Source organism: Gossypium hirsutum, chromosome D07 (assembly GCF_007990345.1).
Source record: "Gossypium hirsutum isolate 1008001.06 chromosome D07, Gossypium_hirsutum_v2.1, whole genome shotgun sequence".
NCBI classification, from domain to species: Eukaryota; Viridiplantae; Streptophyta; class Magnoliopsida; order Malvales; family Malvaceae; genus Gossypium; species Gossypium hirsutum.
This window is the reverse complement of record NC_053443.1, coordinates 37,719,609-37,791,697: the sequence shown is the minus strand read 5'-3', so window position 1 is coordinate 37,791,697 and position 72,089 is coordinate 37,719,609. Positions and strand designations below refer to the sequence as shown.

Genomic DNA, 72,089 nt, shown 5'->3' with positions numbered 1-72,089 from the left:
TATCATTTATTGTAAACTGTTTTACATGCTTTTTTTATAATTCTTTTAATATGTTATTCATTTTTAAACCATTATATGTACATAATCTTCTAAATTCCTACATATGTATTTAAAAAAAAACTGTTATATGTCTTTCATTTATTTGTTTTAAACTATTATTATTCACTTTAAGTTTTTATATGTTGTTTATTTGAAACCTTTTATTATTTATTTTTGAATTGTTCTTGTAAATTATTTATTTTAAATTATTATTTACTTTAAATTGTTTTGCATAATATTTTGCTTTGTTTTTTTATTGTTAATGTTAATATTAAAAATGATATACATTGTGTGATTATTGCTATTGTGTGTACCATAATTAGTTTACTCATATTTTCTTATTATTGTCATACATTTGTGTAATTTTATCCATGTATCATTATTCCATGTTTATTATGATATTGTTATTTCACGTCATTATATAGTAAATTAAACCCAACATAGTTGTCCAACGTAGATTGCTTTATTTTATTCTAAGTAAGATAAATGCATACCTTCAAATATATTACCCGCTATTGTTCAAAATGAAATTTTGCTAAATGAGGTAATATTTTGCATTTTGGTAATTCGAGAAATTGTACCTAACTTACGGCGTTTCGATTTTCTCGTTAAACCTAAATAGCAAAGTACCCTTTTTAAGCGTCAAAATCAAAGAAATTTCGATATAAGGCAACATTTCGCGTTTTGGGTAATTCGAGAAGTCATACCTTAACTTACGGGGTTTCGATTTTTCTCATTATACTGAAATGGTGAAATATTCCCTTTAATTTTAAAATATGAAATTTCGATAAAAATTAAAGTCAAGTTTATCCTCTAAATTTTCAAATATCACGTCCCAACTTACGGGGTGTAACATTTCGTTACTTTGAAATAAGCGGGTCTTTAACTCATTTTCAAATTTACTCAAACGATTTTTAAATATACATCAATAAAAATGGATTGTATTTTAATTGGCTCTTTCAAATTTTCAAATTTCGGCATAAAGACATTAAATAATCAACTAAGGTACCAATTTTGGGCGCATCGAGGGTACTAACCCTTCCTCATGCGCAACCGGCTCCCGAACCCGTTTTCAAAATTCGTAGACCAAAAAAAAGGTCCGTTTTAATAAATTTAAACTTTTATTAAAATGGTTACTTCACAAGGTGATCCAATCACACCTAAATAATAAGAGATTGGTGGCGACTCCCACTTTCATTTCATTTTTAAAATCCAAGTCGACCCCGTTTTATCAAAAAATGGTGTCAACAGTTCTATTTTTAGTTTTAGTTTTGAAAAAATATTATTTAAAGACAAAATTATGAATTTTATATTAAAAATTAAAATTGAATTATAAAATTATGAAAAAAACCAAAAAAAACAGAACAGCCTGCACCGCTGGTGCCGTCCCTGACTATTATTCTTTTTTTCTTTTGTTGTTGAACAAGCTAATCCTTTCTATTAGTAACTATAAGATAATACACATATAGATATGGGGCTTTGAAATGGCAATATAATAGTATAACCTTATAATCATTAATGCAAAATTATATAATCGAAAAGAAATACGTGGAAAATAACAGGTTAAACTTTACTATATATTATATCATAAAGTTCATTTTTTATCCTTCTATTATTAAAAGAAACATATTAGTCTTTGTATGTTTGAAAAGCTGACATTTTAATCATTGCAGGTTAACTTTGTTGTTATTGGAATGACATGATTGAACAGTGACTAACGTGCCATTAAATTAAATATTAAATTAAATAAAAAAGTTAAACAATAATTTTGAAGAATGAGTAAAGGTAAAAAAAATTAATTTTACTTTTACCATTGAATTATTTTAAATTCTATTTATTTTTTTTACATAATTATTGTGTTTAGATTATTTGTAGTTTAGTCTACATCAACCACCATTAAACCACGTGATTCCATTTGTTTTCAAGATTAATAATCTTTTTAATTTGATTTAATGCTACATCAACTATAGTTAAGCCACACCATTCCATTAACGGCAAAGCTAACGCGCAAAGACTAAAATGCCAACTTTTTAAATATACAGGGAGTAAAATGTTCCTTCTGATAGTAAGAGGACTAAAATGAACTTTTTGATATGGTATAGGGACCCGTAGTGAACTTTAACCTAAATAATCAAAGTAAAAAAAAGTTTATCTACATAGTTTTTTTAGCTTAGCGTTTGATGGCTAATTTATATGTATATGCCGTTTTTATTTTTAAATTAGGGTTTTAGGCTCTTTTTTTCAAAATTAGGGAAATAAGCAATTTTTAGAGAGAAACAGAAAATGTGCCCAGCTAGACGCACTTTCTATTTCTCTCTCCTAGGGTTAGGGTTTTTAATATTTTTAGGTTTAAAGTTTTTGAGCTTTAGGGTTTTTTAAGAGAGCTTAGGGTTTTCGATTGGAATTGTGAAATTTCATAAGTAATTTTGAAGAGTCGGGGGATGTTATAACGCACCTTATAGCACATACATTTCATATGTCATGGCGGGATAAGACCATCACCTCATAAACCCTTCTTGGGAAAATCAGGATTTTGGGGTGACAAAGATTGATACGATCAGGGGTCGACGTCTAGGTGGAGGCCTCAGTCGGCGGCCATGATGCAGTCACAGGTTCGAGTATAATTAGGGGCTAATTGACAATCATAACGCGGACACAAGTTCAAGCTTTTTGGATACCCGTAAACGATACTTTATATATACCATACATAATATTGATGTTATAATCATAGGGAAAAATGGAGGGCTTTCTAGTGTAATCAACATAACTTTTTTCTCTATTTCCAGGTAGCCGGTATCTTTAACATTTTATTCTTATCCGAAAGTTGACACCAAGGTGGATACAAGAGGACCCTCAAGAGGAGAGGGAATGTGTTGACGGAAGTAGAGGTCAAACTCAGGTCAGTACGACAGCGGTTGTAGTTATTAATGAGTTGTTTAATAAATGAAACTGTCATTGACCTGAAAGGAGTACCACCTTTATTCCACCAAAACAATCGTTCCTGCCTAAGAGTCTTTCTAAGTCCACAACGATGCCGACCTTTGGATAAGAAGGTTAAAAGTACTGGTTGCCTGGAAATGGAGAAAAAAATTACGTCGATTATAATGGGAAGTCCTACAGTTTTTTCCTATGATTATACCCTTAAACTTCTTTATGGTATTTAGAAAGCAACATTTTCATGTATCCGAAAAGTTTACGCTCGTGGCCACGTAACGATCGTCAACTGGCTCCCCCGTTATACCTCGATCTATGACCACATAATGACCGTCGATTAAGACTTCCATGTAGACTTCCACTCGTGACTGTACAAAGCAAAATCACCCTAGAACTCGATTTCCCCAAGATAGGCATTAGAGGTAATGGTCTCATCTCAACATGATATATGAATTGTGTACAGCTCGGAGTGATATCGCATCACCGATGACCCAAGAAAACCTCAAACATGAACCGAATATTTTTAGCGACCCAAATTTTTAAGACTGGGAAATATTTTATAGTGGAGGAATGGAGAGGCTTGAGGAGAAGTTGTTTGAGGGATGATGAAGCATCCAATGGGAGACCCCCTTTATAGGCATAGGGGAAAAGTTGGATTGCAAAGAAGAAATTTCTCGTGGTAAAAAACGCACCACAGAACAAGCGTGTTCAATGAATATAGTCAAAGCTGGGCTAGCTTTCTCTAACATTTTTCTTCTACTGCAGGTTAAAAGTTTGAGTCCTAGAAAATCTTTATGTATAATTGATACACGCTATGGTGAAATTATATGTCTTCAGGAGCACTTTTTCGAATAATACTTTGCATTTCATCATCATTATTCAATGAATGTATGTATTCATAAACGGGTTTTGAATCATGTATTTTCTTTCTCGCTGTCTTTTTTCCATTAAAAGGATGTAATTTTTATAACTTTGACACGTGGCAAATTAATATCAAACATCGAATAGTTGAGTTGTGAGAGTCGTGTGTACTTCTTTCGACAACCCTATGCTTTTTTTTACTTTTGTTAATTCAATTCGTTACCAATATTGAAATGAGTCGATGAGTTAGATCTATTATTTAATATGACGATCAAATCTATAATACAAAGGTGGGGTGTTATTTGTAAGAACCTAGTCCGTGGAATTGGTGTTCAATCCTACCATTCAATTGCGTGAGCTACGAACTATAATCAAAATAAAAGTTGAGGATCGACCTAGGGAAGAATTTTGAGGTTGCAATATAGATATCTTGCTTCCGTTGACCCCTATAGGTATGACCTATTTGATGTGAATGGTAAGCTCTAGCTCGAGGCGGTCATATCATCGCACGTCTCAAGTGGAAATTCTGTGATGAAGTTATACGTCGAGTTTGCCAAGGCTAATAGATCTGGCCTATCTTCGACCATTGCTGCAACTAATGTTGGAACTGAAGCTAAAGTAGAAAGTCCTACTACACGGTTGTGCAGTGGGCTCACTAGCTTGTTATAAAGCTCCTACTACGATGTTCTCGAATCATCTATGAGTAGACACTCATCGATCTCCAGTATGGATCTAAACTTCGGTGTCCAGTACCAATCAAGGTCTGAGCATAGCCTGAATCTCGACACTCTGGCTCAACATTCAATCAGTTTGATTGATTTCAACTTCGGTACAAACTCAATGACCTAGGGTGAAATCCTTCATACAGATGTAGATTTTGATAGGCACATGAGTCACAGAAGAACCGATAACTTACTTCTTTCGATAGGGACTGGTGAGGGTACATCAAGCCCTTTACTTAAAGGTGACAATGATGTTGCAGATGAGGAAGAATATGTCGTCAAAGAAAAAGATTCAATTGAAAAAGAAGATGTCGGTGAGGAAGAAGATGTAGGTGAGGAAGAAGGGGCAGTGGTTGTAGTTTACGAGGTGGATTTAGACCCTGATCCAATCCGACAGTGCGCTTGAATAGTTAGGAAGTGGCACTATTTTTTGAACCAGATTCGGTTCCACCAGAGCTAGAACCTTGCGGGTCTGGCAATAACGGCTGGGACAATGCTCTGGATTAAAATCTGTGATTTAGGGCATATAAACCTTCGCCCCACATGACCAACATCGACTTATCAGTCGAGGGTGTTTTAGAGTTTTCGTAGCTACCGTACAAAACACCTGGCTATGCAAACATATCGCGTGGTGTACGTGTACTAGAAGTTGGAATGAAATATCTGAACATAGATGCTTCTCTCGTTGTACTGAAGTGATATAGCTTCAAGAACTGCGTGAACTACTACATCACAAAGTCTTATTTTGAGAAATTCGAAGAAAAGTGTGCAATGTGCGATGAGAGATGCAAGTGGAAAATAATGGCATATTTACGGAAGAAAATTGGGATGTGGACAACAAAGAAGTATTCTAGTCCACATACTTGTGTTACGGTAGGTGCAAGTCAGGATCATCCTAGGGTAGACTTGGACATGATTTCTGATATTATTTTACCAATGGTGAAGGCGAGTCCTATGATTCCCATCCCGATGTTAAACATCCATAGCTAATATAGCTACACTTCATCATATTACAAAATGTGGGTTACAAAAGAGAAGGCAATGGATAAATTACATCACGGGTGGGACATTTCCTACAACTATCTATGGCAATGGTGTCAAGTGTTGGATCGGTACGTTTCAGGTTCCATAACCAATCTGAAGACGCACCCAGCATACTCTGACAATCAATTGGTCTCTGGGAAAAGAGTATTTCATAGATTATTCTAGACCTTTGAGCAATGCAAAGAAGCTTTCCAACACTGCAAGCCTTTGGTGCTAATTCACGACATTTAGTTGTATGAAAGGAATTAACACTGATTGTTGATTATCGTCGCTCAGGACAGAAATCAGAAGATTCTTCCGATAGCATTTACAATAACTTCAGAAGAAACGATAGACGATTGGGATTTCTTCCTGAGTCGATTACGTCATTACGTTTGCCCGTAGCCCGACATATGTGTCATATCAGATAGGGGAACCGAATACTATCCACTATTGAGCGACATGGTAGCCTTTGGGATCGAACCCATCATAGCTACTGCTTACGACATGTCGGATCCAACCACCGCGCAAAATGACCTTCAGAAAGTATGTGATATCAAGTCATTGACATGGGTTTGTAGTTTCTACAATTTGTATAGTGTTTTATATGTGTACTAGGTTTGTTTTTTCATTCACGGGTATGCTTTTCTCGATAGGTTATGAGCTCGTCCAACATCGTTTCCATGAAATATTGAAAAACTTGGGCGCTATCAACAGCTTCAGTGCGGTGTACCTAGCGAATATACTTTTTGAACAGTAGATACAATCATATGACGGAGGTCTATGGTATGGGCACATGATGTCAAACTTAGTCAAGTGCATCAATTTCGTACTGAAGGGGATGAATCATTTCCTGGTAGCATCGATTGTCAAAGAAACACACTTTCGTCTGGCTATCTTATTTCCAAAGCGGGCGATAGTGTATATTGGATAGATAGTGGGCAACCATACCTGGTGCGAGGATATCAGGAAGGAGATTAGACAAAATACAATGAAAGCAAAAACTATGTATGTAGTGTGTTACTCACATCGTAACATGGACTTTTGAGTAATGGAGTATGCCAAGCTTAACCAAGATATGTCAAGGGCATCATATCGTGTCAACCTAATAGGACGAACTTTTGATTGTGGTAGATTCCAAGCACTTCGATTCTCATGCGCACATGTAATTGTCATATGTGCAAACCTACAAATTGAGTACACATCTTTCATCAACAATGCCTACATACTAGAACGCATGCATAGTGTATGCACTCCTAAGTTCCCACCCGTTTTAAATGAGAGTATGTGGTCGCCAGTCTCCAACATACCATTCGAGTTTGCGCCAAATAGGGACTTGCGTTGTGTCCCAAAATGTCGTTCAAATTCCACCTGGATAAGGAAAAATATGGATATTCGGGAGAATGACGATCAACAGAGATTATGCGGGTACTATAGAAACCCAGAGCATACAAAGATGAAATGTTCTGTGTTGATGGGTACTTTAAGGCCTCATCGTCACTAGCCTTATTTACTTGCAGAGGATATAAAATTTATCACAATGCCTCCATTATTCTGGGGTACAAAATGTGTAGTTTCTTATTAACCTATGTACAACTTACATTAGAATGTAACAAACAGAAAGATATGAGTTACAATGAAAATTTGTGGTTTCTTTATTGATGTTATCTATATTTATATTGTAATAGATAAGGTAAAAAATACATCATCAGCGGCGTCAGGGAGAATGTGTGTCGCACGATGGTGGTTGACGGTTGCAAGGAGGATTTCTGTGTACAATTATTACCGAGGGCTCATAAACTAGTTCTCCCCATCGTTATCATTATGTTCGTCTTCACCCTCACCCTCATCGTCTCTATCTTCACCATCTTCACCATCATCTTCGTGTTCGTCTCCATATTCGCCTTCGTCGTTGTGTTCGTCTTCCTCTTCCACTTGGTCTCCATTTTCTTCTTCTGTTCTCAGTACGGTGCCGTTCTAGCCTCCCATCATGTATCTTCCACTCCAGCAGAAGATGGTTGCGTCGATAATCCACCTTGATAGAACAATGATGCAGTGGATGTTTGAGACACTATTGACATGTAAGTGTATGGTGTCCCAAAACCCGTATACATCGACATTGACTCGGGCATCGAAATTGACATCAACTGTTGGATCGATGTCGTTATCGTTTAATGGACATGCAGCGACATCTAACTCGACATATGTGACATAATCGAAGTTGGCATGGGAGCATAGAATATGGGGGATGTCGATGCCCCGAAATATGTACCTGCGGAAATAGAAGAACCAATGACGTGCAATACGGTGAAAAAACACGAGGTTAGTGAAATAACCAGGAATAAGTAAAGCTAATTGACTGGGATATTGCATAGGCATAGGCGGCGATTTTTCAGTTGGAGCTGATGACGAACCCATCGTGGGATCACGTTGGGCCCTATGCTGTTAGGGTAGTCGTCATTGCCTCTTCTGACGAAGTTACCTACTCCTCAACTCCACCAATAGTAGATACGGCTTGCCGACAACTCTGGACCACAATGTGAATCTAAACAAGTCACCGTGCCTGTGAGAAAAATGGTTTACAGATGGGTAAGAATTTCATCCTACGATCCCAAGCGTTGATTTTCACCTTGTTCGTGTATTTTCACCTTCGTGTACACTATCAACGACACCTTCATGTCCCACATCCTCCGATTGACCAACAATTCTTGCGGGATGCAAGATATGATATATGTGTTGGCATATAGCATCCATTCAAACTGAAGAGCACAATTGTAAATCATCTGCTTATTTATAATGACAAAAAATTATTTTAAAATATTAAAAAAAATTAAATTTAACTTAATTGAAAATAACAAAATTTTAAAATTTCGCCTTGCCATTACTACTTGAGCGGCAATGTGCTTCTCATCAAAATGAAATAGAGAAGTTTCCATTTGTGAAAACTTAATCTGAACAAATAAAATACGGAATAATAAAAAAAACTGATATTTTTAAACAAGAATATAAAAAAGTTTAGAACAAGAGCTTGAGAAACTTGAGAGAGTTGAGAGAATAGAAAGGTTTGAGAGAATAGGATGTGAATGAAGAAAAGTAAAACTGGGTGGTATTTATAGGGAAAAAATTTGGGCCGTTGGCTATTTAAATTTTTTTACAGTTAGGAATTGACTGTTGAGGAAAAGCGCGTCTAGCTGGTGCGCTTTCCTGTCAATTGTACAGAAAGTGAGCCTAGCTAGATGCATTTTCTTTTTCTTTCTCTAAAAGCAACCTACTTCCTTAATTTTTGAAAAAAATACCTAAAACCCTAATTTTAAAAAAATGGCTTATACCGCTAAATTATTCGCGTTAGACATACATATTTCTCTTTTTTTGTTTGTTTGTTTTCTTATATTTGACAGAGTAGGTCATTAATATTCAATCAGTCTATTTGATCTTTTTATTTCATTTAATAGTTTTCTTAATAATAATTCAAAATAATAGAATAAAATTTTAAAGTAAAATGATTCATAGGATGTTAGTAATGTTAGTAATAGAATTTTAAAATAATACATAATAACTAAATATAGCTTTAATTGAAATAATTGATTAAAGTTATAATGTTTTGGATTCAAATATTATCTTGTGCAAGTAGTTTTCTAGATTTTTTTATATAAAATGATAAAATTGTCTCAAAATAATATTTATTACTTTGTTAAAATAAAGTATTTTTAGTAACTTTATGAGTAAGTAGGGATTCAGGTGATGGGTGACACAAACTCAATAAAAATCTTAAATATAGTACAATATAGATAAATAAATATTAGATTATGACATATCCACTATGTGAGTAAAAAAATGTAAGAAATGTATTTATAAAAAATAATACTTTAGTTGAAATGTTCAAGTTAAGATATTGAAAATTTATTATTTTAGGTTCGTATCCCATCAAGTGCATTTTTCTAAATTTTACATAATTTAAAATGACAAAAAAGATCCTCATAGCATTGTTTTTATTGACTTAAGGGTTTAAAAAGCCCTCAAACTTTTTTTAAAAAAATTAATTAAGCCTGTGCTTCTTTTTTTTTTTGCACTCATTGGATACTTGAACTTTCAAAATGCATCAAAAAACCCTCAAACTTTTTCAAAAAAAGCAATTAAGCCCCTGCTTTTTTTTCCACTCAATTGGGTACTTGAACTGCCAAAATGCATAAAAAAGACCTTAAAAAATTAAAAAAAAAACAATTAAGCCATTGCTTTTTTTTGTTTTTTTGCACTCAATTGTCTAATGTATTAAAAAGGCCTTTTGATTTTAAACTTTAACCGTTGACTATTAAAGTTAACTACCCCTATTTTTTTTCAGTTAAAGCCACCTCGTGTCACAACCACTGCGTCAAATGTGACAACAAATTATAAAAAATAAAAATCAATTAAAGTTATAGAAATTATTAAACTTTAATAAAAATATAAAAAATATTTAAAATTTACTAAAAATTAGAAAAAATTATAAAATGCATAAAAAAGTGATATGATCTCGCCTCGGTGATGATTCGAGTCGTTTGTTGCCCGATTGTTAAAATGGAGAAATATCATTCAATTTGGAGTTTAATTGAATTTGGCTAAGTGCAGGCTTAAATGAAAGGTTTTCAAAGAGTTTTAGGATGGATTGAGGATAGGCTCGGCTAGATGTTGAAACAAATGGGAATAAAAAGAAGGGCTGAAATTTGCTAAGTGAAATGATGATGGAAATGGCTAGGTGAATGAGGATGGGGATTCGGCTAAGGTTTTGAGGCAAACAAATCAGAATGTTGGATAGAACGGAAAGTTGAGCTTAAGGACAAGAGTGAACCAATACTATGGAGAGTATTGACCCGAAATTTATACTTCACTTAAGGTGCTAAAAAGGACCTTGACCCGCTAACTATAAAGAGTTAGAAACCAAAGGTATCAAATGGTTGAACGCCACACTCGACATTGGAGTGATAAGTTCAAAAAAACAAGAAAGACGCCACTAGCAAGCTAGATATGTCTACTTGAGTCTTAAACGAATTTAGAGAGTTGAATAAACTCACAAATGAATTAAAATTCTTAACAATGTCAAGGTATATTGTCTAACCCGAAAATGATTACAAAGCAAACTATTTATAGCTAAATTCCTAAGATACCCGAACAGACATAAGTGAAATTAAATGGACAACTTCTAATCAGATTTAAATGAGCATTAAACTTTTAGCATCTTCCTAAAACATCCCATGAAGTCTCCAAGGTCAAATTAGCTTTAATTGAGTTGAAATGGAGCTGCACCTAGCTGAATACAACCAGCCAAAGGTGTGAACAGCCTTTAAGAAGCTGCCTTGGGTGGCCGAATAGTCATGAGCTTTAATGGGCAACTTGGGCACTTCAATGGACATACAAATGAATCAGCTGAATATGAGCAGCCATGGAGTGTGAAAGCTAAGAACCGATTATTCATGTGTGTGAAAAGATCCTTCAGCCAATTTGAACAAGTGTGAAAACACTTGGGCTGTTGATATGCACGAAAAGACAGCTTGGGAAGAGAAAACAGCAGCTCAATTGACCTTTGCTATAACCGAATAGTCTCAAGGTGTGAACATGATTAATCAGCTAAAGGAATAAGTGTGAAACACTTGATGCCTTGCTGAATCCCGAAATGGCTCTTGGGAGATGGTGTTCAGCTCATAATTGTGCCATACGAACAGCCAAAGGAAGTTTCCTAGCAGCAGCCAATGCGAACATCTTAATGCCATCCATTCATACTCCTACAAGACGAATTAAACACAACTTTAAACATATTTAATTTGTCTGAACTCAAACATGTAATTAAGATGTCTAAAGCTAAGACATATTAAAACAAATAATAACTAAGACTCAAATTAAATTCAACAGCAGCTAAGACAAATTAAATTCGGCTGGACAAAATTAATTGAAACATGAATTAAATTTGTCTAAACTTTAGACACATTTAATCACTTCTAATTTTAACATGTTCAGATTAACACATTTATTAACACTCATTTATTAACTTAAGCTAAGCTAACTAAATTAACTAAACACATTAATTTATGAGCTGGAACTAAATTAATTGACTTAGCTAAAGCATGAAATTATTCCAGCAACTAAAACGAATAAATTCAAAAGGATAAAATTGAGCTCAATAAGTTAGAATCGAGTTGAATTGAGCTCCATTGAGCTGGAATCGAACTAAGTCAGCTTGCAAGAGTTTGCAAGCCACACTTGGTGAGTTGGTCCAAGGCCGTTCTTGGGCGTGACCGTATCAAAAAGGCCTTTTAACCATTAACTTTAACTGTTGACCATTAAAGTTAACGATCCCCAAATTTTTTTTCTTTAGTTAAAACTATCACTTGTCGCAACACGGCGTAACATGTGGCGAAAAATGATAAAAAGATAAAAATCAATAAAAGTTATAGAAAAATTATAAAATGCTTCTTTTGTTATGATAAGTTTTATAATTCTTTTACGAATTTTTATATTTCTTTACATTTTTTATAATTTTCTTACGACTTTATAAAATTATATATATATTTCTACACTTTTCTATATTTTATAAATTTTTTTACGATTTTTATAAAATTTTACAATTTTTTATAAAAATTAAATATTTTTAATATTTTTAATTAAAATTTAATAAATTTTATTGATTTTTAGTTTTTTATCATTTTTTGCCACATGTCACACAGTGGTTGTGACATATGGTGACTTTAACTGAAAAAAATAGGGGCAGTTAGCTTTAATGGTTAACTGTTAAAATTAACGGTCAAAGGGCCTTTTTGATGTATTTTGGCAATTGAGTGCAAAAAAAAAACAGGGGCTTAATTGCTTTTTCGAAAAAGTTTGAGGGCCTTTTTGATACATTTTGGCAGTTCAAGTGCCCAACTGAGTGCAAAAAAACAAATGGCTTAATTGCTTTAAAAAAGTTTGAGGGCTTTTTTGATGCATTTTAAAAAAATCAAGTATCCAACTGAGTGCACAAAAAAAAACCGAGGCTTAATTGCTATTTTTAGAAAAAAAGTTTAAGGGCTTTTTACATCATTAAGCCTTTCTTATTTTATAAAAAGAAAGATTTTTGGTAAATTCTACACTGAGTTAGGACTCAGTTGAAGGGTAACACAAACTCAATAAGAATCTTAAATAGTAGTATCTACTAGTATTACATCCTCTACTAAGGCGCATTTGTTAAATTAAAAAAAAATTAAATGCTGAAAAAAATAAGTGTTGTAAAATTAATATAGAAAATTTAAGCACTAAATTTAAGTTATAAAATTGTTTTATATATTACTTAAAATTAAAGGGAATATAATTAAATTGTTTGATAAATAAAGATTTTAAATTATAAAAAATTATATTCAACAATTTATCCTTAAATTTTAAACATTTCACCTTATTCTAAACGAAAATCAAAATTTAAACATAAAATTTAATGGGATAATGCAAAATTAAAAATAAATAAAATAAAATAAAATAAAATTGAATTAATTGAAAATATTCTCCATTAAGTGATAAGTTGCTCTTATCTAATTATTATTTTCCACACTTTTTATAGAAAAATTCTATCAAACTATTTTTATTTTGGATTATGAAACATGTGTAAAAAATTAAATAATTGAAATATTTTCAATTAATTTAATTTTTCAATGGTTTATCGAATAAGACTAGTTTGGTGTCATGAGTCAACTGAATACCAACTCAATTGAGGAATAATGAAATACCCTTATTTTAGAAAGTAAATTATACTATTCTGAGAGTTTTTTTATCATCTTATATCTTTTATATAAAAAAATAAAAATATAAAAACACGTCATACTTTTATAGTTTCAACATTTGTAGTTTACTATTGAACTAAAAGCCTCATTTATTATTTATATCAAATTTTATAAATATATTCATTACATAGTTCTATTTTTTATCCACATTGTAAATGTATCATAATCTTATTTTATAAAAAAAGTTGTAAATTAAAACTTGATTCAAGGATAAGACCATAATTTTAAATGGTTGTTTGATGGCATTTTGATTTTTGTGGTCCTCCAATTTTATAAAGAAGTCATTTTAGTTTTTAAATTTATATTTTTTTGTCAAATCATTTCAAAATAGATTGTTACGTGGATGATACATTAACATTTGTTTATTTTTCTAAAATTTTAAAAATATTAAAATTTTTATAAGTTTTATAATGTTTTAATAATTTTAATGATCTTTAATTTTTTTTAAAAAAATCTTATAAATTTTTTGAATTCATAAAATTTTTAAAAAAATTTAAATATTAATGTGTCATTCACGTGTATATCATGTCAATAAAATTAGAACATGTCAACTTTTCATTTATTTCGAGATAATTTAATAAAATAAAATAAATTTAAAAATTAAAAAAACGAAAAATTAAATAAAAGATTAAAAAAATATTTTTAAATTAGAGTGTAAAATAATTCATTATTCCTTGTGTGTTGTGTGATTGATGAGATGGGAGAGGCATTTGCGGCTGTCCAAAAAGTACACGATTTGATGTGGGAGCGCGGCGCCCAAAACCTTAGTTGACAAAGCATATCGTGTTTGTGCTATGTACGCAAATTAAATTTTAATAAAAGTTATGACGGGAGATGTTTTATTTTTAAAAAATAATATTTTTATAGGATAAAATAGTATTAAACGATTATATAATAAAATCAATTAAAGTAACGTACAACCATTATAATCCGTTAAAATTAGATCTCGTACTAAAGATGATGACTTCTTAATTAGTTGTAGTGGCATGAAACTTGTAACAATACATTTGAATAAGTGATCGGTAATTTTATTATGAGTTTTTGAAATATAATAAATAGAAATCTTTCAATTTCGGTTCGTCAAACGATGTTTTATTTTTAAAAACCTAATATTAGCTTTAGTTTAATGTTACAATTGAATTCTTGAGTCTTAGTTACAAATTTTATGAATATATTGATTGATGATGCATTGCAAAAAAAAAAAAACAAATAAAATAGTATTTTTTAAAATTATTCAACGACTTTTTTATATATATATTCATAAAACAAGAATTCAACGGCTTTTAAACATGAGATGATGATACATGCATTAAAGCCCCAGCATGTGAAGTTCAGAAAACAACAAAAGTGCTCTCCCCTAAATCTGATTTATTTATAATTAACAATAGTCACAGTTGTTGAAGGTTATGATTATCATCCCACCATGAGAGGTTAATTTATTACTAGCCCTAGCGTCTAATATTGGCTTGGTTTCAAACATATCTTGATGGTCCCCTCACATGCCTAATTTATTCCTGCACAATTTAGTTGGTTTAGATTCATACGCCGGCAACCCGAATATGCTAAGCTTTTCTGATCATTTTGGAAGCATTTTTCCAATAATAAGTAAATTGTTTGGAAAAATATTTATGTAATAAATATATTTATAAAAAATTAAATGAGATTTTAGTTGCAATGAAAATTTAAAATATTAGGTTTAAATTTTATTAAGTGTAATTTTCTAGATTTTATATAAAATATAAAATAATAAAAATACTCTCATAGTAATGTTTGTTGTTTCAAAAAGAAAGGAATTTCGATAATTTTACAACTGAGTTATAACCCGATTAATGGGTGACACTAATTTAGTTCACCCTTTAAATAATAGAGTATATATTTTATTTTATTTTTGATACATATTACAAATTAATGAAAGAGGGGATGACAATAACATGATTTTAAAACCCTTTAAATAATAGTAGAGATTTTATTTATTAAATATAATTAGGTTTCAATATTTGAATTTTTAAAATTGCACAAATTAGATAATGAAACTCGTCGAAACCATTTTAAATTTGAAAAACGTGCAGGGATCGACTTTGAAAATAAAATGGGAGTCGCCACCGATATTTTATTGGGGTGTGATCGGTTCACCATCAAAAATGATTCTGGTCTGCGAAATTTTGAAAAAAATGGATTCGGGAATGGATTACGCACGAGGAAGGGTTAGCACCCTCGTAACGCCCAAAATTGGTACCGAATTGATTGTTTGATGTCTTGATGTTGAAACTTTGAAAAGATTTTAAAATACGATCCTTTGGTGGGAAAACTTGAATAAACTAAATTCAATGATAAGACGCACTTATTCCGCAGAAATAAATTGCCACACTTAGTGAGTTAGGGTGAAACAAATCAATCTTCGAAATTAGATTTGTCCCTTTTTTTTTAGAAAGTCATGTGTTTTAAGAAGGTTATTCGATTATTTAAGTTAATCGAGAAATCAAAATCCAGTAAGTTAGGGTTCAATTTCTCGAAATTCCTAAACATCAAACATTGCCTTTATTTTTTGGAAATCGAGACAACAAAATGCCACATCCAAGAAGTTAGGATCCAACATTTTGTAATCTTAAGAGCTTTATTTTAACAATTGTATGGTTTTAATAAAATAGATACTTGATGATATAAATTCATTGAGAAGAATTGAAGCCCAGTAAGTTAGGACACAATTCCCTCGAGAACTCATAAACACCAAGCCCTTTTTAGGAATTTGAAATAAAACGATTATCATGCTTTAATGAACTGCAATTTTTACAAACAACATAATTTGAATAGCAATATGTAAAGCAGGTGATGAATAACAAACCAAGTTTACAATATGCAACAACCAAACATATAATACATCAACACTAATAATTAAGTATCTAATAAATCAATAATCAATCTCATAAAGATATTTTTGAAAAAAAGATATTTAGAAATAATTTAATAATAAATAATTAAACTAAAGCAAGCAAAATAAATAACTTTCTTTGAGAAATAAGATACTTATGTATGAAAAGCGTATAAAATTTTATAAGTTGAAATCTATTATACTTTATATTTATTTATATACACCAAAACAATTCCATATAAATTATACATATAAATATAATAATCACGAGATATCATGGTGAAAATAAAATTTGGAACTATATTCTAAAATACATTATTGAGAAATATAAAGTAACATATCAAATTCTTAAAATATATTAAGTGTGATAAAATAAATAATAATGTATCAAATTGAATATAAAAAAATTAAAAAAAAATTTGTAAATTTAAAACATATTGATAATAATTTTAAAAGAATAGTGTATCGTATCTTAGAAATCATACTATTAATAGGTTTGAAAATAATATTAAGCCAATAGTAAAAATAATGCAAAAAAAAAATGAATATAATAACAGATTTATTCAAAAAACTTTGAAAGCAAAATAAAATATGAAGAAAACGTTTTGAAATTGAAAATAATAATCTATAAATTTTAAAACCAAAGTTTCAAATGAAAATAGAATAATAATAACAAGAAAAAAAATTAAATGATATACAATAGATTCAAAATATTGGTATATAATGGTTTTGAAAATAAAAAAAAAACTAAAATAATAATTCACTATAATTTAGACTATAATAATAGTAAACTTAAACACTATCAAAATAAATATTATAAAGAATATTAAATACTATAATATAAAAAATAGAATTAAAAAATAACGTTGGATTTTGAGAAAGAAAACTAAATTACTATTAAATTAAAAATTTATTTTAAAAATGAAGGACCAAGGACCAAATCAGCAATTATACGCAAACATTGAGATAATCCAAATCAATCACAGATACGGCATCGTTTGACCATGGGTTTAAATGAAAATAAAGTTAAATACGCGATGCAAATTACGAACAATTAAAGAAATTAAATCGCCATCCCAGTAAACGCACAGGGACCTATTAGACAAATAAACCAGACACCTATCACTCGTGGATCCTACCCGGACCGAGTCACCACTCGGGTCTGGATATTTAAATGGCGTCGTTTCGAAGTCATTGCACTGAATCCAAACGTCGTCGTGCTAGTCTCCGCCTTAAGAAGCCAAAAACCTAAAATCTTTTCATTTCCTAAAAACCTAAATTGAATCAGATGAAAGTTGCGCCGTTCTACACCGAAGACATATGAACGGTTCCTCATCCTAGCCCATACTCCGATGACGACGGAGAAGGCCAAGAATCCGTCATCAGGTACGTTTTCTCCTTTCTTTTACTGTTTCCTTCCTTAAGAAAATATTAACCAATGTGAAAGCGAAGAAAGAAAAAAAAAGAAAAAAAAAGGGAATCGAGAAGCAATCTGCAAAAGAAAAAAATGAAAGAAACCCAGAAAATCACATTTTGATATTTTTTCTTTGTATTCTGAATGCGTGTATGTAAAAAAATTACAAAGGTTTAGCCTTTTGTTTTATAGGCTGGAAAAAATAAAGATAAAACAACATCAAAAAATGAAATACAATTTTTCTCCTTTCCGCTGCGTTGTTTGGCTCTATTTGCAGGTACGGCATACGGCGAGGGACGTGGCATGTACGGAGGCGCAGACGTGGCACGTACGGAGGTGTGCGTGGCTGGGGAGAGCGATGCTGGAGGTCACTGTTGCGGCGCTCGTGCCATTTCCGAAACCCTAGGGTTTCTATTTGTTCTGGTTTTGGGCTAGGGGTATTCGGTTGCATTTTGGACCTGGTGATCCGGGTTTAGCCAATTGGGTCCAAGTTAGGATCCGTTTAGGTTTAGTTGACGGGTTTGGGGATCTGTTTACGTCGGGTTTAAGGTCTATTTCGGGTCTGGATTTAAATTTTGGGTGTTTTGAAATTGGGCCTCTGTAACTTGGGTTTGTAACTATGGACTGATGGACTTTTAATAATTTTTGTTTTTATTTTTATTTTTTAAATATTTTTTTGTTTATTTATTTCTGATTTGGGCTGGGACAATTTTGGTTATTACAGTTGCCCTTCTTTGCTCATTGTCGTGTAACTGGAATGAAGCAAAGACTAAGAAATGACCAATTTTGCCCGGCCGAGCTTGGACCTTGGTGCTCTTCTTCTTCAAGTAGCCTCATCCCATCCTACTGCATCTTCAGAGATATAAGAATTGATGCTTCGATCCACTCCATTGCAATGTGAGGGAAATATGATTTGTAACTCGTAACTTTAATCTGCTTAACTATGATGTTGGGGAAGTAAGATTCGTTGTTGAAGCTTCAAGCTGTTCTACTACACTGCTAGGGAAGTAAGATTTGCTATTCTCAGTCTGCCCCATTGCAACTTTAGGGGGATAAGACTTGCTTTCTTAGTCTGCTCTGTTGCAACCTCAGGGAAATAAGAACTGATGCGATCCACTCTACTGCGACTTCATAGAGATAAGATCTATTATTTGAATCCGCTCCACTGCAACTTCAGGGAAATGGGATTATTGGCTTTAATCTACTCCACTGCAAACTCAGAGAGATAAGATTCACCATCTTCAGTCTGCCCCACTTCAACTTCAGGGGGATAAGACTTACTTTCTCAGTCTGCTCCGCTGCAACCTCAAGGAGATAAGACCTGATGCGGTCCACTCTATTGCAACTTCAGAGAGATAGGATCTATTATTTGAATCCGCTCCACTGCAACTTCAGGGAGACGGGATTACTGGCTTTAATCTACTCCACTGTAAACTCAGAGAGATAAGATTCACCATCTTCAGTCTGCCCCACTTCAACTTCAGGGGGATAAGACTTGCTTTCTTAGTCTGCTCCGTTGCAACCTCAGGGAAATAAGACCTGATGCGATCTACTCTACTGCAACTTCAGAGAGATAGGATCTATTATTTGAATCCGCTCCACTGCAACTTTAGGGAGATTGGATTACTGGCTTTAATCTACTCCACTGTAAACTCAGGGAGATAAGATTCACCATCTTCAGTCTGCCCCACTTTAACTTCAAGGGGATAAGACTTGCTTTCTCAGTCTGCTCCACTGCAACCTTAGGGAGATAAGAATTGATGCGATCTACTCTACTGCAACTTCAGAGAGATAAGATTTGTTGTTTTAATCCGCTCCACTGCAACTTCAGAGAGATAGGATTAGCGGCTTCAATCTGCTCCACTGCAACCTCAGGGAGATAAGATTTGCCATCTTCGATCTGTTCCACTTCAAATTCAAGGGGATAAGACTTACTTTCTCAGTCTGCTCCGCTGCAAGCTCAGGGAGATAAGACCTGATGCGATCCACTCTACTGCAACTTCAGAGAGATAGGATCTATTATTTGAATCCGCTCTACTGCAACTTCAGGGAGATGGGATTACTGACTTTAATCTACTCCACTGCAAACTCATGAAGATAAGATTCACCATCTTTAGTCTGCCCCACTTCAACTTTAGGGGGATAAGACTTGCTTTCTCAGTCTGCTCCGCTGCAACCTCAGGGAGATAAGACCTGATGCGATCTACTCTACTGCAACTTCAGAGAGATAAGATCTATTGTTTTAATTCGCTCCACTGCAACTTCAGAGAGATAGGATTAGCGGCTTCAATTTGCTCCACTGCAACCTCAGGAAGATAAGATTTGCCATCTTCGATCTGCTCTACTACTACTTAGGGAGATAAGATCTGCTTCTTCGGTCTACTCCGCTGTAACTTCAGGGAGATAAGACCTGATGCGATCTACTCTACTGTAACTTCAGAGAGATAAGATCTGTTATTTCAAGCCGCTCCACTACAACTTCAGGAAGATAGGATTATTGGCATCAATCTGCTCCACTGCAACCTCAGGGAGATAGGATTTTCCATCTTCGATCTACTCCACTCTTGCTTAGGGAGATAAGATCTACTATTCTTCGGTCTACTCCGCTGCAACTTCAGGGAGATAAGACCTGATGTGATCAACGATCTGTTCCTAAGGGAACATGACCTATTTAATGAATCTAATTATGCCTAATGATTAGGATGGTATGATCAAAATGAATCAAATGCTCCTAACTAGACATATGTGAATGGTGTTTGCATGAATGCAAGATGCTGCTATTTGAGAATGATCCCTTTTTATCACTTAGGTTATCAATACTCAAAGTTTATTAAGGCCTTGTCACGGCCGTGTTTTAACACCTTCCTTCTTGGTTGGCACCCTCAATGAAACACTTAATTAAATTGCCCCCACTGTAAACCTCCAAGTTCGATCCACCGGGTCTCGAAAAGATGTATCTTCATTCAATATGCAACTCAAAAATGAGGAGATCTGGTCTTTTATCAATCCTTTCCTATCGCAATTTAAAGGATACCAAACGTGTAATTCTTTGATTTTCATACCAATCTCAAAGTGTCATATTAAATATTTATGCACGAAGATTTTTTTTTCAAAGAGATCTCTTCTTACTAACTCATAATTAGCTGACATTTTGTTCAATCAATGTTTCCGTCAACAAAATTCAAAAGGTATTGTCTTAATTCAGACTTTTCCTTCTTAGATTTCTATCCTTTAAACTTGGTTCATTCTAAACAATAGTCCTGTTTCAGGTTACTGTATTATTTAGAAACTTTTTCAGAGTAATATGCAAAACTTCCCTTATGAAAGTTTTATTAGTCCATTAATCATTATTCCAATGCCATATGCTTGCAAAAAGGTCATAACAATGGCCAAGAATAAAGTCAATTTTTGAGCATTACTCGAGAGAAATAAAATATTGAAAAGTGAAAGGAGAATAACAAAGAAGTTGATTGAGAATATTTATCTTGGAAAAAGAAAAAGGTATTTCAAGAACAACACATTCAATATAAATAGTATAAGAACTGGGTGCCCCAGTTATCGCAGCTTGAATTTCTCTATACAAACTTTCTGAAAACCATTTTGAGTTTGACATATGTTTAGGAGATCTGCAGTACTCTTTCAATGCTCCAAGATATCGCATACCCTTTCCTGTTGATTTAGGTGTACCAATCTAATCAAAATTTGAGCAGCTTAAATCTCCTCTTGCCCCATTTCGATCAATATTTGAGCCACCCTTTTCGGGTTTTCGACTCAAATCCCCTTTGGTCTCAAGGCGCCCTTTGCGGGTTTTCACCTTGGCCTCTTCATTTTTTTTAGGAACCCAAGCGCCCTTTGCGGGTTTTCACTTTGATTCCCTTTTCTTTCAAGTGAAGTATTTCTTGACTGAGTCTGCGTTTACAGGATTTGGCAAACTTTTACCATCCATATCACTTAGGATCAAAGCTCCACCAGAAAAGGCCTTCTTTACAACATAAGGACCCTCCCAATTTGGCATCCATTTTCCTCTAAAGTCTTTTTGCGTAGGAAGAATCTTTTTCAACACCAAGTCTCCTTTACGAAATTCTCTAGGGTGAACCTTTTTATTATAGGCGCGCATCATTCGTTTCTGGTACATCTGCCCGTGGCGAATAGCTCTTAACCTCTTTTCTTCTATTAGGTTCAACTGATCTTACCAAGATTGGACCCATTCGGCTTCGTCCAACTGTAGTTCAGATAACACCCGTAGAGAAGGGATCTCAACTTCAATGGGTAATACTGCCTCCATTCCATAAACTAGAGAAAAAGGTATTGCGCCGGTAGAAGTTTTAGTAGATATTCAATAGGCATGGAGAGCAAATGATAACTTCTCGTGCCAATCCTTGTAAGTTTCAGTCATTTTCCCCACAATTTTCTTAATATTTTTGTTGGCCGCCTCCACTGCACCATTCATTTTTGGACGATACGGCGATTAGTTATGATGTTTGATTTTAAATTGGCTGCAAACTTCAGCTATTGTGCTGTTGTTCAAATTCAACGCATTGTCGGATATAATTTTCTCATGCATTCCATATCTACAAATGATCTCATTTTTTAAGAATTTGCTTACTACTGACTTCGTAACATTTGAGTATGAAGCAACTTCCACCCACTTGGTAAAGTAATCAATGACCACGAAGATGAAGCGATGCCCATTAGAAGCCTTTGGTGATATTGGCCCAATAACATCCATACCCCATATGGAAAACGGCCAAGGAGAGGTCATGACGTGAAGAGGTGAAGGAGACGCGTGTATTTTGTCTCCGTAAATTTGGCATTTGTGGCACTTCTTGGCATAATCAATGCAACTCCTTCCATGGTGGACCAATAGTAATCGAATCTCAAGATCCGTTTGGCCATTGTGACACCATTGGCGTGCGTCCCACAAATACCCTCATGGACTTCCTCCAAAATTTTCTTGGCTTCTACGGCATCCACACATCTTAACAGCACTTGATCCTTCCTTCTTTTGTACAACACTTCCCCATCTAAGACATATTCAATGGCTATCCTTCTTAGAGTTCTCTTGTCATTCTCTGTTGCTTGATTAGGCTACTCCTGATTCTTCAAATACTGTAGTATACTCTGATACCAAGGATGATCATCTTTTATCTCCTCGATACTGTAGCAATGAGCTAGGGTCTCATAGATACTCATCTGAATAGGCCTCATTACCTCAAGTCTGTTCACCTGAATCATCGAAGCTAGAGTAGCTAGTGGATCAGCCATTTGGTTTTCCTCTCATGGGAGGTAACAGAAAGTGATGTCATCAAACTCATCAATTAATTTAAGAACCAGCTTTCTATAGCTGATCAACTTAGGGTCTCTAGTTTCCCATTCCCCTTAGAGTTGGTATATCACCAATACGGAATCCCCGTATACTCTTAGCACCTTGACGTTTCGTTCAATGGCTGCACGAATGCCCATAATGTATGCTTCATATTCTACCATATTATTTGGGCAATCAAAGTCCAACTTGCTAGCAACAGGGTAATGATCTCCACTTGGGGATACCAAGACTGCCCCAATTCCATTACTCGTAGCATTTGAAGCTCCATCGAAATTTAGCCTCCATACGTGATCCATTTGAGGATTTTCTTCAGTGTTTGCCACATACATCAAGTCTTCATTTGGAAAATCGAAGTTCAGAGACTCATAGTCCTCCAAGGCTCTACTAGCTAGGAAGTCAACTATTGCACTTCCCTTTACGGCCTTCTAACTTACATATATTATGTCAAATTCAGAGAGCAGGATCTGTCATCTAGCCATTCTCCCATTTAAAGCAGTTGATTCCATCATATACTTTAAATGATCCAATTTTGAAATCAACCAAGTCGTATGATACAACATATACTGCCTTAGTCTTCGAGTTACCCAGATTAAAGCATAACACAACTTCTCAATTGATGAGTATCTCATTTCACAATCAGTGAATTTCTTGCTGAGATAGTATATTGCCCTTTCTTTCTTTCCCGTTTCATCATGTTGGCCCAATATGCATCCCATGGAATTCTCGAACACCGGTAGATACAGTATCAATGGCCTATCTGGACTTGGCGGTGATAGTACTGGAGTATTAGCCAAGTATTACTTTATCTTGTCAAAAGCCCTCTGACATTCCTCATCCCATTCACTTGGATTATGTTTCTTCAGAAGGCGAAATACTGGATCACATTTCTCCGTCAGTTGTGAAATGAACCGAGCAATGTAATTCAATCTCCCTAAGAAACCTCGAACTTCCTTCTGAGTGCATGGAGGAGGTAAATCTCGTATTGCTTTAACTTTATCTGGATCATCCTCAATCCCCTTTTTTGCTGACTATGAAGCCTAATAACTTTCCTGATCTAGCTCCAAATATGCATTTTGTTGGATTGAGCTTGAGTTGAAATTTTCTCAATCTTGAAAATAATTTTCTCAAGACTTGAACATGTTCTTCTTCAGTTCTAGACTTTGCAATCATATCATCAATATAGACTTCGATCTCCTTATGCATCATGTCATGAAACAAAGTCACCATGGCCCTTTGATACATTGCCCCTGCATTCTTCAATCCAAAGGGCATTACTTTGTAACAAAATGTTCCCCATAAGGTAATGAATGTGGTTTTCCCCATATCTTCGGGATGCATCTTTATTTGATTGTATCCAGAAAAGCCATCCATGAAAGAAAATAATGAGTAGCCTGCTGTATTATCTACCAAAGTGTCAATGTGAGGCAACGAAAAATTGTCTTTTGGACTGGCTTTGTTCAAGTCCTTGTAATCCACACACATTCATACTTTTCCATCCTTTTTGGGATCAGGGATGATGTTTGCTACCCATTCTGAATACTTGACCTCTTGTAAGAACCCAGCATTAAACTGCCTTTTGACTTCTTCTTTTATTTTTAGCACAATATCAGGTCTCATTCTCGTGAGCTTCTACTGAACTGGTTGACAATCTTCTTTTATAGGCAGACGATGTACCACAATGCTAGTACTTAGCCCGGGCATATCTTAGTATGACCACGCGAAAACATCTTTGAACTCTTGGAGCAATTCAATGAGGTCTTGTTTTGTCTTTGCGGTGATTTTAGTTCCAATTTTCACCTCTTTTCCTTCCTCTAGGCTCACGATTTCCAATGATTCCTTATAAGGTAGGATCTGTCTATCCTCTTGTTCCATGATTCTCAACAAGTCCGGAGATACACCACAGTCTTCGTCATTTTCAAAGTCATAAGATCCCTCTAAACACATTTCTTGCTCAAAAAGAGGCTCCGTGTTTGAAGCAGCGTCACTCATGTCATTGATATCTGAGGACCTATGAGGGAATATATCAAAGAATATACAAAGAATATATAAATTTATGAATAATTATTTGTACAATAAGGTTACAAATGAAAGAATTATTTGGAAGACAATTAATCAAATGGAAAATATTTACTTGCATGGAAGGAATAAAAGAATAATTGCTCGAAATGAATGTAAAGATATATTTTATTAGAATAATGATATTCAGGCTCAAGCCTATTTCACAAAGGTTTTCCTATCATTTCTAGGCCTAAAACAACAAGAATGTTCTGAGCATTACTCTAAATAAGCCCTAAAGACTACAGGGATTTCTTCCGCAATCCAATTGTTTAGCTCGCTCCCAGGTTCGTAAGGGTAGATCTCCAACAAGGCCCTTTTTTCCGTTGTTTCTATAGCATTGGTATGAACATTTTCTAGTATTTCTTCAATACCTTCCTTTCTGGACACTCCTCGCTTAGGATAAATAAACCCACCCGACACAAAGGAAGGGAAAGGTCAAAGGCTCCCACTTGACTTCATCTTCGCTCAAACGTGCCCTTCTTCTATCTTATCTTTTCTCCACTTCTTTCTTCTTCTGCTTCATGTATGGCTTGTATCCTAAGTCAAAACTATCGAAATTTTCCTTCAGCATTGGTGCTTCAATCCTTCCTTGAAGATATTTTCCCAATCCTTTCCCTGGTGAGACTCCTCTTCCTATCATCAATTGCAACCCCCACGTTCACAAATTCTAATGACCGAAAAGAACATTCCACTGCCTCATCATTGATTTCCACATAAGGTGCATCACCAGTTACCGTTGCGATGATATCTTCCTCCGCATTTATTGTTATCAACCGACCCTCTAACACTAACTTCACCTTCTGATGTAGTGATGAAGGTACTACCCCGGCTGAGTGTATCCATGGTCTCCCCAATAAACAGTTGTAGGAAGGCTTAATATCCATTATCAGGAAGTCCACCTCATAAGTAGTTGGGCCAATCATTAACGGTACTTCAATTCTCCCCATAACCCTTCTTTTTGTTCCATCAAATGCCCTTACTATGCTCTGGCATGCTTTCATGTGTGAACTGTCCACCGATAACCGATTAAGAGTAGATAAAGGCAATACGTTTAGTGCATATCCATTATCAACCAAGACCCCCGGGAATGTGTACCCTTTGCATCGGGTAGTAATGTGCAGAGCTTTAGTAGAACCCCTTCCTCCAGACGGTATTTCATCATCATTAAAGAAGATAAAATTGTCAGCACTTATATTGTTGACCAACCGATCCAGCTTATTTATTGAAATGTCATCAGCCACATATGTTTCATTTAGTACTTTCATCAGTGCACTTCGATGTAATTCTTAGCTTAGGAGCAAAGCTAATACAGAAATGCGAGTTGGCTGTTTGTGCTGTTGCTCCACAACACTGTATTCGTTGTGTTTCAAAAACTTCAAAAACTCTTTTGCTTCTTCTTCTTTTGTTGGTTCATTAACCAATGGCTCGACTTACACTGTCTTTTCTTTTCTCTGTTCTTCCTTCAAATTCTTTTCTCTTGGCAATTCTGCTTGAGTATCATATCGCTTTCTATTGCGCGTGTAAGAACCCATTTCTTGATTTCTCTCGACTTCTTTTCCCGGGATTGTCAAATTGCAACCATAATTCCACGGCACCATTCTACTATCCTTATATGAGAAATTTGATGGTTTCTGGATTACAATTTTTGGTGTTATCTGAACCCTAGCTTCATTACTCTTAGGGCGTGAGATAATGACCACAGGATGATTCATTTCCAGAGTCTTCGTTGCTGACTCTGATGCGCATATATTTCCTTTATCCTCCACTTCTTCATAAAACTTCATCTCTTTGTTATCCATTATGTTTTGGACCAGAGCCCTAAATCCATCACATTTTTAAATCTCATGTCCTACTTCACGGTGGAATTCACAATAGTTTTCAGTCTCATACCTTTCCCCAAAATCTGAAATAACTAACCCTCTCTTCACCATCTCTCTCCAAACCCATTTCAACGGCGTTTTTACTTCAGCAATGTCATTCTTAGCTTCTACTCCCATACTTCCACTCATCATATTCACCCCCTTATCAGTATGATTGGGCAGCGGATTTTCTACGTTAGGTGAGTCATCAACTTTGAAAACACCCATGCTGATGAGTCTTTCTACTATCTTCTTGAAAGCCGTGCAATTCTCTATTGAATGCCCTGTAATTCCCGCATGGTAGTCACACTGTGCGTTCGCATCATACCACTTGGGATACGGGGGTTGTAAAGGGTTTAAGTAATGAGGAGAAAAACCATGTGCATTGAATAAATTTGATACAGCTCCTTGTATGACATCGAAATTGGCGTGAACTGGGGCTTATCAGTATTTTGCCTAGCTCCTGACTCTTGTCTTAATGATCCTTGTTGATTAGCAACCACTTTCCTTGGTTAATTCACGGTAATTGACTTACTATAGGTATCCATATTATTCACTTCATTTTCTCTTTTCTTCGAGGCTGCCCTTCTATTATTCTCCCCTCCATCTATTCTTCCACTTTTAATAGCATGCTCAATCATTTCACCGTTCATGATTATATCCGAGAAATTCTTTGAAGCAATTCCCAACATGTGAGTGAAGAACGGGGCTTTGAATGTATTAATAAAAAAGCGTTGTCATTTCTTTTTCTAAAAGCGGTTGCTGCACCTGAACCGCCACCTCTCTCCATCTCTGCGCATACTGTCTGAAGCTTTCGTTCGATTTCTTCTCCAAATTCTGCAAAGTTATTCTGTCAGGCATCATTTCTGAGACATGATTGTACTGTCTCATGAAAGCCTGCGCCAAATCTCTCCAAGTAGAAATTTTGGTTCGGCTCAGCTGATTGTACCATTTTGACGCCGCTCCTGTAAGACTATCCTGAAAGCAATGTATTAATAATTGATCATTATTAATATACCCCGTCATTCTCCTACAGAACATAGTAATATGGGCTTCAGGGCAACTAGTCCCACTATATTTCTCGAATTCCGGCATCTTAAATTTGTAAGGAAGTACCAAGTTTGGGACCAAACTTAAATCTTTTGCATCTATTCCATGATAGCTGTCAATGCTTTCCATTGCCCTAAATTTCTCATCTATCCATTTTCATTTCTCCTAAAACTACTTTGGAAATTCCTCATTCGCCTTGTCCTTCTCAGCTATCTCATCGAAATTTGGGATAGCAATATTATTCAGGTTATCACCGGGATTAGAGCCCAATCTGGCCTGAAAGTTCATCGGCATTGAAGCACCACCTTGAAATTGCTGAGGCCTAATCGAAACAGAAGGTCTCCTCGGACGCAGCTCAGTCTGAACTTGCGCATGCGGAGGCGTAAAACCTGGAGGATAAAGTGGTTCGTCATTGTTTTCTTCTTCATTAATAATCATAGGACCTTTCCCCTTATTTACTCCTTTGGTTAATAATTGCGTCAACTTAGTCATCATGTCATTTTGAGACTCCAGCACCTTTTGTGTCATGTCATGCTGAATCTTTTCCATTTGCTCTTTCATTTGCATCTGCAACTGATCCTGCATTTCCTTTTGAAGTCGCTCTAACTTTTCCAACCTTTGGTCCATAATTTTTGACTTAGCACAGGTACCGTAACGGTGTTTGGTTGATGAGTTTTTGCCGGTTTCCAAATTAACTGAAGCACAATTTTAACCAATTAAAACTCTTTCTTAATAACCTTGAATGTATATGATGTCATGTAATGCAAATGCATGAAATGAATGCAAATAGAGCGTCGATCCTAATCCAATTTCTTTTAGAAAACTTTATTGATAAACAAAATTCTTTACATAAAATGAATTACAAATATGGCTTTGCCCTAATGCTCAAAGCTTTAACCTCCTTCAACAATGAAGCTAACTTCTAACCCCGATCCGATTCCAGTTCATACTTTACACTTAAAACGTCAGCCAGAATTGTCATTGTTTGCAAATGTTCAGCTACCTCCCGGATCTGAGCCATAGCCTTGCCCATAATGTAATCTCTGTTCTGAATTTGATTTTGAGAATGATAAAGTTGTTCCTTCCAATGCTCTTCATTTCCTTCCAAGAATTCTATCCTTTGCCCATAGCTTTGTTATGCATGCTCCAATTCTTCTATCCTCCTTTTCATTTCATCAATCTTGCGCAGGCTTGCTTTTAGTTTTAGCACAAAATTACGGCTTCTGTACAGACCAAGGGATTTCTCGAGTTCCACTATTCTAGTTTTCAGTTCTGCTTGATGGTTCTGGGTTTCTAACATCTGCCGTTCTAAACCCTCCTTCTGTACTTGAGTCTCCTGAGCCTTTCTTTCCCACTGATTAGCTTTGTTTCTTTCTTCCTGGATCTCCTGTCGCCATTGCTCTGAAGTCTTTCCTATCCCAGCCATTCTTATTGATAACCGTAACTTCTTGTAATCTGTCTTCAGACTATCTAGATCTCCCTTTGCCTTATTCTTGCCTTTCCTTAGCTTTTCAGCCTCTAACCTTTGAACGTCAGCGTCTAGCCTCAAATGCATTTTTTCTTCTTCCAACTGCTCTATCTTCTTTTCGAGCTCTAAATTCCTCTTTTGAAAATCTTATTTTATAATCTCCAATTCTGATGGGATCACCTATAAATATTCTTCCATTGGTCGAACACCTTCTGTATTTAACTCTGGGACATTATCGTTAACTCTCTTGCTTCGCCACTCACCATACTCAAGAGTCGTCATTGAGCCAACAGATAACCTTTTCATCCTACGAGTCTGATTCCAAGCTTGAGAAATTTCTTTTACCTTTTTCTTGTAATTATCTCCTTGATACGAGAACTCACATTGAGCTAAACCATGCGTTGCTGGCACAAACTGTCTTGAATTGTATTGCCTTAGTACCAACAAAGGTGCATACCCGACGGCTCCCCAAATTTTGAGCAACGGAACCCAATCAAAGCTCCCACAACGGTAGAGAATTCTATCAGGAATCAACCAATGAGCTCTCCATTCTACATCTTCCTCTTGAAGATTTTGAAGAATTGCCATCCAATTTTCTTCCGATATGTCGTCCCTTCTTGGCGTGGCCACTATCTCTTTTAATGGGGAGTAGTGTTCGGAGAAAACCTGGTACGAAATCTTGTCGACCTTCCAGAAATGACTATGAAACCAAACTAGTAACAACTGCACACAACCTATAAATCTGCCTTCGCCAGCTCGCCTGCATGCGTTCAAAGATCTAAACGTTTTAGCCAAAATCACAGGAACAGGCGTAACCCCTTATCCAATCGATCAAAAAGATCTGAAACTACCTCATCAATATGCCCCAAGGCCCTAGGGAAGATCACCAACCCGTAGATACTCAAAGCAAACACATTAACCTTCTTTTTCCCATCAGGATGTGCTAGAATCAAGTCTCGCAAATTCTTCCATGGAATACATTTACACTCACCCTTCTACTTGATCCTGGCCGTGATCCACTGCTCACTCATTCCAGTAATATTCATCAATTTCTTCCAAAACGCTGGGACATACGCGGCTCTAGAATATGCTTTATCCTCTTGAAGCCTTGGACAATGTAGTAAAGCTGTATATTCCTTTACCGTAGGCGCCAGATCTACCTTTCCAAAAGTGAAACAGCTATATGCAGGGTTCCAATATTGAGCAAGGGCCCGAAACAATTGTTCATCCACCTTGATGTCCAATAAGCTACATGTAGGTTTCCAATATTGAGCAAGGGCTCGAAACAATTGTTCATCCACCTTGATGTCCAATAAGTATGTCAAGTCTCCATAATTAGAGTAGAACAATTGCTTAGTCCCATCACTCCACCGATCCCATATCTCCTTTAACTCTCGCAGGCTATTTTGCGTTACACTAATACGAGTGTAGTCCCATAGCTCTGACACATAATCCTTAGCTAGATTGTCTCCCTTTTCCAATTGCACTTTCTCTGACCATATACGGACAATGGCATTGTCTTCCATTTTATCAAGAAATTCGTTTGCCATGAAAATTTTCTAATTTAGTAACTAAACTTGAATCGACACTCCTTGAAATATGCAATGACATGCAAAATATCAACAAAACAAAAACAAGTCAGTATAACACAAAAACAATTCAAGGCAAGTATAAGAAAATGAAGCACCTATTCGGGTAATCAGTACAGGTTGGAATAATTCTAACTAGGTTGGGCTCCTAAGTCAGCTATATGGGGTTTGGTTCTAGAGTCAAGGTACCCGAACCAACAGATTCCTCGATCTTCACCCATTATAGGCTCATACAGACCGAGTTGGGTTTAGGGGAATACATTTCCCTATGGCTGCATGGAGATGAAAATCTCACAAAGATATAGGTACGAATGTATTCCGAAAGTGATCCACTATCCTGTACGGAGGTGAAAACCTCACGAAGGAGTAGTTTCTCACTCCCACTTAAAAAGGGTAAGACCAAACAGTCTTTATGCAATATGATGCCAAGGTATAAAAACACAATTTACAATAATCATACAAACATATGCAAAGAGAGGATCGTAATTTTTAAAATCAAATTTCAATTTTCGACAATAAGACAAAAAATAATCAATTTTATGGCTTGACTCTTTATTTCCCCAGCGGAGTCGCCAAGCTGTCGAAACCACCATTTTTTATATATTTTGAAAAATGGGGATCGACTTTGAAAATAAAATGGGAGTCGCCATCGATCTTTTATTGGGGTGTGATCGGTTCACCATCAAAAATGATTTTGGTCTACGAAATTTTAAGAAAAATGGATACGGGAATCGATTACGCACGAGGAAGGGTTAGCACCCTCGTAACGCCCAAAATTGGTACTGAATTGATTGTTTGATGTTTTAATGTTGAAACTTTGAAAAGATTTTAAAATACAATCCTTTGGTGGGAAAACTTGAATAAACTAAATTCAATGATAAGACGCACTTATTCCGCAGAAATAAATTGCCACACTTAGTGAGTTAGGGTGCAAGAATTCAATCTTCGAAATTAGATTTGTCCCTTTTTTTTTTAGAAAGTCATGTGTTTTAAGAAGGTTATTCGATTATTTAAGTCAATCGAGAAATCAAAATCCAGTAAGTTAGGGTTCAATTTCTCGAAATTCCTAAACATCAAACATTGCCTTTGTTTTTTGGAAATCGAGACAACAAAATGCCACATCCAGTAAGTTGGGATCCAACATTTGGTAATCTTAAGAGCTTTATTTTAACAATTGTATGGTTTTAATAAAATGAATACTTGATGATATAAATTCATTGAGAAGAATTGAAGCCCAGTAAATTAGGACACAATTCTCTCGAGAACTCATAAACACCAAGCCCTTTTTAGGAATTTGAAATAAAATGATTTTCATGCTTTAATGAAATGCAATTTTTACAAACAACATAATTTGAATAGCAATATATAAAGTAGGTGATGAATAATAAACCAAGTTTACAATATGCAGCAACCAAACATATAATACATCAACACTAATAATTAAGTATCTAATAAATCAATAATCAATCTCATAAAGATATTTTTGAAAAAAGATATTTAGAAATAATTTAATAATAAATAATTAAACTAAAGCAAGCAAAATAAATAACTTTCTTTGAGAAATAAGATACTTATGTATGAAAAGCGTATAAAATTTTATAAGTTGAAATCTATTATACTTTATATTTATTTGTATACACTAAAACAATTCCATATAAATTATACATATAAATATAATAATCACGAGATATCATGGTGAAAATAAAATTTGGAACCATATTCTAAAATACATTATTGAGAAATATAAAGTAACATATCAAATTCTTAAAATATATTAAGTGTGATAAAATAAATAATAATGTATCAAATTGAAAAAAAAAAGTATATATAAAAAAATTTAAAAAAATTGTAAATTTAAAAAATATTGATAATAATTTTAAAAGAATAGTGTATCGTATCTTAGAAATCATACTATTAATAGGTTTGAAAATAATATTAAGCCAATAGTAAAAATAATGCAAAAAAATAATAACAGATTTATTCAAAAAACTTTGAAAGCAAAATAAAATATGAAGAAAATGTTTTGATATTGAAAATAATAATCTATAAATTTTAAAACCAAAGTTTCAAATGAAAATAGAATAATAATAACAAGAAAACAAAATTAAATGATATACAATAGATTCAAAATATTGGTATATAATGGTTTTAAAAATATAAAAAAGCAAACTAAAATACGAACGTTTCCTCATCCCAGCCCATACTCCGATGACGACGGAGAAGGCCAGGAATCCGTCATCTGGTACGTTTTCCCCTTTCTTTTACTGTTTCTTTCCTTAAGAAAATATTAACCAATGTGAAAGCGAAGAAAGAAAAAAAAGAAAAAAATGGGAATCGAGAAGCAATCTGCAAAAGAAAAAAAATGAAAGTAACCCAGAAAATCACATTTCAATATTTTTTCTTTGTATTCTGAATGCGTGTATGTAAAAGAATTACAAAGGTTTAGCCTTTTGTTTTATAGGCTGGAAAAAATAAAGATAAAAAAACATCAAAATATGAAATACAATTTTTCTCCTTTCTCCTGCGTTGTTTGGCTCTATTTGCAAGTACGACGTACGACGAGGGACGTGGCATGTACGGAGGCACAGACGTGGCACGTATGGAGGTGTGCGTGGCTGGGGAGAACGGTGCTAGAGGTCATTGTTGCAGCGCTCGTGCCATTTCCGAAACCTTAGGGTTTCTATTTGTTTTGGTTTTGGGCTAGGGGTATTCGGTTGCATTTTGGACCTGGTGATCCGGGTTTAGCCAATTGGGTCCAAGTTAGGATCCATTTAGGTTCAGTTGATGGGTTTGGGGATCTGTTTATGTCGAGTTTAAGGTCTATTTCGGGTCTGGGTTTAAATTTTGGGTGTTTTGAAATTGGGCCTCTATAACTTGGGTTTGTAACTATGGACTGATGGACTTTTAATAATTTTGTTTTTATTTTTGTTTTTATTTTTATTTTTTATATTTTTTGTTTATTTATTTCTGATTTGGGCTGGGCAAATTTGGGTTATTACAAAACTTTTATAACTGTAATTCAAAATTTGTTAGATGATAATGTAGTGGATGACTTCAAATTTGTATAAATATTTATGAATTTAAAATTCATATATTTTTAAACTTTTCAAATGTATAATTAAATTGAATTTTGACTGATTTATACATTATGGATGAATAACTAAAAAAATTATAAATTATGGAATTTAACTTTATACTTATAGAATGGGTACATGCTAAGTAACAACATTAACAAACTGGGTTAACCATCCCACATTTCTAAGTTCATTCTTTAAAATATGTCTGTAGTTATGTAGATTTGTAATTTTATTGAAGCTAAGAGTTTGTTAACTAAATAGTTACATTGTTATAGTTGGTTAGCAAGTTGTAATTGTTTGTTTGTAATTAGTTGCTTCTGTTAGTAGCCTAGTTTATTAAAGCCTATGTTCTCTCTCACTTTCTTTAACTTTCTCACCAGTTTTACTTCTCTTATTAATGCATAGACAAGATATCAAAGCTCAAGTTAGCATTATAAATTCTTATTTTGGATGAGTGTACTCATATGCGTATATGTAGCAATTTCAGTTTCCAACCTTTGAATAACTTAAAAGGTGTCTTTAGGACAATATTTGTTTGAACTCAGTTTAATATATACACAGTCGTTTTAGAGCTTCAAATCATAAGAATTTAGGCAGGTTAGAGCTACTAAGCATACTTCGCACCATGTCCATTAAAGTTCAATTTCTTCTTTCTGCAACACCATTTTGATCAGGAGAGCTTGAGATGGCATATTGAGCAACTATAACGTTTTCTTGAAGAAACTTTGCGAATGGATAAGGCACTTGTCCATCCTCAATGTATCTACCATAATACTCACCAACTAAATCAATTCTCAGAATCTTGACTTGCTTACTACATTGTTTCTCTAATTCAACCTTAAAAGCCTTAAAGGCTTCTAATGCTTCATTTTTGTGATGAAGCATATAGAGATACATGTATCGTGAGTAATCATCTATGAAGGTGATGAAGTATTTTTTACCTTAAGCATTCATATTTGGGAAACAAATATTAGAACGAATGATTTCCAATATGGTCAAAGTCCTCTTAGCACCTATCTTTGACTTGTTAGTTTGCTTGCCCTTGATGTAGTCTATACAAGTATCGAAATCAGTAAAATCTAAAGTACTGAGTACCATATCATTTACTAATCTCTTAATTCTTTCAATGGAGATGTGTATTAATCTTCGATACCATAAAATAAATGAAGCTTTATTTATAACACAACGTTTGGTATCGCATTGAATGTGCATAATATTATGAGTGGCATTATTTTGTAAATTTAGTGAGTAAAGAGCATTGCATAAAACACTATTTCCAAAAAGTTCTTATTACTCAAATAATGAAAAAAAACCACTTCTAAGTATTAATTCATAGGTTTCAATTTCTTCCACATGCAGCTGCATCTTATTATCTGAATAGATGTATCACTCAACTCCCACTAGTTCCCTTAGGTTTCTTAATATCTGTAAGGAATTTGAGACATGGATTATAGAACTAGAATCAATTCACCATGTGTTATAACTTACATAAACCATATTTGACTCAAAACAGACAAGTGAGATTGATTTACCTTTCTTTTCAAGTCACTTCTTATGCTTGACACAGTCCTTCTTTAAGTGTCACCTCTTTTTACAAAAGAAGCACTTAGACTCTTTCTTTATGTCAGCTTGGGGATGCATTTTAGCCTTCCCTTTTTGATTGGCTTGAGTCATTTTTTCCTTAAGTAGCCATTAGTGCACTCTCTCCTATTTATAGTATTAGTCGAGCATTTTCCTAATCAAACATGGCCAAAATATCATTGATGGACCATTTATCCTTATGTGTGTTGTAAGAAATCTTAAATGACCCGTACTGAGGTGGAAGAATGTTCAATATGAAGTGCACCAGGAAAGATTCAAAAACTTCAACTTCAAGAGCTTTTAGTTGAGCCGCTAAATCCCTCAGCTTGTTGATATGGTCATGCACGCCTCTCACATTAGTGAGCTTCATTGATGTGAATTTCATGATTAGGGTGTTGGCTAATGACTTTTGAGAAGTCTTGAACTATTTTTCAATAACCGTTAGTAATTCTTGGACATTCTCTTGTTGCTCAATTAAGCCATGAACATCAATACAAATCTTTCTCTTTATGAGCATGCTACTTAAGTGGTTAGACCACTCCTATTTTTATAGAAAGTAAGATTAGCCTAAGTGTTGTTTCAGTTATGTATGGCGCTCATCTTTCCTTATGGCATGGTCAATATCTAAGCACCCCGTATGAAGGAAAACATTTTCCTTACATAACTAGAAATTCTCACTGGTTAGTTTAAGGATATCTACTCTATTATCAAACATATTCACAAGTTGTAAAACTGAAAAATAAATGAAAACACATGCTTAACAAAAATTTGAGGCAAACATAAATTATAATTTATCAATGCAAATTATGTAATTAATGAATATAGTGACATAAAAATTATTTGTGGGGAAAATTTTTAATTCAATTAGATCCACTTTATGATATAATTATTATGTTGTTTCTAAGACAAAATTCTACCCACATGATAAAATTATTAAATACATTTTCATAAGTCCTATGGGTAATTATGAAAAGACATAATAATTTTTTCTTTGTATTAAAATCAATGCTTTTGTTTGTGATTTTTAACCTTAGTAATTTTATTTAACTAAAGATGCTGTTGACTAGTCCTTCATTAAATAAATTTATATTAACTGCTAGCTAGATATTAATCTAATTCAAGTTCATTACTAAGTTCATTATGCAAAATATCAAATGTCTATAATCCTTATGTGATATTAAGGGCAATATATAATTTTATTTAACTAAGGTTGTTGTCGTTAATTCCCAAATTAAATAGAATTATATGGATCACTAGATACCAATTTTAAATTTTATTGCTAAAAAATTTATACAATAAATTTAAATTTTATGCATTTATAAGATTTTTCAAAAAATTGTAGGTATAAAAATAATGTGACAATACACCTAAAATAATTAATAATTCAAATAATCAATAAAATTTTCAAAAATTTTCAAATAAACCTGAAAAGAAATCCCTATAATATATTTTTATATAAAAATATGGTTTTAAAATATTAAAAAATCCCATCATTTCCTGAAAAAATTTGAATAGAAAACTTCACATATTTTAAACTATTTTTGTAAGACCCCACACTCGACCTGATTGTCAAGTCAGAATATGAGACACCACATTCGTTGTCGAAGCAAATCAAACTAGCTTTTCTTAAATAATCAACACAAGCATCAATCAAATAACATAATAAATAAAACATTCATATGACTTATAAACATTTAAAAGTAATTTAAAACACTTTAAAATAATTTTTAATTGGGTTTTAGGTGTGCGGGGATGATCAGGACCAAGTTCGAGTCTCCGAGGGTCAAAACAAGTCAGAAAAGGGGGACCCTATTCTGGTATGCTTGTGTCGATAGAAATCCCTACTACTGCTTTTGCTACTAACTTGTACCGGTATAAGTTTGCCATTACCCAGAAACGACCAAAAAACTCTCTTATTTTGAACTAAAACAATACCAAATAATATCCAAACATTATAGGACTCATTTAACAAGTTCTAAACACCATTTCAAGCTTATTTAACACCTTAAACCATATGTTCACAACCATGTACACACCATTACTAAATTCATGTATCAAATCCATCTACTTAACATGCAAGCAATATTTCAAACATGTATAAACATGACAAGTTAAGAACGCATATTCACAACACCCTACATATACAAGCTCTTAATTTGATAAGTACCCAAAACATCAAAATAAGTTCAAAGACTAATTATGAAACTATGTACATTCCACTTTGCTAAAAACATATCAAAAGTTATACAAAATTTGTTGAGCTGAGAATTGACTCCTAGATGTTGCTGTACTTCTCGAGTCCTCGAGATCTAACATTTCATGCAGACGAAAATAAATAAATCGTATGTTGAGCAATAAAGTTCAGTGGTGCTAACAAGATTTGAAACAAATAATCAATTATAACTAAGATAAACATGTACATTTGATATGAAATTCAACAATAACTTAAACCATATTTTCATTTATTGTCTCATGCTTATTTTCATGTCACATATCAACATTTGAATTCAACTATAATGCCATCTCATTTACATATGAATTAAAGCATATCATATGAAAAATTTTATTTTCTCATTTCACACTCGAATCCTTTGATTTGTTTATATTTGTATTGGCCTTCAGAACTCGTAGTGATAGTATTGTATGGTCTTTCACATGCTATATTTCAATGTTGTAGTATTGATATACAATTTTCACATTCAACATCCCTTCAATATTCAATGAAATTAAACAATTTACACATTTCATAATCCCTATTAACTAGACATGGACTCAAGATAGATACATAGTTCATCCAACCAGCACACCAATATAACTAGCACTTAGTGCACCATCGGTAAATTCGAAGTATATTTCGCTCCAAGCCTCATCGGTATAAATCAAAGTAATATATGTAAATGTGCTTAGAACCTCATTGGTATGTGTGAAGTATATGTGCTCCACACCAAAGTAAACCCCATACTCTAATCTTTTGGCATGCCAACTATACCCGACTCTATTTGAGACCATTAATAGGATATTCAATGTTTCAAAGCATACATGATTTATTTATTATAAGCCTTTGAATAGCAAGTTCATATCAATCAAACCATTTGCATATCGTTACATATCATTACTCAACATTATCATGCTTTCACATTTCATGTACAACTAACATGAGAATTCTCATCATTCACATATCAATTACCACATTCATTTGACATACATGTTCACATGTCACTCATTCAATGCATAATATATTCATGATACTTACATTTTCATTATCATCTGTCTATGAAAACTATGTTTTCACACACCATTTACACATCACATATCCTCAATTTAACCATAATATGAAAAATTACCAAATCACGAGACAGGTATTTTTGTTACCTTTATTAAGCTATATTTAACGAACCATATACATAATTAATTTTAAGTCATGAAAACATAAATCGAGATAGGCTACTCGTCTACGACCTTCACATTTCCTTTATCTCGCAACGTTTCAATGCCGTTTTTAGCTACGTATGATAATTCGATTATAGAAAAAATATTACTTTTCACCCAATCATAAGAAAAACACAACAATTTACATAATTTGTATGTTATTCATTTTAGTCCTTATAAGCCCTAAGATCCAAAATACTCGTATTTTTTTATATTTAGCATCAAATCAAAATATGATTTTATATTCTTTCATTAGGGACCTTGCACTTTTAATCTATAGCATGATTTATTAATAGCTTTGTAACACCCCTTACTTGGTCCGATTGCCAGACCCAAGCAATCAGGTGTTACTCGCAATTACAAAACATTTACAAGCATATTATAATTTAAGATTTGTAACTTAACAAAATTTCCTAACAATCCACGCCATTTTGATATAGCAAAATACACTTTACCAACAATCAAATAGAACACACCACTAAGGCGATCCATTCAGGGTTCGCCACGAAGGTGAATCTTAAGAGTGTGCCACAAATGCGTTCCTTACAGAGCTTGCCACAAAGGCATTCCTTCCATATTTTTCCATATAGGCTCTCTTTCATGTTAAGCCACATAGGCTTTCTTCCATATTACGCCACATAGGCTTTCTTTCATATTATGCCTCACAGGCTTTCTTTCATATTACACCACACAAGCTTTCTTTCATATTACGCCACACAGGCTTTCTTTCATATTACACTACACAGGCTTTCTTTCTTGACGTGTTTGCAATATGAATTTGCCTAAACTGACGTTATGTGAGATTTGTCCATCATCGTCATGAGGCACGCAGAGAACCCCATTGGGTAATAACCTTCTTTTAATTCATTTCTATAATGCCATAGCCTAGCTATGGTCTTACACAATATGGTGTCATGGCCATGGACTTTTCCTTTCAGAGGTCATGTTTAAAGTCCCGACGGATCCCTTTAAACAACAAACATAGACTTACTTCACAGACCATTCATGCACTAGCACAAATCACACCCATCTTCAAACAGATCATACCCCATGACACACATTTGAGACACGTATGTTTGAACCTAAACTTCTCAGATTCCATATCATAATATGCATTCGATTTCAAAAATCACTCATATAGTTATATTACCATCATACTATACTTTTCTAGCTTCGGTTTCATTATTTAATCAGCTTCTACAGAATTAGTTCATGCAAAAGTCAGCTTAAAGACTCACCTGACATCCACAAATAGTAGCTTGAACTCTAGATCCAATAAGAAACTGCAACTACTGTAACACCCCAAACTCGGCCTAGACATTATGGTTGGATCTGGCGTGTCACATTGGAGTGTCTTTCGAAAATTGAACTCATCGGTAAAAATTTGATTCTAAGTTTGTAAAAAACCCAATAAACAAATCACTAGTCAAAATGTTTGCCTTGTTATCTGATATTGTTTTAATACGTTGGTCTAAAATCGCAGAAGCTTTTTAAATTCTATTGTTAAAACTCATGTCTTTGGAAACAGTAATTATTTTTTTAAAAAATTCATCTTCTCCTAACTAGCAGTTTAAAATAAGTAAGCAAAGCCCAATTAGAAATTAAATTCAACTTAAAGGCCTTATAACATAAAAACAAAACCCAACATATAAATTAAGTTAAGGTAAAAGCAAATGTAAAGAACTACAGCAGTGTGGCCACCACCAGTTGGGAATAGTAGCAATGCAGGTTGGAGAAAGCGACAAAAACCTTGAAAACCTCGCCGATCTCCCATCGAGAACAAGGAACAAATGAGATGGATGATATATAGCTCCCTAAATCCCAATATTCTCCCTAAATCCCAATATTCTCCCCTTAAATCTCTCCAAATATCCCTTCTTAATTCTCTCTATGACCAGTTCAAACTCCTTTTAGCAGTATTCTAGTCCAACTCCACCACCTACCTAGCTCAAGCAGCAAAATAATTACTCCATTGTGCAACCCAGGACTTGAACATCAGACCTCATAGTTACACAACACGCCACCTTGCCACTAGACCACAAGCTATTTTTATGTCATAAACAAGCACTATTATTTATAAGGCCTATATGCCAGTGTCCAGATTCATTTAAGAGCAAAACTAAAAATTCTGCAAAACTAAAACTTGAACCCAGGCTTCTCAAACACTCTCATACACACCTAAATCACTTAGCCATTAAAGCAAACAAGCAATTTGTGTCACTTCCTTGCATAACTAAATATTTATGTGCAGTCTCCTAACTGTTCCCTTGTTCAAAACCTATTTCTTCTAGGCCCAAAATTTGGGATGTTACAACTACCACTGCTTAAGAAATGGAAAAGCACCATCAAAACCCATTCTTAGCCCTTTTCCCATAAACACAAACCCAAATAATCTTTCATATAAGGACTTACTTCCTTATCTTACTATTTAGAACCTTACGGTCCTAATCTTTCATAGCATAACATGTAAAGCCATAAAACATACCTTGTTATGGAGCAACTATTGACAGAGACCCAGATCTACATCTCTAGCTTGATGAAGAAAGAAATATTGTAATTTCTTTAAGATTCATGTAACAATATTTTTTGAGGAAGGAAGAAGAAAAACTCTCTCTTTTCCAACCTGAGCTTCTATATAAATACCCTAAACCCTTATTGAAACTTAACACGTGTCTTAAATTTTCAAGATTGCCTTAATAAAATGGTTTACAACTGTAAATGAAAATTCAATATTTTTATATTTTTGGTCCAATCCTTCATTCAATCCTAACTACCTCGTTAGTACGTAACTAACTTGATAACCTAATAAACTGGTGAACAATACCTTTGGTGATAACCCAATTCACCCAAAAATCATCATCAATTTTACCAATCTTTTCTTCTCTACAACTCACCACATTTATAAAACTACCTTTACATAATACTATAACGTCAACGATGTGCCCAACCTATATGCCAAAAGCATCAATTGGGCGAATAGTACTATGCCGCTCAAATTACTTTCAGTTTTCTCGCTAAATTCAGAACTCACCAAAACAGGGTGTTACATTGACTTTGATGAGATTATAAATAGTGGTAGTGGTGAGATTGTGTGAGATTGACTGTGGCAATGAGATATGTGTTCAGATTCAAATGCGACAGCAATGATGAGGTGAATTATAACGAGAATAGAAAATGATCATTAAAGACAATAATATTTGTATGTAGTAGAACTTATAACATATTTGGAAGTATAATAAATAATTAAAAATGTTTAAAAAACTAAAATATGGGTACTTTATTATATATATTTAAATATTTTGATTAATTAATATATATAAATATGTAAATTTATTTATTATATTAAGTAAAATATCAAAACTTTTAACTTGAAATAATTGAAAACTAAAATAGAAAATAAGTTAAAAACTTTTAATATAAAAACAAATATATGTACTAAGATTTTATAAAAAATATATTAATTATAAAGTTATTCAAAACTTTCAAATAAAAAAGATAAACAAGTAGCACATATAGACTAGCATATGAGAAGAACAAAAGTAAACATGTAGTACGAAATAAAAATAAAGAAAAAGTAATAGGTGAGCATAATTGTAAAAAGTGTTGGAGTGTGTGGATAAAATGAATTTATGAGAAATTAATGAAATCTTCAAGGCGAGTATCAATGTCACTTTTTTAATGTTCTATTCGCCCCTACTTATATTATGGTGTGCAAAAATGTTACTAGCAAATAAACCTTGAGGATACAATGAAGTCCAATGACTGCCTACATTTTACATTGACGAAAATAGTCCACTGAACACTGAACAAAGCATAGCAATGATATCGATTTCTATAAAGGATTACTGCAAAAATTCTTTATAGAACAATCTAGGAATATAAAAGTTGGCGGAAGAATAGAAAGAAACTTTGTTTCTATGTTTTCAGGTGTGTCATACAAATAAAATTTCACTTCTATTTATAGGAGGCATCATGTCTCTTCATAGAGACATAGCTACCCAAATGAATAATTATTCAAAGGATATCTACTTGAATAATTATGACTATTTGTTAATAATCAAGTGACATAACTTTTGAATTTAAGAGACATAACTCATCATTATAAATAGTGAAAACTTTTGGTTAATAACCAAGTGACATAACTTTTGGTTACTTATAACTTTTCATTTGCAACTATTGGAACACTGTATATATTTTGAAAATGTTCCAACAATATCCCCCAATTATAAAATCTTCTAGATTTTGATAATATTGAAAATCAATTGCATATATGAAAGTGTTTCATAATTGAACTTTCACTTAGTCAAAACATGTTAAAGTTAATCAAAATTTCATGGTATACTATGCTTTGAACCAGCTATTCCATTTGATCAACCAAGCACATCTCACATAATGATTTCAACACTAGTCAATGTATAGTATCTAGGGACATTATTATGACCATGTGTCTGTAACCTCTTTTCATGAGTGATGTCAGAGTTAAGTCCTTGAGCTCATAAAAGTGACCACACTTCCACTCAAATGGGTAGATCCTATTAAGAGTTTTCTCGCAAATATAACACTATAACATATTTATATTATGGGTCTATTAAGAGTACAATTTTCTCATCCTTTCCTTATCATTATGGTTACCTAGCACTTTTTCCTTTGGGATGATATAATATATTTTATTTTATAATGTTAGCAATCACATGTTGATGATGTACTTTGTCTCATTGAACTTAAGACTGGATGTTATACCAAGCGTTGAGTTGAGTTTCCATCATGGGTGGCTCAAATATTATAGGCTTGTACCTCTTTCTTAAATTTCTAAATTTTCAGCATGGCTATGTTAATTATCTATACCACATGGTGAAAATTTATATTTATTTGTGTATTGAAATTCACAAGACCAACATCCCTACCATGTTCAATTACACATTCTTTTGCAAAAGAATGCTATCAAGGATATCCTTTATACTATTGTCAAATTATAGTGATCACTTTATTTTTTCTTATTATGAGAATTTCATATTTGACACTTTTATTTATTTCTTGATATCCAAGAAACTAATTTCATAATCACCAAATATATGAAACCATACATCATGTCTTTTTCACTGAGTAAGTTGTTGTAAAGAGGTCTCAAATCTCTTGGTGAAACTAGACAACATATTTGTTATTTGTTATAGCTTCTTTTCAAATTCAGTACATGACTTTAAAACTTTTTTTTACATTCATAGTCAAATAACATTATTTTTCTCAACACACAACATATATACAAGTGTGTATCATATATAGTTATATTAAATGACCATTAATTTTTTAATCAAGTGACTATAAAATCACACATTTATTCACCCTTCATCATGGACATCATTAATTATTATTTTTTGACTATGATCAAAATCATGTACATCACCTATAAGGGTCAAATAGCATTCATATTGCTATATTTTCATATTCACAAGATCTTTGATTCATGACTTCCAAAGTAAATTTTAAAATTTACATCTCAAAACTTTTTAGAATCATGAGTTTATAGATAAAATTTAAGCTATATAGAAACCATGTGCATCATCATAAATATGCACAGTATGATCTCGATTTTAAATATTTGATTATCATATTCACATTCACATTCACATTCGCATTCACATTCTCACTAAAAGATTTCATACTAGAATAATTATCTTTATATAAGCCAATGGTTTCCACTATTCTACTTGACAAGAAAAATTAACCATGCAAATTGCATGACTTATTTCATTTATTGTCAAAATCATTTCTGGTACAAACTTTATAACATAGAATAAAAAATGTTTATTTTGTTACTAAAAATTTTACTCACAAATTGGATGGAATGAATTAAATTTCAATTTTCCAAACTTATTGTTTATTTATAATGCACTGATAGGGTGCATAAGTGACTCCTTAAAATAACATCACTTTTCAAGTAGCACTTTTTCGTTTCAAGAGATCATTTCAACCAAACCTTTTGAAAGTAACTGTTGGATTCAATAATACAACCTTTTGGCTTAAGAAGGTTTTCCTAAATGGTCATAATGCTTTTATCGGATAGAAGCCTGTTCAACTAATGTTTGAACCATGTCATTACCATTTAAAAAAAATTGTTTCGATCCATTAATAGATCGTTTCCCAACCATACATTTTTATTCCATCCATCCATCTATCTTCTTTTTTTCCTTTTTTATTCATTCATGATATATATATTATATAATATATAATTCTATACCAATCATAATCATGCATATTAAAATGTCATGCATACAATGAACTAGCTTTTGATTTTTGTCAAGTAATTGATTCATAAGACACCCACATCTTTTGCATAATACAATTCAATAAACACATTACAATTGAAATCTAATTCATGCAATAAGAGTAAAACGATAAATAAGACATACCTTTACTTACGATAAATATATCTTATAAATAAAAATTTAACAAGATCGTTGACCTCAATGTTGTCCAATGGTTGATAACCATCCTCATAGTACCATGCTTGTAGTGGCATGTGAATGCACAGTGAACAAACACACATTCATTAATTTCTCATAAATTGCAAAAATTGAACCTTAAAATTATTTGAGTGTGAGGATAAAATGAACTTATGAGATGTAATACCCAAACCCAGCCTAGAAGTTATGACCCGAGTGTGAATGTGACATTGATAAATTTAAAACTTTAACCTTTTGTTCCCATAACATATCTTATTTTGGAGAACAAATATTTAGAAAACAAATGGTCAGGAAATAATAACTTTTAGTTAAACAATTCGTGCACTCTTTAGAAAAATATCATACTCGAAGACACTTAGTTTATAGTAAAATCACTTAATCATTTTCTTAGTTTAGAAGCAAAAAAAATTTCGGAGTTTGAGTTGAAAATCGAATTTTCAATTTGTTAACTTGTATGATTTTTTAGTTTTGTGTTAAATATATCAAAAATCGAAGAACAAAACAAAAACCAAAAACAAAGTCTAAAACATATTTACAAACACAAAAAGTCCAGAAAGTCCAGAATAGTTAAAAAAAATGAACCATCATACTTAAATTATTGAAAAACCAATCCGAGCTCCCGCACGCCGTCTGATCCTAAGATTGCTGATTACTTAAGAGGATTAAAGAAAAATGGGTGAGTTATAAAGTTTAGTGTCTAACTTATCTCAGATAGAACCACAAATAACATATCAAACAGTTTAGAGTAACACAAAGAATTCTATCAAGTTCAAATGAACAAAATTGAGCATGCATGAAATGTCAATGTAGTATTTCCAGAAAACATAATGCAAATTTTTATTCAGAAAGCATCCTACCCAACTCTATTACACATCAATTAGAGTTCCCTAGAACTCGTCCATCCCAAATCACACCAATAGAAAAATTATGGTTAAAGCCACTAGAGATGCAATTAAACTACCAGATCATATATATGTGGTCAAGCCACTATATTTGTAGCCAAGCTGCCAGGACATATATGTGGTTAAACCACCAGATAGTGCAGATCATTAAACTACCAGAACTTTCTCCTTACCATATCATCTCATCCCTATGCAGTGTGACATGATATGCATATACAGAATCTAAATGAAAAACATGTAAAACATGCAGCTCTACAATTCACAGAAATAAAAAGGCATGGAGTTCCATGCTTTGCAGAACAAATGTATCAAATATCAACAAAAGCAAAACAATTTCACCATAATGTCACATACATAGTCATATAATAGTTTAAGAAATAATCAGAATAACATAATCAGATTTCACATGCTCATATACGAACATACAAGAACGAAAACATGCCATTACAAAACTCAACAAGCTCACACATCAGGTCATGCATCATAATTTCAAAAATAGTACATAGAGATATAGAATATTAGATTTCACATTTAAAAGTCATATGTATCACATTACAAACCCTGCGAAGTGGTTAACCTCAAATCACAGTTCGTTTACGACCTTAAGGAAAAAAATTAGAAAATGGGCCCACACACCTGTGTGGCCCACACCACCCAACTGGCTAGCCTGTGTGGTCCACACCGCCTGCCAAATGGTCTAGCACATGCCTGTGTGGCCTACACGACCCAAATAACCTAGCTCGTGTGGCCCACCGGCCTGGCACACGACCGCTTGACGTCGATAGTGGGTTTTTTTGGCTTTTTACCATTCACTCTTTCTACGAGATAAAGTCATACACCTGGTCATTTCTAAACCTCGACGCAATAGCACACTTTCAGAACCTTTAAAGAAACTACGACTTCTAACAGAAACTAATTTACTGGAGGAGCATTCGTCTCACGGTATTCACGCAATGAACGAATGATACTAACAAAGAACTTCGTTTACCACATCGGAACTCTTTACCTACGCATGACCAACACGGAAACTAAGGAATGATACATCAAATGAAACAGTGACTAGGGAACAACAACAAGAAGAAAAGAACCAAAATGGTGGAACTATGGGATTAAAGAATAAGAAATACCAAAGGAAAAGAAAAACAAAATGGTGAGAAAAACCCAAAAGAAAGGCAACGTTCGTGGAAATTAGGGAGAGCAAAGAAAATACGACAAAGAGGAAGTAGTGAAAAACCGGACGACAAAATTAGGGGAGATTTTTGAGGAAATTTAAGTATTATTATTTTATTTAAAATAATAATAAAATCCAACTTCTTGACAACTTATCAGCTTATCAAAATTTGAATTTAGCCCAAACACTATTACATGGGCGTCACCAGCAATGATCTGCAAAAATATTTTCATTTTTTGCACACACAAGGATTTGAACACAAGACTAAAGGGTAAGCTGAATCCTTACCATTAAACCAGCAAGCCCATTCTATCATCAATTGAGTGAAAATAATATATAACTGTAATATCCAAAGTTAGACAAAATTCAAAGGGAAAGGATTCGAACCCAAAACCTCTTACACACTACTCACAACACTTAAGGACTGAGCTAAATCAAATTACTTTGACAAAATTTTCACAACCTTAATCTAAAAACAAGACATGACCACTCTTGGTTTCACTAACCCAATTTCTACTAACTCGATTTTTGGGATGTGACATGAGAAATTAACGAAGGTTTCAAGGCTTGTATCAATACTACTTTCTTTAAGGTTCTATTCACTCCCACCTATATTATGGTATAGAGTTATTGAAAAATGAATATTGAGTATGCAATGAAACCCAATGATTGTCTACATTTTACACTGACGAAAACAGTCCACTGAGAACTAAGTGGCGCCTAGAAAGGATATCAAATTTTATAAAGAATTACTGTAGAAATTCTTTATAAAACAATCTAGGAATATAAAAGATGATGAGAGAATAGAAAGAAACTTTGTTTCTACGTTTTTGGGTGTGTTATAAAAATGAAATTTCACTCCTATTTATAGGAGGTACTTCCCAAATGGATAGTCATATCTTTAGCAATAAATATAATTATTTAATAGATATCTACTTGAATAATTATAACTATTTGTTAATAATCAAGTGACATAAGTTTTGAATTTAAGAGACATAAGTCATCATTATAAATAATGACAACTTTTGGTTAATAACCAAGTGATATAACTTTTGATTACTTGCAACTTTTTATTTGCAACTATTGGAGCACTATATATATATTTGAAAATGTTCCAACAAAAAGAAACACTAATTGATGTTGTGAAGTTTCATTGGACTATAAAGCTCGAGTTAAAAAAAATATAAGTCAATGCATTTAAAATGATATAAACTGAACTAAAGTTTGAGAATATTTGAGTTATTTGGTTCTTTAATTTTACTAAAAATTTTATTTTAGCTCTCCATTTAATTTTTCATCTTTTTAACTTTTAAGTTTGCATTATTTGTCAAATCACTCGAAAATAGATAGAAGAATATTTGTTAACTTTGCTGACGTGGCATACATGTGGATTGCCATGTGGATGCCACGTTAGCAAATAATAATTTATTTAAAATTTAGAAAATTCAAAAAAATATTTTAAAAAATATTAAAATTATTTGAAAATTAAATAAAATATTTTTTAATTTTTGAAAAATTAATTAACTGCTTATGTGCCATACATGTGGACTTCCACATCAGTAAAGTTAAAAAAATATTATCTTTTTTTATCTATTTTGAGTGATATAGCAAATAATGCAAGTTTAAGAGTTAAAAAAAAGTAGAAAATTAAATAAAGAGTTAAAACAAAATTTTTTTAATAAAATTTGAAAGCGTCAAAAGGTTTTAAACCCCATTGGCTAGTGCGTCCGTTGGCCAGTCCAAACGCTCTAGGTTTATTTAATATTCAATTTTACTCAAAAGAGTAATAGAAATTTATTTTGATTTCAAAATTTTATAGTTTAATTGGTTTATCTTCCACATAAAATTTCTACCCTCATCTCATTCCAAAAAACAAAAAAGAAGAAGAAGAAGAAGAAGAAGAAGAAGAAGAAGAGGTAATTAATGAGGTTTGCTTCAATTCATAGACAGTGTAGTTAGAAAAAGAGCCAGTTTACGTGGTTGGTTAGGGCAGGACCTTTTTCTCATGTTCTCACGCAATTATCCAACAATAATTCTCCCCAAGTAACCTAACTGCTTGACTTTTTCACACCACCAATAATTTGTGAACCCAATGCCTTCATTTTTCTTATCTTAACAACCCGTCATATAAAAAAATTTACATGATAAGTCCCAAACTGCATTCAGATTTCAAATTAGTTGTTAAAAGTTGAATCCTTAAAGTATCATTGTCGTATCAATTAAGTTCTTCAACTAATACTACTAGCCATTAGCTTGGGAGTTAAATGTTAATTTAGGTATAATTTGGAAAATATTTAACATAATTTATCAAATTTTAAACACATATACCTATCGCGTAGATAAATCATATATGAAATGTTGACGCCATTTTTTAGATGAAAAACGGGGTCGACTTGGGTTTTAAAAAAAAGAAACGGGAGTCGCCACCAATCCTTTTTTTTATGAGGTGTGATTGGATCACCTCGAAAAGGGGTTATTTTTAATAAACGGTTTGATTTTATTAAAACAACAAGTTTGGTCCACGAAATTCAGAAAAACGGGTTCGGGAGTCGGTTATGCACGAGGAAGGATTAGCACCTTCGATACGCCCAAAATTGGTACCTAGTTGATTACTTAATTCTTAGTGTCGAAGAGTAAAAACTTTGAAGAATTTAAAAATACGATCCTTGTATTAAAAAGTTGAAAATTTTCAGGAAAAAGGCATGTTTCACGTTATTCGAGAAAGAGAATCATATCCAGTAAGTTAGGACACAATGTCTCGAATTCTCGATACGCGAATGAAAATGCTTGTTCAAAAGACATTTAACTATCTTGGATAAAAAAGGGATCACGACCAGTAAGTTAGGACACGATCCTTTTTTAATTCCCGATATCGTTTAAAACTTGAGTTTGAAAAGATTCGTGTAATAAAGTTTAAAAGAATATTCAATTGTTTAAATCAAATGAAGAAATCGCAACCCAATACGTTAGGGCACAATTTATCAAAATATTAAACATTGAATATTACATTTATTTCGAAAATCCTCGTTTCGAGAAAATAACATGTCACATCCAATGCGTTAGGACACAATATATTGAATTCTCGATAACAAACTTTTTATCATTTTTAAAAGAGTAATCTCGATTATTTTGATTCAACAAAGAAAATCGAAACCCAATACGTTAGGGCTCGATTCTCTCAAAGATCTCAAATATCGAGTGTTATTTTTATTTTAAAATTTTCCATTTTTGGATAAATCCGAGTAAAAAATGAATGTAAAATAATAATAATGATGATAATGCAAATAAGATAATACAAGCAAAATAAGAAAAGATAAATAAATAAGATGGAAAATATATAATAAAAAGAAATCAATAAATAAACGAATAAAAATTAAAGCACTTAAGTAAATAATAATAATGAGCATGTAAATAAATAAATGAATTAACATCAAACGTATATATGAAAATGAAAACGTATATATAGGACATATATAATATAAGGTATAAAATATAATATATATATATATTAGGGAAGTATATAAATACATAAATATGTACATAAATAATTATGAAGGGATAAATGTATGCCTATATATATATCCTAAAATATGTATGTATATATTAAGATAATAAAAATGCATGCATATATACATAGATTATAAAATATATATATGTATATGTATATGTATATGTTTTAAAATATGTATGTAATAACAAAATACATTAATACGTATATAGGATACAACATATAGAATATAAGTATATAATGTACAAATATTTGATTATAATATCAATAATAATATAATAATATTGTATGATGATATTAATAATATTAAAACAAGTAATTTTAAATAAAATAACCTAAACAGCAAAAAATGGGATTAAATTGAAAATGAAATTAAACTTTGGGCTCGAAATAAAAATAAAAAAGGATTAAATGGTAAGACGCGCAAGAGAGAAGGTACCAATAGTGAAATATTCCCACATCACTGTAACGGTTCGTTCTAGGGAATACAAGCGCATGGTCTAAGGACCAAATCGAAACAGAAGCAAAATTACGTGGCCAAAATCAAAGATAAGAAGGAGATCTCATCGAACACGCCACAAAGGAGGGGGGACCTATGGCACAAATATCCCCCTAAGGCAAAACGCGCGGACCCTCCGGGTCGGGTCGGGTCAACGCGCGGATGCCCTCACCAAAACGGTGTCGTTTCGCTAATGATATTTAAGCCAAAAAAAACTAAAACAAACCATTCCAATCCTCATTTTTTTTAAAAAACAAAACCCTTCACCCCTTTTTTCTCTCAAAACCTTTCCCCTCCTCCGGCAGAAACCCAGAATCCGGCGAAGGAGATCGTCGTGCCTCCGTAGCTCCGGCGCCACGCCGACCACCGCACGCGGTGGCCGGAAAATTCAAAAAAGGTGAAAATTTTATTCTTTTTTTTTATTTTGCGCAAATATAAACTATTCTTTATATAAATATATGTATACATATGTATAAATGTAAAAAGAACAGATCTAAAAAAGGAAAGGATGCGAAAATAAAAAAGAAAAGAATCTCCTTAAGATTTTTTTGTTTTTTATTTATTTATTTTTTGATCTGGTCTCTATTACAAAAGGAAAAATCAAAAGAAAGAAAAGAGCCCCCTGTTACAGTTCATATTCGGCTTATATAGCCGATTCTCCCTTCCTATTTTTCATTTGCATTTTTTATTATTTTGTCTTGGCTGTTGCGTGTTTGGTTTGCTATTTTGCAGGTGTCAGTGGAGCCGGTGGCGATGTGACTGTGACGGTGCAAGTGGCCGACTAGGTAGAGCGGCGGTGACAGAGGGACAGACCTAGGTGTGGCGCACCTAGGGTTTTTTTCTTTCTTTTTTTGTTTAGGCTTTGTGGGCTAGGTTTTCTGATTGGGTTTGGATTATAATTGGGCAGTTGTTTTGGGTAGGTCTTGGGTTAAGGATTTGTTGGGCCCGGGCATGAAAAAATTGGGCTTGTACAGCTGCCCCTCTTTGCTCGTTGTCGTGTAACGATAACAGAGCAAAGACTAAGAAAGACCAATTTTTGCCCGGTCTCGCCGATTCTTGACTTTTCTTGACACTTCTTTTCAAGTAGCTTTATTTCAATCCACTGTGTCTTGTTGCGTCGATCCACTCCACTGCACTTCAGAAAGATACGGCTTGTAGCTTCAATCCACTCTGTTGCAACTTCAGGGGGATGAGATTCGCAGTAAGATTCGTTATTGTTGATCTGCTCCACTACTGCTTAGGGGGACAGAATCTATAGTCTTTGACCTACCCCACTACTGCTTAGGGTGATAGGACTAATGGCTTAAACCTGCTTCTCCACTGTATTGGGAAGATAAGATTCACCATCTTCGATCTGCTCCACTACTGCTTAGGGTGACAGAATCTGCAATCTTCAACCTACTTCACTACTGTTTAGGGTGATAGGACTAATGGCTTAAATCTGCTTCTCCACTGTATTGGGAAGATAAGATTCACCATCTTTGATCTGCTCCACTACTGCTTAGGTTGACAGAATCTGCAATCTTCAACCTACTCCACTACTACTTAAGGTGATAAGACTAATGGCTTAAATCCGCTTCTCCACTGTAATGGGAAGATAAGATTCACTATCTTCGATCTACTCTGCTGCCAAATACAGGAAGACAAGATCTACTATCTTCAATCTCCTCCGCTGCCAAATACAGGAAGATAAGATTTACTATCTTCGATCTCCTCCGCTGCCAAATACAGGAAGACAAGATCTGCTATCTTTAGTCTGCTCCATTGTTAGTACAAGAAGGCAAGGTTTGTGTTTTCGACATGCTTCGCTGTCAATGCAGGAAGGCAAGATCTATTGTCCTCAACCAGCTCCATCACAACCGAGAGAGGCAAGGTTTGTGTCTTCGACCTGCTTCGCTGTCAATGCAGGAAGGCAAGATCTTTTATCTTCAACCAGCTCTATCACAACCGAGAGAGGCAAGGTTTGTGTCTTTGACCTGCTTCGCTGTCAATGCAGGAAGGCAAGATCATTTATCTTCAACCAACTCCATCACAACCGAGAGAGGCAAGGTTTGTGTCTTCGACCTGCTTCGCTATCAATGTAGGAAGGCAAGATCTTTTATCTTCAACCAGCTCCATCACAACCGAGAAAGGCAAGGTTTGTGTCTTCAACCTGCTCCGCTGTCAATATAGGAAGGCAAGATCTTTTGTCTTCAACCAGCTCCATCACAACCGAGAGAGGCAAGGTTTGTGTCTTCGACCTGCTTCGTTGTCAATACAGGAAGGCAAGATCTTTTGTTTTGAACCAGCTCCATCACAACCGAGAGAGGCAAGGTTTGTGTCTTCGACCTGCATCGCTGTCAATACAGGAAGGCAAGATCTTTTGTTTTCAACTAGCTCCATCACAACCGAGAGAGGCAAGGTTTGTGTCTTCGACCTGCTTCGCTGTCAATACAGGAAGGCAAGATCTTTTGTCTTCAACCAGCTCCATCACAACCGAGAGAGGCAAGGTTTGTGTCTTCGACCTGCTTCGCTGTCAATGCAGGAAGGCAAGATCTTTTGTCTTCAACCAGCTCCATCACAACCGAGAGAGGCAAGGTTTGTGTCTTCGATCTGCTTCGCTGTCAATACAGGAAGGCAAGATCTTTTGTCTTCAACCAGCTCCATCACAACCGAGAGAGGCAAGGTTTGTGTCTTCGATCTGCTTCGCTGTCAATACAGGAAGGCAAGATCTTTTATCTTCAACCAGCTCTATCACAACCGAGAGAGGTAAGGTTTGTGTCTTCGATCTGCTTCGCTGTTAATACAGGAAGGCAAGATCTTTTATCTTCAACCAGCTCCATCACAACCGAGAGAGGCAAGGTTTGTGTCTTCGATCTGCTTCGCTATCAATACAGGAAGGCAAGATCTTTTGTCTTCAACCAGCAACATCACAACCGAGAGAGGCAAGGTTTGTGTCTTCGACCTGCTTCGCTGTCAATGCAGGAAGGTAAGATCTTTTGTCTTCAACCAGCTCCATCACGACCGAGAGAGGCAAGGTTTGTGTCTATGATCTGCTTCGCTGTCAATGCAGGAAGGCAAGATCTTTTGTCTTCAACCAGCTCCATCACAACCGAGAGAGGCAAGGTTTGTGTCTTCGACCTGCTTCGCTGTCAATACAGAAAGGCAAGATCTTTTGTCTTCAACCAGCTCCATCACAACCGAGAGAGGCAAGGTTTGTGTCTTCGATCTGCTTCGCTGTCAATACAGGAAGGCAAGATCTTTTGTCTTCAACCAGCTCCATCACAACCGAGAGAGGCAAGGTTTGTGTATTCGATCTGCTTCGCTGTCAATATAGGAAGGCAAGATCTTTTGTCTTCAACCAGCTCCATCACAACCGAGAGAGGTAAGGTTTGGGTCTTCGATCTGCTTCGCTGTCAATACAGGAAGGCAAGATCTTTTGTCTTCAACCAGCTCCATCACAACCGAGAGAGGCAAGGTTTGTGTCTTTGATCTGCTTCGCTATCAATACCGGAAGGCAAGATCTTTTGTCTTCAACCAGCTCCATAACAACCGAGAGAGACAAGGTCTATGTCTTCGACCTGCTTCACTGTCAATGCAGGAATGCAAGATCTTTTATCTTCAACCAGCTCCATCACAACCGAGAGAGGCAAGGTTTGTTTCTTCGACCTGCTTCACTGTCAATGTAGGAAGGCAAGATCTGTTGTCTTCACTGATCTGTTCTCCGGGGAACATGACCTGTATGTTCTATTTTATGAACCTAATTGTGCCTAGTGATTAGGATGGCATGATAAGAATGAATCAACTGCTCCTAACTAGATGCGTATGAATGACATTTGAAAGAATGCATGATGTCATGAAGATGATTCCTTAATGTTTGAGTTGTTATTGCCCATTTTTTTTTATCACTGACGTGTTACAACACCTTCTTGCTAGGCTGGCATATCCAAAGAAACACTTAATCAGATTGCTCTCATTGTAAACCTCTAAGTTCAATCCACTGTATGCAAAATTTGAACCATCTTTCTCCGCTGTAACCTAAGGGTAGAAAGATATGGCTTTTCTCAATCTTCTCCTATTGTAATTCAAGGATACAGAACGTGAAACTCTTGTGTCTCCTACACTATTCCCAAGGTGTCATACCAAATGTCTATGCACTATGAAGAATTTTCTTCTCCCAGAAGACCTTTTCTTATTGCTTGGTGAACATCACTTGTTGGTTCATTGAAGCTCTGTCACCAACACGACATCTTGTCATATTGTTCAATCAATGTTTTGACGACAAAATCCAAAAGGATGGTCTTAATTTAGACTCTTCCTTCTTAGATAGTTCAACCTTTAAACTTGGTGTGTTCTAAACAATAGTCCTGTTTCAGGTTCCTGTATTATTTAGAAACTTCTAGAGTAATATGCAAAACTTCCATTGTGAAAGTATTATTAGTCCATTAATCATTATTCTAATGCAACTTGCTTGCAAAAATAACATAACGATAGATAAAATAGAATTGATTTGAGAGCATAGCTCGAAATGAATGAATTATCAAGGGTAGCAAGAATAAAATAGGAATTGATTGGAACACGTATCTTGAAAAAGAATAAAGTATTCCAAGAACAACAACAAATTCAATATATAAATAGTATGAAGGTTAGGTACCCTAGATATCGCAGCTTAAACTTCTCTGTACAAACTTTCTGAAGACTTTCCTGAGTTTGACATGTGTTTAGGAGATCTACATGACTTTGTCGATGCCCCAAGACGTCGTCTTACCCTTTCAGGTATAGCAAGATCACCACATGCCCCAATCTAATCACTTCATGCCCCATGCTGATCAATATTTGAGCCGTCCTTTGGGTTTTCAACTCAAATCCCCTTTGGCCTAAGGTGCCCTTTGCGGGTTTTCCCCTTAGCCTCTCCATTTTTACTTTTTCATTTTTTTTATTTTTCATTTTTTCATTCATTTTTTTAAGTTTTTTTGTTTAACTTAAAGTGCCCTTTGCAGGTTCTCACCTTGGTCCTTCCTTCTTATTTAAACGAAATGTTTCTTAACTGGATTCGAGTTTATAGGATTGGCAATCTCACTCAAAATCAGTGCTCCTCTGAAAATGGTCTTCTTTACAACATAGAGACATTCCTAGTTTGGCATTCATTTCCCTTTAGAATCCTTTCATTAATGAAGAATCTTTTTCAACATCCAGCCCTCTCGTGGAATTCTCTGAGACGAGCCTGTTTATTATGGGCTTATATTATTTATTTATGGTACATCCGACCCTGATGAATAGCTTTTAATCCCTTTTTCTAAGGCCAACTGATCACATCGCGATTGGGTCCCTCCAACAAGTAATGAGGGGATTTTAATAGGTAAAACTACCTTAATCCTGTAAACCAAAAAGAGAGTTGTTGCCCCAGTACAGATGTTCGACAAACAATGAGGGCAAATGGTAATTTCTCATGCCAATCCTTGTTCACCTCTAGGTAATTTGGTGACAAAACGTGGTGTCTGCTTCTGAATTGATTTTAGACCTCAGTTATCGTGCTATCATTTAAGTTCAATGCATTTTCCAATACCATCCTCTCTGAAATTCTGTATCAGTATAGGATGACCTTAATCCATGAAGTAGCCTCTCAAAATGAAGCAATGCCCATTAGAAGTCATCGATAATGGTGATGTTCATGCCCCATTTTGCTCAAAATTTGAGTCACCCTTTTTTGGGGTTTCAACTCAGATCCACCTTTGGTCAAAGCGCCCTTTGCGGGTTTTCGCCTTGACCTCTCATTTTTCTTTTCCTCTTCTTTTTTTTCTTTTTCTCCTATTTTTTACTTTGATTTTTTTTAATTTTTTGATTTTTTTGATTTTTTTGATTTTTTTTAGTCTGAACTCATGAGATCAGGCAAGTCCTGGTCATGTTTTTTGACCAAAATCAATGTTATTCTAAAGTCTTTCACTTTCATCTTGTATGTGAATAATCTTCTTTGGTACCAAATTTCTTTCATAGAGCCCTTTTGGGACGCAACTATGACAGAAAACTTTGGATCTTCCACTTTAATCCGGAAAAAATCCAACAACATCTTGAAGGGATGGAAACTCGACTTCAAATGGGTAAAGCTATACTGACTCAACGAGAGAGACATTGCCCCAGCAAAGAATTGCATCGTTCGCACTGTAAATTTCTGACATCGTGTTGTTGTGCAGGCTTTATTATAAGAATCGAGGCATACCCTGGTATGATCATACAAAGACATCTTTGAACTCTAGAGGTAACTAAACAAGGTCTTGCTTCGTTTCTGTGTCAGGTCAATTCTAGTCTTCACCAAGCTCACAATTTCTAATGATTCCTTAAGAGGTAGGATCTGTTTATCCTCTTGTTCTACCATCCTCAACAAGTCCGGGGATAGGCTACAATCTATGTCATCTTCAAAGTCGTGAGATCCCTCTAAACACATGTCTCGCTCAAAAGGAGATTCAAAGTCTGTAGTAGTGTCATTCATGTTGTTGATATCCATGGACCTATTGTAGGTACAAAAGAATATACAAAGAAATATGAAGTTATGTACAATATGATTATGAATGAATGAAAGAATGATTTAGATGAAAGAATAAAAGAATAAAAATAATCATTTAAGAAATGAAAGAATATTGGTTCAAAAGATCGCAAAGATGTATTCCATTAAAATAATAACGTTCAGACATGAGCCTATTTCACAAAAGACTTCTTGTTGCCTCTAGGCTGAAAGCAACAAGTGTGTTCTGAATATTACTCTAGGTAAGTTCTAAATATTACAAAGATTTTTTATGCAGTCCGATTATTTAGAACACTCCTAAGTTTATAAGGGCGAATATCTAATAAGGTCTATTTTCAGTTGTCTTTATGTATGGCATTGATATGAACATTTTGTAACCCCTTCACAAAACTCTATCTTGCTAAACCTTAGCTTACCGCTCTTGTATTTGCAGTTGTAGTTGGTCTTGCCTCCCCCTTTGGAATCGTTCAAGTTTTTTAATCTTTGGTCCATGTTTTTCTTCGGGTACCACAAGAATGTTGATTTTCCAGATTAGCTGAAGTAATTTTACTCAATTAGGGTCTTTTAATGGTTGTTAATGCATATGATGTCATGTAATGCAAATGCATGAATGCAAAAAGAGACGTCGATTCTTGGTTCAATTCTTATTAGAACAACTTTACTAGAAAACAAATCTCTTTACATAAAGTGGATATATATACGGCCTTGCCCTTATATTCCAACACAACGATCCTTTTCTTCATTCGCGCGTTAAGATGAATTTCACGAACTCTTCAAATGGGATGTCTCTTTTATCTCTTTTTTGCTTGATCCGGGCCACGACTCATTGCTCGCTTATCCTCATGATGCTCGTTGGCTCCTCTTTAAGAAAGTTCAGCGGTTCTTGAATAATCTTCGTCATCTTGAATCCTTGGGCATCAGAGCAATAGTTGTGTTGTCCTCTATCATCTTTCTCTTGTTGTGTTTTCTCGAAACATATTCGGGCAACCGTATTATTTTCCACTTTATCAAAAGACCCATTTCCTTATGATAAGCTCTCTATTTAACAATCGAACATGAATCAACACCTCTTTTAATGATGAAAATGCAATGCAATCAAAACAGAAAAGAAAACATGTTAGTACAAAGCAAAAGCAAGCAAGAATAATTAGAACACCTATTCGGGTGAATACTAAGGGTTCGAAGTGGTTCTACCTAGGGTGGGCTCCTAAGGTTTGCTACATGAGGTTTGGCTCTAAAGTAAGAGTACTCGAACCAGCAGATTCCTCGATCCTCACCCATTATAAGCTCATATAGACCGAGTTCGGTTCAGGGGAATACATTTCCCTATGGCTACACGGAGATGAAAATCTCACGAAGACATAGGTACAGATGTATCCCGAAAGTGATCCACTATCCTGCACGAAGGTGAAAACCTCACGAAGGACTAGCTTCCCACTCCCACTTAAGAAGGGTGTGACCAACGGTTATGCAATGCAATGCAGAAAGATATAAAAATTTAAAATACAAAACATGATGAAAACTATAACTCAAAACAAATGAAATGCAATGAGAGGATCATATATTTAAATCAAATTTTCAACTTTCGACAAAAATAAAAGAAATAATCAACTCGTGGCTTGACTCTCTTATTTTGGGTCCCCAGTGGAGTCGCCAAGCTGTTGACGCCATTTTTTGGATGAAAAACGGGGTCGACTTGGGTTTTAAAAAAAAAGAAATGGGAGTCGCCACCAATCCTTTTTTATGAGGTGTGATTGGATCACCTCGAAAAGGGGTTGTTTTTAATAAACGGTTTGATTTTATTAAAACAACAAGTTTGGTCCATGAAATTCAGAAAAACGGGTTCGGGAGTCGGTTACGCACGAGGAAGGATTAGCACCTTCGATACGCCCAAAATTGGTACCTAGTTGATTACTTAATGTCTTAGTGTCGAAGAGTAAAAACTTTGAAGAATTTAAAAATACGATCCTTGTATTAAAAAGTTGAAAATTTTCAGGAAAAGGGCATGTTTCACGTTATTCGAGAAAGAGAATCATATCCAGTAAGTTAGGACACAATGTCTCGAATTCTCGATACGCGAATGAAAATGCTTGTTCAAAAGACATTTAACTATCTTGGATAAAAAGGGATCACGACTAGTAAGTTAGGACACGATCTTTTTTAATTCCCGATATCGTTTAAAACTTGAGTTTGAAAAGATTCGTGTAATAAAGTTTAAAAGAATATTCAATTGTTTAAATCAAATGAAGAAATCGCAACCCAATACGTTAGGGCATAATTTATCAAAATATTAAATATTGAATATTACATTTATTTCGAAAAATCCTCGTTTCGAGAAAATAACATGTCACATCCAATGCGTTAGGACACAATATATTGAATTCTCGATAACGAACTTTTTTATCATTTTTAAAAGAGTAATCTCGATTATTTTGATTCAACAAAGAAAATCGGAACCCAATACGTTAGGGCTCGATTCTCTCAAAGATCTCAAATATCGAGTGTTATTTTTATTTTAAAATTTTCCATTTTTGGATAAATCCGAGTAAAAAATGAATGTAAAATAATAATAATGATGATAATGCAAATAAGATAATACAAGCAAAATAAGAAAAGATAAATAAATAAGATGGAAAATATATAATAAAAAGAAATCAATAAATAAACGAATAAAAATTAAAGCACTTAAGTAAATAATAATGAGCATGTAAATAAATAAATGAATTAACATCAAATGTATATATGAAAATGAAAACGTATATATAGGACATATATAATATAAGGTATAAAATATAATATATATATATTAGGGAAGTATATAAATACATAAATATGTACATAAATAATAATGAAGGGATAAATGTATGCCTATATATATATCCTAAAATATGTATGTATATATTAAGATAATAAAAATGCATGCATAAATACATAGATTATAAAATATATATATGTATATATATATGTATATGTTTTAAAATATGTATGTAATAACAAAATACATTAATACGTATATAGGATACAACATATAGAATATAAGTATATAATGTACAAATATTTGATTATAATATCAATAATAATATAATAATATTGTATGATGATATTAATAATATTAAAACAAGTAATTTTAAATAAAATAACCTAAACAGCAAAAAAATGGGATTAAATTGAAAATGAAATTAAACTTTGGGCTCGAAATAAAAATAAAAAAGGATTAAATGGTAAGACGCGCAAGAGAGAAGGGACCAATAGTGAAATATTCCCACATCACTGTAACGGTTCGTTCTAGGGGAATACAAGCGCATGGTCTAAGGACCAAATCGAAACAGAAGCAAAATTACGTGGCCAAAATCAAAGATAAGAAGGAGATCTCATCGAACACGCCACAAAGGAGGGGGACCTATGGCACAAATATCCCCCTAAGGCAAAACGAGCGGACCCTCCGGGTCGGGTCGGGTCAACGCGCGGATGCCCTCACCAAAACGGTGTCGTTTCGCTAATGATATTTAAGCAAAAAAAAAAACTAAAACAAACCATTCCAATCCTCATTTTTTTTTTAAAAAACAAAACCCTTCACCCCTTTTTTCTCTCAAAACCTTTCCCCTCCTCCGGCAGAAACCCAGAATCCGGCGAAGGAGATCGCCGTGCCTCCGTAGCTCCGGCGCCACGCCGACCACCGCACGCCGTGGCCGGAAAATTCAAAAAAGGTAAAAATTTTATTCTTTTTCTTTATTTTGTGCAAATATAAACTATTCTTTATATAAATATATGTATACATATGTATAAATGTAAAAAGAACATATCTAAAAAAAGGAAAGGATGCGAAAATAAAAAAGAAAAAGAATCTCCTTAAGATTTTTTTTGTTATTTATTTATTTATTTATTTTTGATCTGGTCTCTATTACAAAAGGAAAAATCAAAAGAAAGAAAAGAGCCCCCTGTTACAGTTCATATTCGGCTTATATAGCCGATTCTCCCTTCCTATTTTTCATTTGCATTTTTTTATTATTTTGTCTTGGATGTTGCGTGTTTGGTTTGCTATTTTGCAGGTGTCAGTGGAGTCGGTGGCGATGTGACCGTGACGGTGCAAGTGGCCGACTAGGTAGAGCGGCGGTGACAGAGGGACAGACCTAGGTGCGGCGCACCTAGGGTTTTTTTCTTTCTTTTTTTGTTTAGGCTTTATGGGCTAGGTTTTCTGATTGGGTTTGGATTGTAATTGGGCAGTTGTTTTGGGTAGGTCTTGGGTTAAGGATTTGTTGGGCCTGGGCATGAAAAAATTGGGCTTGTACATGAAATGTTAAAAAATAACTTTCCTAAATTTTACTGACATTGTTCTCTTCTATTTAACACATCAATGTTAGAACTATAAAAATTAGATATAAAGCTTACAAATTAAGATGTCATGTTAGACCATCAAGAATAAAATTAGAAGTGGAAGCGTACCTGAATCCATCGATATGTTGAAAACTTTGAGTATTGTGTTTTTGATATTTGAAATTAGCACTCAAGTATTTTAGAGAAGACATCTCTCTTTTTTCGGGATGAGATGTTAGAAAAGTTACATTAAACGCAATTTGGGACTCAAAACTCTAATATGTAACTCTTACACATTAATATTAATTTTTATGATAGTAAATAATAGTTTTAAATATGCAAAAGGTCTCTGTACTCTTTTAAAATTTAAAATTTAGTCCCTATATTTGGAGGCATTTGGTCTTTATACTTTTTTTATTTGAAAATCTTGGTCTCTTTGTCAATTTTGCCATTACAATTGTTGATGTGATTGTAATAAAAAGGTAAAATAACATTTTTAGCCTTCAATATGACAATTTTTTATATCAATTTGGTCCTTACGCTTTAAAAGCATCCCAAAACTTAGATGTGGAAGTGTACTTGAATTCATCGATACATTCACTACACCAATATAGGCTTTTAGTGGCGTTTAGATGAAAAATGCCGCTAAAGTTAGATCATTAGCGGCGCAAAACAAAAAACGCCGCTGAAAATAAGAATTAGCGTCATTTTCCAGAAAGCGCCGCAAAAACCAAAGCCCAACGACGCCGTTTTCGAGCTTTTGGGGATTTAGCGACGTTTTTAATCAAGCGCCATTAATAATCCTAAGCCAAACGGTGCCGTTTCCGTAGTTTTTGGGATTTAGCGGCATTTTTGGGGAAGCGCCGCTAAAAAACCTAAGCCAAACGGTGTCGTTTTCTCAGCTATTGTGGAATTAGTGGCGCTTTGACGAAAGCGCCGCTAATGTTCAGGGATTTAGCGGCGTTTTTAGGAAAGCGCAGCAAAAAAACATATGTCCAACGACACCGTTTTCAGATCTTTCGAGGCATTGGCTGCATTTTTAATGAAGCGCCGCTAATGCTTGGGGGTGCCCAACGGCACCGTTTTCTTAACTTTCAGTGGATTTAGCGGCGTTTTCTAAGAAAGCGCCGCTAATGCTTCCTTTAGCGGCGTTTTTTGGAAAGCGTCGCAATAAAACTAAGCCGAACGATGCCGTTTTCGGAGCTTTTTGGGGATTTAGCGGCGTTTTTTGGGAAGCGCCGCTAATGCTCAGGGGTTTAAAATATTTTAAAATATTCGTTAAAAATGGAAAAATTAAAATACTATTATTTAAAATAATTTTAAAGTTTTTTGGATACATTACTGATTTTTTTAGATTATATATTAAATAATTTCTTATATAATCGTAAAAGAGATAATATTAATTTTAAAATATTGAATTAATTATCTCTATAGTATACGGTTTAGAGTTTAAGGAGTAGTCTGGGGTATGGATTTAGGGTTTGGGATTTAAAGTTTAGGGGTTAGGTGTTATGCTTTAGGGGTTAGGGGTTAGGGGATTTAGGGGTTACGGTTAGGGTTTCAATGCATATCAAAATGTTGAGCAAAATCCATTGTTTTATTTTAGGTTTTAAGGTTTAAAATTTAATATTTAATGTCTACGGTTTAGGGTTTAGGGTTTATGGTATACTGTTTATTAATTTGGGTTAAGTGTTTCAGTGTTAGAGATTGAGTTTGGGGTTTAAGGTTTGAGTTTAGGGTTTTAGGGTTTAGTTTGGAAATTGAAGAACATTTGGATTTTACTCAGATTCATGCCATTTTGTACTACAGCCATATATAATATAATAATATAAAATATATGTCTTGTACTACACTAACACTGGCCACACGAATTCCAAAAAATATGGTTTAGGTTTACGGTTTAGGGTTTACGGTTTAGAGTTTAGAGTTTTAGGTTTGGGGTTTAGGATTTATGATTTAAGGTTTATGATATATTGACGGTCGGATTTTGGGGTTTGGTTGTTGGGTTTAGGGGTTAATTTTTAGAATATAAATGTAAATAAGATAATTATAAAATATTAATTCAAAAAATATATATATCAAAATGGGTTAAATCCCAAAAGCGTACATGAACAACAGTTTAATGTTCAATTGTATACATGAACTTTAGTTTAATCTAAATATTGTAAAATATTAACACAATTATTGATATAATTAACATCATTTTTCATTTATATATTGCATACATAAATATTTATATTTATTCAATATAAAAATATATTGATGTAAAAAATTTTTTAGAACATGAATTTATTTTTTAAAAATGCATTATTCTCCCATTTTTTATTAATTAATAATTTCATTTTATAAATTTTGTTTTAATTTTGGATCAAATTGACTTCAATCTTGTAGGAAGGCATTAGCGGCGCTTCAGAAAAAACGCCGCTAAAGGTGATATATTACCCGCGTTTTGTGAAGAAACGCCGCAAATTTCCTTTAACTGTAACAAAGACGGTGCCGTTTTGTTATTTTCTTTTAGTGGCACATTTGAAATACGCCGCTAAAAGTGATATATTACCAGCGTTTTATGAAGAAACGCCACAAATTTCCTTTAACTGTAACAAATACGGTGCCGTTTTGTTGTTTTCTTTTAGTGGCGCATTTTAAAAACGCTAGAAATATTTATTACGAGCTGAGGAAACGGCGTAGTTTCCTATTTTTATTAGTGGCGCTTTAGCTAAAGCGCTGCAAAAATCTTTAATGTTATCTTATAACGGTGCCGTTTTGTCCATGTTATTAGTGGCGCATTTGAAAAACGCCGCTAAAGGTGATATATTACCGGCGTTTTACGAAGAAACGCCACAAATTTCCTTTAACTGTAACGAAGACGGTGCCGTTTTGTTGTTTTCTTTTAGTGGCGCATTTTAAAAACGCCACAAATATTTATTATGAGCTGAGGAAACGGTGCCGTTTCCTATTTTTATTAGTGGCCGCAAAAATGTTTAATGTTATCTTATAACGATGCCGTTTTGTCCGTGTTATTAGTGGCGTTTTTACTCTAAGCGCCATAAGTTTTACTCTAATGTGTGTTAAACGGCTGCGTTTGTACTTATATTAGTGGCGCTTATTGTTAAGCGCCGCAAATTATTTCAATTTCATAGAAAAACGTCATCGTTTTTTCCATACATTTTACCGAAACTTAAACCCCTATCGTGACTTATCCCCTAAAATCCCATTCTCCCCTAAATCCCTAAATTTCCCCTAATCCAGATTTCCCCAAAGCCGACCTCTTGCAACGTTGCCGTTTCCTCTGGCGCATCACCGTCTCCCTCCGTCGGTCTCCTCTGCCCCATACATTTAATCGAAACTTAAACCCCAACTATTGTGACTTATCCCCAAAATCTATTTCTCCCTGAAATATTGACAAATTTCCCCTAATCCACATTTCCCCAAACCCGACCTCTTGCAACGTTGCCGTTTCCTCTGGCGCATCACCGTCTCCCTCCGTCGGTCTCCTCTGCCACAACAATCAGTAAGTTTTCGTGATATTTTCTACTGCAAAATATCCGTCCGTACTTGCTTCTTCTTCTTCCTACCCCAATTACGATATTTTAAATTGTTGTAATTTAATTTAATTACTTTTAAAGTGTGCATTATGTAACAGATAAGCTATGTATACCTCTTGCATCCGTAAAAAATGATGCATTAGTTTCTGACGATTTTTTTCAGTTGCATTTACATGGCAGTAATTTCATGGCTTTCGATGAAAATCATAGCCAAAGTATTTTAATCGGTATTTTACGGTGTTAATTATTTATTTTAGCAATATAAATAAGTATATTAAATATTAAATATCAATGTTAAACACTGCAGAGGGATTAAAATTGGAATTTTACCTAAAATTGCCATTTGAATTTTGTGTTGTTAAAATTTAGCCAGAATAAGCTTAGAATTAGGTTGGATAGAAAGCAATGGAATGGAGCTATTTTGACCAATTTATTTATATTTCTAGGTGAAAGCCCATCAAATATTGAAAACTTGACCACTTTCGAAGCTGCGGTTAGATTCTAATAACAAGTTATCAGGTATAATATCAATTTTCTGCTTTTTGTTCTTACATTATGCAATATCGTTTTTCATAACTTGCATAATTTGAGCATCATTTTATGATAAATTTGAGTTTTTCTTTATGATAAAAGTTGCAAATTGAGGGGATATGGTTTTTAAAAAAACATGAAGCTTTAGGCAAATGGTTAAGAAAAAAATACGGCCTACTGTTAAAAAAAAGATGAGCCTTGTTTGTTGATAGCTGTAGCCATTGCTAGTGGTTCATTGTAAAATATGAGTGTTTTGAACATTGTTATGTAATGACACAGTTGAGCTTATAGGTAATGGCTTATTTTAAGAGAACCCAAATGGACTGTCACGTATTATCAAATTGCTGTCATTCTTGTAAAAATTAAATTATACATTTTGTTGGGGCAACAATAGATGGTGTGCTTTGCAATATAATTTCAAATGTTGAGACATCTTTTTCCATGTACCTTGTAAATCGAAATCTTTTTTACATTATACAAGATAATGTCACATTTCATTGAGACTTCTTTAGTTGATAATGTGATGGCAATTTCGGCTACATACTTTTTAAAAATAATTATATTCAATAGTGATCATCTAAATCAAATATTTAGGGATAATACCATGTTGTGCGAATGTCAAAGGCACACCTCACTAGCACTATTATATTCACTTTTTTAATTTCAGTTTACAACTATATGAACTAGCATAATTAAAATCAATCATTATAAATACTAATTAAATAATTTATTTAACAAATTAACTCTCCCATTCCAAAGGAAACAATTTGTGAAATGACAATAATTGTTGTTAAATTAAAAGCATTAAAGGCAGATTAACCCTAAATTTTAAGCTATATATGCTAGTAAAATATATATACTTGGTCCAAATATATTTATTTTGTAATGCCAAATCAAAGTATTATTTCTTTAATAACAAAAGTTGTTTTGATAAATATAAAAAAATTAATTGTAAATAGCCAAGTCAAAGTCTTTTTGATAAATTTTAACTTATTTTGATCTTTGAATTAATAAAAGCTCAAAAATATATCATATCAAAACTTGTATTTTAATTTAATACATAATTTACATAACTCACATAACTTACAAAAGTCACATACATACATAACTTAATAAATGGTACATAGCTTATATAACTTACATAATACATAACTTATTTAATACATTACTTACATAATAACTTACATAGCTTATATAACTTACATAACTTATATAACTTACATACTCCATAACTTACATAATTTACTTAATATATAATCAACATATATTATATCTTAACTTACATAATAACTTACATAGCTTATAATAACCTACATAACTTACATAACTTACATAATACATAACTTACATATCTTTTATACTATATACATAACTTACATAATTTACTTAATACATAACTTACATTGAGAAAAATATTAACTTACATTATAACTTACATAGCTTAGTTATACTTATCCCTAAATCCTAAATCCTAAACCCGTGCAATTTTTTGTCAACGTCAGACTTCAATAATTAAGAAATGGACAGGTCTTGGATGAATTTGTCAAGGGTAAGCAACGACTATCGAAATGGAGTACAGACGTTTCTAAATTTTGCATTTCAATACGCAAGCCAAGAGAACATGATTCTTTGCCCCTGTAAAAATTGTGTCAACATAAACTGGCATTATCGTGAGGTTGCATATGAGCATCTAATTGTTGATGGGTTTGTTCGGGGTTATAAACAATGGTTATTTCATGGAGAATGCCCGCCTAGTACTTCCTCTTCAAGGATGGATGTAACTTATCCTGATACTGCTTACAATCAGTCTGATAGAGGGGATGACATGGAAGGTATGTTGCGGGATGCATTTAATATGCACAATCATGGTGTCCAGTCGTTCCCAGCGGACTTTGTGGCCTCTGATGATTGTAATATTGGTGGAAACGCTTTTACCGAACAGGGAAGTAGTGTACGTCATGAAGAGCCGAATGGAGAAGCGGCGAAGTTCTACGCGCTACTTAATGACATGAACGAAGAACTATATGAGGGATCAAAATTTTCAAAAATGTCCTTCTGTGTTCGTCTTTTTCAATTAAAGTGTTTGGGAGGGTGGACCGGAAACTCGTTGACAATGCTGTTAGAGTTTTTGAGAGAAATGTTTCCATTTGCAAAAATCCCTCGGTCATGCAAAGATATGAAGAAAATGATAAAAGATTTAGGCCTTGGGTATAACAAAATTCATAGTTGCCCAAATGACTGCATGTTGTATTGGGGCGATCAGAGAAGCTAACAGTGCTGTCATGTATGCGACCACTCCCGTTGGATAAGTAGAAACACAGAAGATAGGAATGATGTGAAAATGATGAACAGTCACGGAAGAAGCCAGTCAAGATTTTGCGGTATTTTCCGCTGATACCAAGGCTTCAAAGGCTTTTCATGTCATCGAAGACAGCGGAGTCAATGACGTGGCATCATGATGGATGAACCGATGATGGATTACTAAGGCATCCGGCAGATTCTTTAGCTTGGAAATCATTTGATAATAAATTTCCAAGCTTCGCAAGCGATCCTAGGAGTGTGAGGCTTGGGCTAGCAGCTGATGAATTTAATCCTTTCAAGATCATGAGCACTACCTACAGTACTTGGCCAGTAGTGCTTGTTCTTTACAATCTGCCTCCGTGGATTTGCATGAAGCAATCTTCCCTTATCTTATCTATGATTATCCCTAGAGAGAAAGGGCCTGGGAATGATATCGACATTTATTTACAGCCACTTATTGAAGAGTTAAAACAATTGTGGGCTGGTGTCGAGACATACGATGTGCTGAGGAAGGAGAACTTTAATTTACGTGCAGCTTTGATGTGGACCATTAATGACTTTCCCGCTTATGCTAATTTATCCGGTTGGAGTACCAAGGGCCGTTATGCGTGTCCTTGTTGTGCTACACAAACATGTTCGCAATGGTTGTACAATGGGAAGAAGTTCTCTTACATGGGGCATCGTCGGTGGTTACCGAAAAAATCATAGATTTAGATTTCAGAGTTCTGTATTTGATGGTACTGAAGAGTTTAGAGAAGCTCTTTCGCAGACCACTGGCTCTGAAATCTTGTTCATGTTGGAAGATATGAATTTCATTTATGGGAAGATGAACTAACCGCCAAACACGTAAAGAAATAGAAGATCAAATGATGAAGCTGATGATGACTCTAATGAAGAGGACGATCCTAATGAGGCGGACTTGTGGAAAAAAAGTATTTTTTTGAGTTGCCTTATTGGGAGCATCACCTTTTATGACACAATCTTGATGTTATGCATATTGAGAAAAATGTCTGCGAGAACATTGTGGGTACAATTTTGAATGTCGACGGAAAATCAAAAGACAATCTTCAGAGTCGACTTGATTTAGTCCAAATGGGAATCCGACCTGATCTTCATCCCAATCCACTTCCAAATGGGAAATATCGGTTGCCGCCTTCTATTTTTTCAATGTCGAAGACGAAAAAAGAAGTGCTCTGCACGGTGTTGAAGGATATAAAGGTTCCAGATGCGTATGCATCAAATATATCTCGATGTGTTAGTGTTAAAGATCGAAGATTATATTCGCTAAAATCACATGACTATCACATCTTGATGCAAGATTTACTGCCAGTGGCTCTACGATGTTGTATGTCCAAGAAGGTGACGTCTTGTATAATTGAACTATCCAACATAATGAAAGCCATTTGTGGCAAATTTTTGGATGTTCAAGAACTTCAGAAGGTACAGGATCGAGCCGCTTTGACTTTATGCAACATGGAGAAAATCTTTCCACCTTCGTTCTTCACCATTATGATTCACTTGATAATCCATCTCCCGCACGAAGCAATTCTTGGCGGACCTGTTTTCTATCGATGGATGTATCCCATATAAAGGTGTTAATTAAAATTTTTAAAATTTTCCTTCATTCACCTCTATGCCTTTAGTTACAACTTTTGATAATGTTGTATATTGTGTTTAGGTTCCTATCCAAATTAAAGTCTTACTGCCGCAACAAGCGATATCTAGAAGGATCGATTGCTGAAGGCTACTTGGCAGAGGAATGTATGACCTTCTGCTCAAGATATTTGGGAAATGTTGAAACAAGGTTAAACAGACCAAATAGGAATGCTGGACTCACGGACTATAACTTAGCCGATACTTATTTGTTCCAAAGTTTTGGAAAACCAATCGGCAAAGTTGAAATTGCAGAATTAGATCATTTATCGTGGGTACAAGCACATCGATATGTTCTGTTTCACCACGAATCATTGGAACCTTTACGGAAGTAAGTTCTACAAATTTGTTAAATATTTATCAAACTAATAACTGTTTATCTTCTAACAAAGTGAACATTTTTTTAACATGGTGAGTACAAACAAATATTGAGATCTCGTTCGCGCTCCCGAAGAACACAACATCGAGATATCAATAAGTTGTTTACAGAATCTTTTTATGAATGGTTAAGCCAAACGGTATGCAGTTGGAGCTTCCGCTTACAAATAATAATGTTTTCTCATAACATTTTTAATTACTCAGTTTACTTTCCATTCAATAGGTTTGGTATGTTGTACTCCGTAACATCCCTAGAGACTTGTTTGACATGGGCAGTGGAAGTAGAGATAACATCGATGACAGATCAGAAACTTTGCCCTTTCCAGAACAAAACTTAAACGATAATATCCCTAGTACTAGTGCACAATTTCAATGGGTTCGTCAGGATACCGATGAAGATATTTACGAATAATGATGTAGTAAGATTTTACGATTTTTTAAACTTATATAACTTACATTAGTATTAAATCTTGGTCTTATTATATATTTCAACTATTTTATATGTGTTGTTATTGTTGTAATTAGTTATTAAGTTTAATTACATTTTATGTGTATTGCAGATAAAATGCCTAGAAGAAAAATTATAAGGGAAAGCATTGTTCAAAATGATCTAAACTCGACAGAAACAAATAGTATTGAACAATAGACAGCAATTGGATCTTCGAATGTTCCGATTATACCTGAGGATCCTACGGAAGTTCAAAGTAATTTTACATTTAATTTACATGCGTGTTGACTTATAATTGATTTATTTTTCAAATTCTTATATTATAATATACCATTTGTAGCTGAAAATGATGGGACGCGTAGAGGTCGAGGACGTACGCTACTTAGAGAGTTATACGAGTTAGATCCAGTCGAGCGTGTCAAGGTATGCAGAAATAGTTTTGGTCAGCCTGTTGGATCTGAAGCTCGACTTTTAGCAAGATACATGGGCATTTTAGCACGAAATGCGAATATGTTGCCTATCAACTACGAGTCATGGCGTCAAATGCCCGATAGCAACAAAAACCAAGCCCTCGATAATATTAAGGTAACAAAATGTTAATGTCATCTGTAATGCTTGGGAAATAGTTTCATTTATATTTACTTTATTAACTTGTGTTTTTTGTAGGCGAGGTTTGCTTTAAAGGCCTCAAATGCTTATGTAAAGAAGGCATTGGGAAAAAGATGGAGAGACAATAAAAGTACTTTGAAGAAAATTATTATAAGACAAAAACAACCCTCGATGAGAAATTGCAAAATGTCCC

At 34.0% G+C, this 72,089-nt stretch overlaps 2 long non-coding RNA genes across 2 annotated transcripts; one reads left to right on the top strand and one right to left on the bottom strand.

The window, feature by feature from the left end:
- Positions 1 to 7,139: 7,139 nt before the first annotated feature.
- Positions 7,140 to 9,185, bottom strand: LOC121219073 (uncharacterized). The gene is made up of 2 exons (XR_005915663.1): positions 8,228 to 9,185; positions 7,140 to 8,142 (listed from the first exon to the last, which is right to left on the bottom strand). It is a non-coding gene; the product is annotated as an uncharacterized lncRNA (long non-coding RNA).
- Positions 9,186 to 33,115: 23,930 nt separating this feature from the next.
- On the top strand, positions 33,116 to 33,916 carry LOC121219072 (uncharacterized). Its single transcript, XR_005915662.1, has 2 exons — positions 33,116 to 33,232; positions 33,452 to 33,916. It is a non-coding gene; the product is annotated as an uncharacterized lncRNA (long non-coding RNA).
- The last annotated feature ends 38,173 nt before the right edge of the window (positions 33,917 to 72,089 follow it).